We start from the raw sequence: 60,948 nt of genomic DNA, 5'->3' as shown, positions 1-60,948 counted from the left end.
TGAAAGGCAGCATTTTATTAGCCATTCCTCACATCTTCTCTGTGGAAGTTAGACTCTCTATTGGGTTTAAATAGAGCTGCACATGACATCACACTCAAGCAGTTCATGGACCGTAAGAAAAATCTTACTGCTTAATTGTTTGACATTTTAACCGAGAGAAAAAGCAGACACTTTTATTGATTTAACATACATGCTTGCATTTGCTTCTCTTTCCTTCTACGTCAGGAATGGCCAGCGCACCTTGCTAAAGGATACAGGTCATGCCCCACGGTGTTTCTCCCCGACGATGCCCTCAGACAGCCGGATTTGAAAACCACCATCCAATCGTGAGTCCCGCTGGGTTGCCACAAGCTGAGTGGCAGACCCCCTTCTGCCGACAGCACCCTACTTCTCCATAGTTTCAGCCACTTTGTGGTCCTTCTCGGTGACCAGGTTAAGAAACTGGTGTCAATTATCTATTGATGTCAAGGACCTAAGTATGAAATTTCCATTTCCATGTTACCATTAGAGTGAGAGGAAGAAGGGAAAGCCAGTTAGCAAATAAGGAACCCTCCCACCCCCCAAAGTCTTGTTCTTTTCTGTTTTTAAGACATTGCTGACCATAATGAAACGGAGAGGTGTTTTGTTTTTTTTTTAAATATTTTATTGATTTTGTACAGAGAGGAAGGGAGAGAGATAGAGAGTTAGAAACATTGATGCGAGAGAGTCATCGATCGGCTGCCTGTTGCACACCCCCTACTGGGGATATGCCCGCAACCAAGGTACATGCCCTTGACCGGAATCGAACCCGGGACCTTTCAGTCCCCGAGCTGACGCTCTATCCATTGAGCCAAACCAGCCTCAGCAAGAGGTGCTTTTTATGGGGTGTTTCTATTAAAACTTATTTCTTTATGGGACATGGGCCTAAAGCAGTGCACTGCCCTTTGAAAGCTACTCTTGCAAGAAGGAGCTTGTCCCCTACTGGCACCAAAGTGTATCTGGATTAAAAGTTAATGGGATTCTGTCAGGTTTTTCCCATTGTACATTTTTTTCAGCTCTATTTCTGTATAGAAATTTACTTTCCCTTCCTACCCCCCAAAAGGGGATGTATCACATCGGTCTTAAAGAACAATGTTTCAAGCTAATTCCTTTGTGAGTGAAATGTGTTCAACTGAAGTTTTAATTTCATAGCTATATTAAATCTAATGATTCCTGTATAGCTTTAGGCAGGTTTATACTTAAGCAGCCATGAGCAGTGTTATGCTGATGAAAAGTATTTATTAATTTCCCCATAGCCTATCATTGGAGATGAACTTTAAAGACACCCTAAGCTGAAACTGGTTCAGTGGATAGAGCGTCGGCCTGCAGACTGAAGGGTCCCAGGTTCGATTCTGGTCAAGGGCATGTACCTTGGCTGCGGGCACATTTCAAGTGGGGTGTGTGCAGGAGGCAGCTGATCAGTGTTCCTCTCTCATCGATGTTTCTAACTCTCTATTCCACTCTCTTCCTCTCTGTAAAAAAATCAATAAAATATATTTTAAAAAATAAAAATAAATAAAGACATCCAAAGATGAAACTTCTAAGCTTGTTTAAGAGACAAAATACATATACTGACCAGCTTCCTGGCTCCCATGGGGGTTGTCCAAGGTACATGACCAGTGTCCCTGGAATTCGAGTGCTGCTTTTCCAGAACACGGTTTGGGAAATGCTCCCTGACAGTATTAATACATTCACCTTTAATTGTATTTTTCATCCTTAAACCCATAGTTAGTTTTAAAATGTCATTTTTATAATGTACCAACTTTTTCCAATGAAATTGTTAGCAGCTTCTAGTTTAGTTAAAAATAGCAAGTTCACAATTATAGTAATATGTCTTTTTTCCTCTCACTTATAACAGTAGTTGGGATCAAATTGTGTTTCAGAAAAACTGAGCCCCATCTCTCTCTTAAATTTCTAAGTTTTGGGACCTACTGAGTAATCACTGAATGTTTTTATTCAGCCAAGACACGAAATCTTGGAGTAAAGAATGACACCATTCAACTTTGCATACATTCTGTAGCTTCTTTCAAATTCAAAAGACTCTGATGTTACAGAATAATTAAAGGTTAGCCTTGCCCAGACAAGTAGGTTTCATGCTTCTTTCTCCAAATTAGTCTAATTCAGGAAATGCAATAAATTTTCATTTGCCATCCTTCAGTTTTGAAAATGGTCATTCCCCAGATTCGCTATTGGTGAAATAAGGGTTTGTTGAGAAAATTAACAGAGCTAGTTGACTTTTGAGAGTGATTTTGAAAAATGTTCATCATGGTACATTGTTCCCAATGGGGTGCAGTCTTACACAGCTTTTCTAAAAATGTATGTCTCTACATGCATGCATTTCACCCCCTGCCCAACACAGTCTCAATGTCACAACCTTTGATGGGCCCAGGAAAACTGTGAGGCATGATCACCTGGGCAAAAGCATCCAGTAGGTTCTGCTCTTACCCTAAGTCGTGTGTTTTCAACTCTGGAGCACATTGCAGCTCCTGGGAGCTTTATAAACCCTCATGTCTTCCCAACACCAGTGAGGGCTGTGCATCTCTTGGTGGAGGTGGGCAGTGTCTCCAGCTCCTCAGAGGATCCCAGGGAACAGCCCAGCTCAGGGGCCTCTGCCTGGTTAGAGCGGAGGAGAGAGAGGGGCTCCTAGCTGTGTGCAGGACCTGGAGCAAGTCAGTTTCAGCCTCGGTTTTCTTACCAGTAAAATAGGCTGTTGGATTAAATGTCACCTAAGGTTCAGTGGTCCTTCTCTGCTTCTGTGCTTCCAATTCTGTGACTTGAAAGTCAGTTTGAAGATGAAGCTGTTTGAAGCCCAAAAGAGGTATTCCCCTCGGATGCTCGCGGTGTTACAGGCCTTTTTACAGCAACTCATATTCCACAGACCCAGTTATGACGTCAGTGAACTTGAGCTTTTAGACACGGAAGGCAAAGGGAAGAAGCTTATCCCTTAACTACGAGGCCCCCTTTGTTGCTATGACACCACTCCTGTGAATGACTTACACATCCAGACACTTACACAGGATCTGAGAACTTGCACCTGATCTTGAAAATTTCATGTAATCTAATTAGGACATAAGTATTATTAACATTACACTGTGAAGCATTGTGCTGTGTTGTTAGCATTGCTTGTGTCAGGATAGCTAGATCTACTAATGTTGTGGGCTCTTACACTTGTCACTCAACTTCCTAATAATTATGTAAAAGTGATGTTAAACTTTTTTTTTTTGTACAGAGCATTTTATTTATTTCTAGGAAAATAATGGAAAATGGGTGGGTGGTGGATAGTGTAATAAAGCAACTGAAATGCAAGGCCTAACAACTTTTTTTAAAAGTACAATGACTACTGTATGGCTTAAATTTAAGCATGTGCCCAAATACATATAACATGTACAGGATGAAAGGTCCTATGGGTACAAGGGAAAATGATGAGGGAGTGTGTACTAACATGTACAGCATGGGGCCAAAGTAGGTGTACAATCTTGAGTACTGTATGTGAAACAGCAAAATAGCTAAAACAAGGGTCAAAGTCCCATTATATGATACTGATGAGAATGAGGATTTTAAGGCCACTGGACTGCTAGGATGGTCTTCCCGCTTCCCCCAAACCATTAACAATTGTCCTCAAACCTAACATAATAAACTCAATTGTTACAATTCTTTTTCCTTTCACAGTATGAGTTTGACCATATATTACATCATAAAGCACAGGTGAGTTTTAAAACCTGTATTGTTATTCTAGCTAATCAAAATAATAACATATCAAATTGAGTGTTAGGTAGTAGACAGTTTTGCAGCAAGCTATAGAGTGCTTTTTGTTATATTACTACAGGCCCAGTGCACAAATTTGTGCACAGATGGGGTCCAGCAGGCTGGCCCTGATCAGGGCCAATCAGGATGGGCCGGCTAGGGGCAGGGACCCTAGGCGGTTGGTGGGCCAGCCCTGCCCCCTGATCGAACTGTGGTCGAACTCCCGGTCCAGGGAACAATTTGCATATTACCTTTTATTGTATAGGATTGAAGTGAATTAATTGTTTTTGTCTTAAGACCCATAACACTTGAGTTATTGAGGATCCCAACGAGTATTTGTTTATGTAGGTTATCTTGATATTTACTGTATTAGAAATTAAAATGGAGCTTTAAAATATAAATCCACTGTATTTTTAAACAGTTTTGAATAGCATTACTGAAATTCTGAGCTAGATAATCCTTTATTATGGTGGATTGTCTTGCCCACTACAGGATATAATATGCAAGACAATATGAAAAATAACTATTTTCCATACCAAAATTTGAGTGGACATGTGTCACTAATTTACTTTTTTGCAAATATTTTTAACCTCTGTCTTTATTGAAGACACCTGATGCTCATGCATATTCTGTCTTCAGTCATTTGCCATTACTTCAATCACTTTAATCCTTTGCTTTGAAGAAGGAGTATGAAGACCCAGCCCCATGTAGTTATCTGGCTAGAAAAAGCTGCCTTTACAAAGCCTCAGATCATGTTGCTTATCCTTGTGATTATCCTTTGATATTGGCCCAAAAGTCCACAATTGCTGGCATTTTTAAATTAGTTACAATGGAAATTTAAATCATACCCATGCACTTGCAGGAGGTACTTTGTTAAGTTCAAACTAAATGGATCTTTCACTTTTTCCTTATGTTATGATAGTGTTATGAATTAGTCATTTCCACTTTCTTACCACAGTGTCCAAACCTCCCTTTCGTGAGTATCACCACCAATCTTGCCAGGAAAATCTTTTAAGTATTGAAAAGCTGCCAAGCAGACAGAGCAAGGCACACATTTTGGCCCTGGTCGAACAGCTCTGTTGGTTTGAGCTTTGTCCCAATATGTCAAAATCATGGTTTTGATCCACGGTCAGGGCACATTCAAAAAATAACCAATGAATGTGCAAAAGTAAGTGGATCAATAAATCGATGTGACTCTTCTTCTCTCTCACCCCACCCCCACCCCACCTCTAACTCTGTTTCTCTGAAACAGAAACAAAGAACAAAAAGGACAGCCCATGTTTTCCCAAATGCTGATTTTTAGCTTGAGAGCTTGATAAATAGACAATTTATTTTTCTTGAAGTGACAGGCTCACTTTTTACTTTTGAGAGAATGACAGTTGTGTTCTCAAATAAAGAGATAATTCTAAGGAAAAGCTGGCTTTTTCTGCTCATAGCTAAGGCACAAGGGCTTTTCCTTAACACAACCACATTTCAGTATGCAGAAGTGCTTCAAGCACACTCTCCCCCTAGTGAGAATGTGAAAACAGGATCAACGTTTCATACTATTCCTTTTTGTCAAGGATGTCCTTAGGTAAGGCAGAATTACTTTTCCAACTGCAAGCGGCAGTGAACAATACACTGACTGCCAGCACAGTGTGGTACCACTGCTTTCCTTCATGCTCACAAGCTAGTCTTGCTCATCTTTGCTTTTCTACAACATTGCAAAGTTAGTGTAGACTCCGGCAATGCCGAATGTTCCTATAACATTCATGTTGGCCGCAGGGGCCTCCTGAAAAATAGCCTACTTGGTCAGAGGTCGGCAAACTCATTAGTCAGCAGAGCCAAATATCAACAGTACAGTGATTGACATTTCTTCTGACAGCCAAATTTTTTAAACTTAAACTTCTTCTAATGCCACTTCTTCAAATTAGACTCGCCCAGGCCGTGGTATTTTGTGGAAGAGCCACATTCAAGGGGCCAAAGAGCCACATGTGGCTCGGGAGCCACAGTTTGCCGACCACGGGTCAAAGGGAACCTCCCCGGTGGCCTGCAGAGCTCACTGGTTCCAATGAGCGGAGTGTTTTAGTGCGGAGAACATTTCAGTGAAAAGACTGCTCACTTTTAAATAGAAAGACACCTTTTTAATTCAAACTTCTAACAGATATAAGAAAAAAATAACAATAATAATATAATACAGGAGAATGATAAGTGGAAAAACATGAATGTCACTTCCACATGAATTAAAATTCTAAAGACATCCTTGCCCAACACTAATGCTTTATCGAGTGTCCCTGGGCATTCCAATGTGAGCTGGAGGGATGGAAATGTATTTGGGTTGCCGGCATTGCCTGTCAGGGAAAGTCAGTGTTTTGTAGGCAACTCCAGCTGCTCAGTGCAGAAAACATGGCACAGAGTTTGATGCGCTGAGTAAAAAGAGGCCAGGAAACCCTCTGACAGAGCAGTTTTACAAGACACCAGTTTGTAAAACTGCTCTGTTGAAAGTTAAGCTTCCCCCTGAACCCCTCTCCCTCCTAGATGATGTGTTACTAAGATCCTCACAATCCCCGAATTAATTGTTAAATGCATATTCATGTTTTACAGAGTTCAAGATAGAACCTTGCATATTTTCGATGAGAGAAGGCACCCCTTCAGAGTAAGTGTCATTTTCATTGAGGTTCTATTTGCCTCTCATACTGTGGTGTTTATTTCATACCGATCTGCTGTGAAATGAATTATTAGGAGAAAATTACTTCCTCCGGCTTGAAGCCAAAGTGGTCTTCTTCCCCACTGCATGTGGTAGCTAATGATTTTACAAAAGGAGTCTTGTGTGAGGGACACGTCAGTAAGAACTGAGCCACAGCTTTGTATAGTCAGAGAGCTAAAGTGAGTAAATGTGCCCCCAACGTTATCTTTCTTAATGATATTTTGAGGAGCATCAAACAATACAAATGTCTGTAAATAAACCTAAAAGGTTAAGACTCTATGAAAAAACTGAGACAAGTATTTAAATTTTAAACCAATTAAAATGACAGCAATTTCCAACTTCCCTCCTCTGAGGCTCTGCAGCGACATGTAGCTGGCGCCCCCTGAGGAGCGCGGCACAGCCAGAGTCTCGGGGTCACAGGAGCGTGACCATGTGTTTTCAGAGCTGGTTGCAGAGAAGGGTGACATGGGCCTAAACGTAGTTTACATTTAGGTCGACTTCTGTGGGGAGGGAGACATACATAACTGTGTTCAGGCTGTTCCTGTATTTGTGTCCAATAGCTGATGAGTGGAGAATCAGTGTTGTTTAAGATCCACTGTTTATACTTCAAAGACTAAAAGACATGTCAGCCAATCAAAGTGATGTAGGGCCCGGTGGGCACAGTGGAAGCTGCTAGCATGCGAGTTCTTACGTATGTCCTTCAGTGGGCACTTAGACGGCCTTTTCTCTTGCAGCACGAACGGAACACACAGGCCTGCTCATTGCAGAACCCTGAACTGCACGTTGTCTACAGATTTGTCTGCGGCCTTTTCAGTGCTGAGCACCTCACCGCTGAGTGTGTGGTTGTGACCTTGGTAAGACAGCTCTTCCACAGGCTGCTTGTCTGTCCTGACACAGCCTGTGGTCCTGCTTTGCAAACCAAAGTAGGCTCCTGACATGACCCTCAGAATTTGGTTAAGAGAAGCTATTAAAGGTAGTAAACCCCACACAGTGGGGCGAAATAATCGTCGGGATTGAAAATGTTACCATTGCCGTTTCCACCACAAACAGTTTCTACTGGAGACGTGAAGGGAGATCTCCGTTTCTCCCCCAACTTCCCCCAACCTCACCCCCCGACCCACAGGAGACACAGGTGCATGCAGTGCGTGCACGCGCGCGTGCACACACACACACACACACACACACTCACACACATACACACGGTGTGCTGGTCGGGTAGGATAGACGCAGTAACAAACCATTGGCCTTGGGACAAGCTGGCTGTGTGAGGACTGAGCTGAGTCCCAGGCTGTATTCCCCGAGCAGTTCTCCTGTGCGTCCTGACTGGGAACTGGAGCCCTGGTTCTCTGTTCCTTCAGTGATGGGTGCTAACCCACTCCCCTGTCCTCCGGGGCCTGCCTGCCAGTCGCCCAGGAGGAGAGAGCCAGTAGCACCTGGGAGGCTTTGCTAGCTGCCGGCTAAGCTACAGCTGCGTAAGGACTTTTGCATCATCTGCACAGAATTCCTCTGTTAATGTTTTGTCATTGGAAATAGGTGCCATGCTAGTGAGACGTGGTGAGATGTGTTGCTCCTCCCCACAGCCAACCTGAGGGGAAAGTCCGCTGCAGGGTCAGAGGGAAAGAACACTGAGGGCAGTGCCTCCCCTTGAGCATCAGGTACTGCTCTGGAGAGGCCGCTTGTGTTTCTGAATGGAGACCTCAGCGGGCACCCAGTGAGACACAGGCCTTGTCATGGAGCTGCCCTCCCTCTGGAGAACCGAGCACCCGCAGGGGGAAGGCAGGAGCGGTGCTTTTGTGGGGAGAGCTGAGTGACACAGGAGGGAGGGCATCTAGGTTGGAAGACGGGGAGTTTTTTGTGGACACATTAAGCTTTGCTCCTGGGAGCCAGCAGAGAAGCAGTGTCTCTCAATTGTTTAAATAGAGGGAATGAGAGCGAGAATCTGAGCTAGAGGCGGGGAAGTAAGAGTGGCTGTTCACATGCAGGACAAGCACGGGAACAAAGAGTGGCGGGAGAGAGAACCATGGCAAAGAGCAGGCATCCTGTGGATCCTGCTGGGCTGAGCACGCTCTGGGCAGCACTCAGCAGCTGGACCACGCACACCTGGCCCTCCCTTGTCTGGGCTTCTCGTTGGTAGTCCTTGCGTGGTTTTCCCACCACCTAGCCACTTCCCGGGACACGTCCCTTCCGTTTGGCAAATCATCTGATAACCTTCAGACGGTAAACATATGTTTAAATGGAACTTTTGTCTTTTTGTCAAATGGCACATGCACTCTTCTGAAGCCGTGCTCTGAGGTAACAAGAAATCACAGCTGAGCCTATGGCCTCCTGGCTGCTGCCTCGCCCAGTGCTTGGGAGAGGAGACCCTGAGCGCGTGGCAAAGGCATCAGGAGCCTCCCTGGCTGCCTGGCAGGGTGAGCGGAGCCCCAGGGACAGAGCCTGGCAGCTCTGTCTCCCCCTTGAGACCAACAGCACCGAGGGCGCCTCAGCTCATGTGAGACAGAGCCGCTGGGCCCACAGGGACCCTGGGGATGTGAGCATGAGGGGCAGGAGGAGGGCTGGCCTTTGTTTGCCGTGCTCCTCCCAGAGGCATTAAGACAGGAACGCGGGCAGATGCACAGACCAGCCTGCAGCTCACCTGTGTGTACTGCCTGTCCTGCTGCCCCACAGCAGCCTCTGGGAGGCGACCTGGGCACCAGATTTTATCTCCAGCTCGTCCCACAAAAGGGCTAGTTACTGTGAAAAGATAGCAATGTGTCCGGCTTTCCCAGGGATTTAGATATTCCAGAGTTATGAAAGTAAGATCACCGCAGAAATACGAGCCAGGTAGGACGCACGGCACCTGTAGGCACTCAAGTGTTTGTCGAACAACTTGGATCAATCCTGGCTCTCTATCTGCCCCTTCACAAGAGGGAAGGTAATAACAGCCCTATGCATTGCTTAGGACGTCCTGTGCTAACATGTCATTCATTCCTGAACGTTCCCATGGACAAAGTGGGCAACAGAAGTGTCGGGTTTACAACTATGACTTGGCCTCTGGCTTTGGCTGGCCAAGCAGAGTCAGTAGAACTAAGGATAGAAGGAATTTCACCCTTGCCAGGCCGCTCAGTGGATAGAACAGTGGCCCATGCACCAAAGGATCATGGGTTTCATTCCTGGTCTAGGGCCCCCACCTGGGTTGCAGATTCGATTCCCTCCCCAATCAGGCAAGTGTGGGAGGCAACTTAACGATGTGTCTCTGTCATATAGATGTTTTTCTCTCTGCCTGTCTCTCTTTCCCCACCTCCCGTGAAGATAAACAAAGAGGGGGGGGAAAGGAATTTCAAAAATGGATCAAATATGTCATTTCTAACACTTCTTTTTTCTATGTTTTTTAAATATTATAATTTTATTTTATTTTTAAATCCTCACACGAGGATATTTTTTTCCATTGATTTTTTTTTTTTTTTTTTTTTTTTTTTTTTTTTTTTTTAGGGAGAGTGGAAGGGAGAGAGAGAGACAGAGAGAAACACTGTTGTGAGAGAGACACATCCATTAGTTGCCTCCCACATGCCCCTGACCAAGGCCAGTAGTAAGCAACCATGCCCTTGACCAGAATCGAACCCAGGACCCTTGAATCCACAGGCCGATGCTCTATCCACTGAGCCAAACCAGGGCTTCTAACACTTCTTATCAAGCATTTACACTGACAGAAAGTGAAAGACCGGTGCCCTACTTTTGCAGATTTTTGTGGAAAGGCTCTTGGACTATAGAAATATGGACTTGTGTCCCACCAATTGGAGGAGAATACTTGTGGGATCCGCTCTTCTTGCATATGAGTACTGGAACAAACAGGCTGTGTGGAGCATGGACTACTGCCAGGTCATCAATAACATCATTACAGCCGAGGACATGTGCGTTTGTAATGTTTGGGTAAACCTCCTAACCCTTTTCCCATACCCCATGTGCCCCCATAAAGTTTACATGTCAAGAAATATTTTTAAAGGTTACATAGTGCAGAGAACTGAAATGGGCATAAAACTACATTTTTCTTTCTATCCAGCTTTTGCACACCAATTCACATTCCTGGTCATTAATTAGTTGGTCTTGATGTATTGTTGCAAAACGTGCATAGTAATTTGAAATGTGTTTCTCTGGTGTTTTTTTTTTACAAACATTTTACAAGCTAGCTACCAGAACAACAGTTCAATAACTATCTTTGTGGCTTTCTTTCTTTCTTTTTTTCTTGATTTCAGAGAAAGGAAGGAAGAGAGATAGAGAGCTAGAAACATCGATGAGAGAGAAACATCGATCAGCTGCCTCCTGCACTTCCCCCAGTGGGGATGTGCCCACAAGCAATGTACATCATGCCTTTGACTGGAATCGAACCTGGGACCTTTTGGTCTGCAGGCCAACCCTCTCTCCACTGATCAAACCAGTTTCGGCTCTTCATGGTTTTCTTAAAGCCATCTTCCAGTTCCAGTCTATTATTTTAAGGGACAGACACTGGCTTTGAAATAAATGTTTGACGCGAAATCTTAGGGCCTCTAGCCTATTGAGGGTCACAGCTTAAAGCTGACCCACACATTGTATCCTGTGTCTGACCCACACACTTCACTGGTCTTTCCCTCCTTTTCACCTGAAGTTCCCTTGTTCAGAAAACCATGGAAGAAAACGGGGCCCCTATGAAGGTTTCAGACCTCTGTGCGCTCTCCTGCCCTTTTAAGAGAATTGCACGTGTTTACAAATAGGTCCGATGACTTTGGCAGCTCCTCCCTCCTCTCAGACAGCAGAGAATCCTCACTGGGCATCGCCCAGGCCCCACCCCATGGGAGAGTTTCCCGGGCTCTGAGCAGCCACAGCAGTGCCTTGTGGGGGTCGTAGGCTAACCATGCGGGGCCCCTTCGAGATGGCATGAAAGGGAAACACCAGCATCACGGAGGGCTTTCGGTCTGGCCACACGGGCTGCTGTGGGGGCTCTGGGGGTGGACGGCGGGATGAGCCACAGAGGGAGCTCAGCAGACTCTCAGAGCGCCCACCTGCTGACAGGGAGGGTGTCTTTGTGGGCGGCCCTTAGGGTCAGGTGAAGGCACACCTCTTCACTCTGTGGAAGAGCTCAGGAAGGTCAAGATCCTCAGGGGCAGAGGCAGGAGTCTGGTTTTGGAGCCTTTGCTCAGGACTCTGGGTGATGCTCCTGCAGAACCACCCACGTGCACATGGACAGCTGTGGGGAGGCCACAGGCCCCTCAGGGAAGGGATGGAGACGGCCAGCAGCTGGCAGAGTGGCTTTTGGTGAAAATGACCCCTTTGATAACGGTGCCAACTGAGGAGTCATGGTGACCTTGCTGGCAGCAACTTGGCAGCCATTTTGACAGCAAATGATGACTGACATAAATGGGAGCACTGTAGGAAGATGCAGAAGCTCAAGTGACTTTGGTCAGCACTGTCGTCAGCCTTCAAAGCCGGCCCTTGGAGGCAGGAAATTTTATATTCGTGCCCCCGATGACGGCAGCTGAACTTTTCTCCACACCCGCAGCTCCGCTGCCTGGGCTGTGGTTAGAGGGACAGAGTCAGGGAACCGCAGGGCGAAGTGTGGGTTCTCACTCCTGGGAGCTCCCGGGCAGCGGGGTCGGGGCCAGGATGGCTAGTTGTAAACAGTGCTTTCTGTGCATGAACAGAGGCACGCAGGAGCTCTGGGAACAACAGGCTGCTTTTGTTTATGGCCTTTGCAGGGTGGAAGGCATTACACCCGTGTTTAGTGTACATTGGTTTCATCTCCCTGTTGTTGGCTACCATTTGGAATGGTCACATTTTGCATCTAAATTGAAAATTCATGTCTATCAGCTTTTCTTAAAACTTCCCAACACCTATGTGTGATGCATAAATAAAACAGAGCAGCTGATATTCAGAAAATTTCACTGTAAATAGTAGGCTGTTCAACTTACCATTAAGAAAATAATAAAAAATAGCCCTAGCCGATTTGGCTCAGTGGATAGAGCCTGTGAACTGAAAGATCCCAGGTTTGATTCCAGTCAAGGGCACATACCTGGGTTATGGGTTCGATCCCCAGTGGGAGACTTGCAGGAGACAGCCGATCTATGATTCTCTCTCATCATGGATGTTTCTATCTCTCTCTGCCTCTTCCTTCCTCTCTGAAATCAATAAAAACATATTTTAAAAATAAAATAAATAAACAAACAGAAGATGCATATTCTGTAGTCATACTTTTCTTCCATGATTAAGCAACTATTAATAGACCTCTCTTAATCCTATGAAGGGGCTGTATTCGTACACAATTAAAAGATAGTAATGGAGAAAATATAGAAGGGGTGGTAAATTTTATTTATTCCTGTAGGAAATAAATCCTGATTAGGTGATTATCAAAACATGATCTGATTTATGTGTCTATAGACTTGAGGCCATAAGAATAGGAAAATAATTTTGGAAATAGGTTCTTTGGGGTTTAAATTTCAACAAATAAGAAAATTTCTGCTGAAATCAGTTTGGCTCATTAGATAGAGCGTCGGCCTGTGGACTGAAAGGTCCCAGGTTCGATTTCGGTCAAGGGCATGTACCTTGGTTGCGGGCACATCCACAGTAGGGGGTGTGCAAGAGACAGCTGGTCAATGATTCTCTCTCATCGATGTTTCTAACTATCCCTCTCTCTTCCTCTCTGTAAAAAATCAATGAAATACATTTTTTTTTTAAATTCTATCAGTTCCTATTCTGACTGCTCTCCATACAGGAGAAATCCACTTTCATCAGCCTGTCCAGTGGGTAAACCAAGAAAACTGGTTTGTTAGAATTTAAGCCTCTCTCAGGATTGTTCTGCTGTTTGTCATTTTTATGGAATTAACTCTATCACAGGAGTGCTGTGCAAGGAGAACAATTTACTCTGATGTTATATTTATTTACTCGGCAAGTGACAGGAGTCCATCACATCGCAAAGCACTGCTCCCAGATTTCCTTTCGCACTTTATTGAGCTCACCCTGTGGGCAGGCTCCCCCTCTGCTCGGGCAGGGGTGGGGGTGCTGAGCAGGGCAGGAGGCAGCCCCACGTGGGAGAACACGGTCGGAGTCTGACTCCATGCTCGACAGAGGTCAGGTCCTTAAGGGGCTAGTCCAGCCAGGTCATCTGTCCTCCGTGTTTCTGTCTCCAGAGTTTAAAAAGTGCAGCCGGTCCTGGCATGGGGACGATTTCTCACCCAGTGGGAGTGAGGTGAACAGAAACTTCCTTTTTGTCTTTTGCTGTTCGTCCCATGTACTGGGTAGGGGAGGGGTCCCCTTTCCCATAATACGTGGCTGATTTATTTATTTGGTTTCTTTGTTTATTTATTTATGTATTTATTTATACTTGAAGAATCCTTGTTGGCTCCAGAGTGCTGCCCCCTCAGATAGCAGTGGTGGCTTCCCATGGATCCATTGTTGCCTGGTGATGTGCCCGCTTCATTGGCTGGTACTTCTATGCTTCCACAAGCCCTTCCTGTGATGGGCCTGGGGAAATGCCTGCAGGTTTGTTAGGGCCAAGAAACAGCACACACCAGTCCTTTCCTCTGAACACAACAGCGGGCCCTGGTCCGTGAGCCAGGAGCATGAATCCACAGCTGCACTCCAGGGACTCTGAGCCCCCCAGTCAGCAGTGCGAGAGCAAAAGGGGGAGGGGCAGTCACCTCTTCACACTTCTCCCAACTGCAAGTGCTGGGATGGAGGGAGGACCTCAAAGAGCTGCACCTTGCTTGATGATTAGAGTCTTAGGACAGCTGAGTAACCTGGACTTGTTTCAAACAAAATTCAGAGTCGTCCTCGTAGCTCAGAATGATATCTTTGAAGATAGTGCGGTTGACTAAAGTTGTTCTGTGTTGGTTTTGTCTCCTCCTCTCCCCCTAGGAATGAGATAGAAATGCATTTTTTACATTCCATTCGGTTTGATATTAAAATTACTAGCTATACGTATGCCAGATATTACTTTGACCTTCTAGACATGGCCGAAGCAAACAACGTGGTCGATCTATTTGAACCTTTTTTGCAAAGCAGAACACTGAACCCAGAGGTAAGGCTGTGGGATCACTAAGTGGGGTTTCCTGTCTGTCACCTAAGCCAATATCTGTTGATAAATTCTATGAAACGATGATTAGGGAAATGGAAAGCTTTAAAAAATTAACACATTAAATAAGAGCTTATTAACTCTTTCACATCATTTTTTTTTTTTTATCATTGTTATTGCAACTCCTCCTTTACTATGATGCCATTCTCAGAATGTCCACAAGAGAGCATTAGTGCAACTTCTTCCTTACTAGGGTGCTGTACTCAGAATTATGGTGCCATTCTCTGAATGTCCACAAGAGGGCACGATTGCCTCTAATCCCTTACTAGGGTGCTGTTGTCAGAATGTCCAAAAGAGTCACCATTGCAACCCCTCCCTGCAGAGCAAGAGCCCTCTAGGTCTCTCAGTAGGTTTTTTTGTTTGTTTGTTTTTTGTTTTTAAGGAAAAAAAAAATTCGCAACTGAAATGGATACATTTAAAATGGACGCTTTCTGTGGTACCTTCACGGCACATTAGAATAAAATGTTTTCTACAATAATTAACATACAAGTGAAATAGTTCCTTATGATGCTTCAGTCGTTAGACCTTCCCTACCTTCCAATAAAGTACAGCACATGCCTGTCTCATTAAAATTTGCTTAGAGTATGTAATAACTAATGAAGATTGGATACAATTTGAATAGCTCACAAAACACTGATGTTGCCCAAGTGTATGTTTAGTATGTTTAGGGAACAGATGTACAGGCAACAAATAATATTGCTCCTTGACATCATTGAGAACCCAGAATTTAAGTAATTCTAAATTCCCTTGCTCTGGCAATCTAATTGTATCCCTTACGGGGCTTCCTAAGTGAATTTGCAGAAAGAGGCATCCACAGAGCCCGGCAGTGTAGACCTCAGCTACCCAAAGGGCAGGAACTATACTGTATGTAAAGGAGTGTGAGTGGGTGGCTATCAATGATGCTTTTATTAAAGGTTGGAACCCTTTTTTAAATTGTATTTGGTTTCCTTTCCTAGGCTATTTCCAGATGCTATCAAGAAAAAGACCTGGGCAGAGCTGCTATAAAAAGATCTCTTAGCGCCGACAATCTCTTAGCGCAGGCAACGCACCAAATCCATGCTCTCTGAAGAAAATGAGGGCTTATAACATCATGAGACCCTCATCTACAAAAACTACAGAAATACCACCTCTCCTTCTAAAAAGCAGTGGTAACAAGCAGTTAAAGAAACAAAGGGGCACCCTGTTTCTTTAACTGCTTGTTACCAGTGGTTAGGGCATCAGCCCACTCACCTGGGTTGGATTCCCAGCTAAGGATGTGTAACTGGGTTGCAGATTTGATCCCTGGACCCAGTTGGGGCCCGTAGAGGGGACAACTCGTTGATGTCTCTCTTACATTGATGTTTCTCTCTGTCCTTCCTCCCCTCCTCCCCCCCATCTTCTCCTGTCCCTTCCTCTCCTCATCCCTCCCTTCCACTCTTTCTAGAAATTAATGAAAAAAACACCCTAGTATGAGGATTAAAGGAAAAAAAAAAAAGACAGGTATAAACAAGAGGTTTCTCTCAAATCTTAGGGCAATTTAAACTTTGATATTGTGTGCTTTGGCATCCAAGGCAACCCTGCAGAAGTATAAATGCTAAAAATTTATAAAACAAAATTTAAAATTTAATTAGAAAACTTTGCCAGAGAGATCCAAGATGGCTGTTAGGGAAATGTGGGTAATCGCCGCCTCCCACAACTACATCAAAATTACAGCCATCATTCAGAACTGCCTAAAACTTAGCTGAATGGCAGTCGTACATCTAGAGAAGTAAAGAATATTGAGACTGGTGGGAGGAGCGAAGGCATGGAACTGGATTGAGCTGACACCCATCAAAAGAGCAAAAAGAAAACAGATTCCAAACATATGAAGACAGTGTAAGGAGCCCCTGGGACAACATTCATATCATGCAGTGGCCGGAGGAGGAGAGAGAGAACAAGTTACTGAAAATCTGTTTGAAGAAATAATGACGGAAAACTTCCCCTGCCTGGTGAAAGAAATAGACTTACAAGTCCAGGAAGCACGGAGAGTCCCAAATAAGAGGAACTCAAAGAGGCCCACAGCAAGACACATCATAATTAAAATGCCAAGGATTAAAGACAAAGAGAATCTTAAGAGCAGCAAGAGAAAAGCAGTTATCTACAAGGGAGCACCCGTATGACTGGCAGCTGATTTCTCAACAGAAACTTTGCCAGAAGGAGTTGCAAGAAATATTCAAAGTGATGAATAACAAGGACTTACAATTGAGATTACTACGCTACCCAGAAAAGCTCTCATTTGGATTTAAAGGTCAGATAAAGAGCTTCACAGACAAGAAAAAGCTAATGGAGTTCATCACCACCAAAGCAGTATTACATAAAATGTTTAAGGGCATTCTTTAAGAAGAGGAGGAGGGGGCGGGAGTAGAAGGAGGAAGAGGGAGAAGGGGAAGAAGATATCAAAAATATGTACAATAAAGTGGCAATAGATACATATCTACCAACAGCTGGATCTAAAAATCAGGGACGCCTGCCTTATGGGGCCCTCCTCACCGAGCGTCTTCTCCAGGCCAGTGGCCACTCCTGCTCCTGAGGTCTCTGGCATTGGTGCCGTGTTCTCCACATCAGTAGGAGAAATAGGAAGTGTGGAGGGTTGGGTACCAGTAGGCATAACCTGGGGACAATACATTGGTAGGTTCTGATTTTTATCTACATCACTGAGATGAGGTTTCCTCAATTATATGACACCTAAACCGAATAATGGTAGGAATTATTTTTCAAAAACCAATGTTGTTTCAAACTGTGTAGGACATAACCAAGACTTTGTAAGCTCTTTTTGTCATTTGTCACAGCATTGGCTTTATGAGAGTTTCTAAGGAAAGAGTGAGGAGTGATTGCTCATTTTACAGTAGAAGCTGCCCAGTACTACAGGCCCTCGGGTGTCCGCTGGGCACGCCTGGAGTATCCAGGGTGGCACTGATCTGAGACCTTTCTTTATGCACGTTTTCCCTTTTCATCAAGAATCTTTATTCAGTGATTCTTTCTCAAGTTTCCTTCTCTTTCCCAACATTTGGGTCTAACCCTCTTTTCCCATTTCCTTCATGTCTTACCTCCACCACTATTGAATTTCCCACATGTATTGCCATCCTTTTGTTTCTATAAGTGCTGACTCCGATTAATATAGCTTGTAGAGTAACAGCATGCTTGTGTAAGATTCCTAGGACCTGGTTGATGTTGGTGAGTGATTAGAACATCCACTCTTGAACCAAAGGGTCACGGGTTCGTTTCCAGTCAAGGACATGTAACAAGGTTGCAGATTTGAACCCTGTCCCAGTTGGGATGAGTGCCAGAGGCAATAAATGTGTCCCTCTAATCTTGATTTTTTTCTCTCGAGTTCCTTTGTGCTCTCTATAAAAATTAATGAAAAATATATTCGTGGGTGAGGATGAAAAAAAAATCCTATGAATTAACTTCGGAAGTTACAGACTCCAAACTTCAATCATCCCAGTTCCGGGAGTTTTGCTGACCCTCAACTGCAGAACCAGGAGGACCGAGACCAGGAGGACCAGGACCAGGAGGACCGAGACCAAGAGAACCAAGACCAGGAGCACTGAGACCAGGAGGACCCAGACCAGGAGGACCCAGACCAGGAGGACAGAGACCAGGAGGACCCAGACCAGGAGGACCCAGACCAGGAGGACAGAGACCAGGAGGACCCAGACCAGGAGGACCCAGACCAGGAGGATGAAGACCAGGAGCACAGAGACCAGGAGGACCCAGACCAGGAGGACCCAGACCAGGAGGATAGAGACCAGGAGGACTAAGATCAGGAGGACCCAGACCAGGAGGACCCAGACCAGGAGGACCGAGACCAGGAGGGCCGAGACCAGGATGATTGAGACCAGGGGGACTGAGACCAGGAGGATCAAGACCAGGAGGACCCAGAACAGGAGGACCAAGACCAATAGGACAAGGACCAGGGGGACTGAGACCAGGAGGAGGGAGACCAGGAGGACCGAGACCAGGAGGACTGAGACCAGGAGGACTGAGACCAGGAGGATCAAGACCAGGAGGACCCAGAACAGGAGGACCAAGACCAATAGGACAAGGACCAGGAGGATTGAGACCAGGAGGACCCAGACCATAAGGACCCAGACCAGGAAGACGCACACAAGGCCATCACTTGACCAGTTTCAAGATGTATCAGAATGGACTGGGCAGGGCTGGATGCAGAGAACTGTTCAGTCCCCTCCCCTTGATATCTTTGTTTGATTTCCCTCTCCTTCCTCACAAAAAGCCCAGCTGCACTGAGATGTTGGGACGGACTTTGTGACAAGAGCCTCCCCATCTTCCTATTTGGCAAGCACTGGAATAAACCACCTTCGTTTTTTATCATGTCTCATGAGTTTGGCTTTCCTGGCCCCAGGCTCCTGAACTTGGGCTATGGTTAAAACTGGTAAATAGATAATATGGTGAGCCAGCCAGGATACGTGGACTTTGGTAAGTCCCAGTGGGCCCAGCCTGGGTTCCCAGAGGGTGTGGCAGGCTGACTCCATGGCAGGGATGGCAGGAACTTCCTAGTGGCTGCCAAGAGCTCTTCAACTCAAGGGCGTCCTGCTCTCCCTCTCAAGGCATCAGCCACCTGAAATGCTTCGCTGGTGAAAGGGAACGGGTGTCTGGGAGTCAATGGACTCCAAAGCTAGTCTGTTTTAATGACAATTAAAACATAATTTTCAGAAACAGGTTTTTTTCATTGACAGATACGCTCACCTATTTAAAGAGGCATAACAGAGATAACGTGACCTTGACAACTTCTAGGAAGCTGGGAAACAGCAGGGAGGTATCAGGCCTGCAGCTGCATTTAAAAGTCCCATTTTATTCCCTTCCCAAGCAGGGGGTAGGGCAGGCAGTCGCTCCAGCTGCACACACAGCCTGTGCATGCAGACATTACCAGGAGCCACTGCCCCGCCCTCTGGGGTTCTCTGAATCCTTTTGGATCCCTGGGAACCAATAGGCACTGCATGGTGGCAGGCACGGCTCAGGGACTAAGAAAAACCCCAGTTCCCAGGTGTGGGATTTGGTCGGAGCCCTCTTTTGGTTTTGGCATTTGAATTTTGGTGTATTGTTTGCTTTTGCTGTTGCCTACCTCTTGTGGGGTGTCTTACTGATTGTGTTCTTCATTTGAAATAGTATCACCTGAAGAAACTTGCAGAGGAGCCATACTGCTACAGAGCTGCTTGTTCCTTCCTGTTTGTCTAGTTGTCATTTTGAGTGTAAACCGTGGCTGTTAAGCATGGGGAGTCCGAGGAGAGACCCAGACTGAATGGCAGCCTCTTGGGTCACATTCTGGCCATGAGTGGTCCACCTGTGGTTATGAGCCTATGGCCAAGAAAAATATGATTTTTTCATTGTAACACAGCTTCACCCATTTATATTTTGGGGTTTGAAGAGTGATGACCCCTAAATAGTTCTTCAAACTACTCTACTTTGTTGCAATTGAAGTTGCTTTGCCAAAGGCCAGGTCAATGTGATATGGTCTGTTGCATGCAAGCTTCCATGTTGTCACATCATAAGAATTCTGCTCAAAAAGATGGAGATTAGTGGTTCAAAAAGGAGGGAAAGTACTTACTTCCATCCCAGACAGTAAAACACACAAGGAAGATCCTTTTGTAGTTCATAAGCATGATGATTGGGTGTTCACACCACTGTGTGAGATGTGCCGGCCACGAACCTTGTTACGCCATTGGCACATGACCCGTCTGACGTGAACTTGAAGGATCCTCTTAATCTGGTGTTGTCTTCACCAGATTTTAGTGTCGTTTGTCTGTGTCCGGATGTCACCCAAAGAAATCCTTAGTAAGAGCAGTGATTTCCTGGTTGCAGTTGTTGACTGGTCTGGTCCTGTAGGGGACGCCCTCGCCGCAGGTGGGCGCCAGGTGCTCCCAGGCTGCGGGGCCAGGTGTGGGCGACAGGTGGCGCAGGTTGTGAATTTGCTAGCAGCTGTGCCTGCTGCTAGTCCTAAACCGGTTTTGAATGGGAAAGGGAGCCACAACCCTGAGCAACCCTTTCAGTCCCAGCGGGTCTCACACTGCGTCCGCGGGGCTTCTTAAACAAACAAACAAACAAACAAACAAAAACAAAACAAAACAAAACAAACAAAAAAAACTCACAAGGAAAGAAGTCTTTTAAACACTGTAAATCTTCCTCCTTGGAGTCGGGGAGCTGCCTTAGCCCAGGGAACAATGGGGAAATTAATGCCACCCCCAAACCCCCGCACAGGCTGTGCGTGCAGCTGGAGCCACCGCCCCACCCCCTGCGTGAAGGGAACAAAATGGTACTTTTAAATGCAGCTGCAGGCCTGATACCCCCCTGCCTTTTCCCAGCTTCCTAGAAGTTGTCAAGGTCACAGTTATCTCTGTTATGCCTCTTTAAATAGGTGAGTGTGTATCTGTCAATGAAAAAAACCTGTTTCTGAAAATTATGTTTTAATTGTCACTAAAAATAAAAATGCGTAAGAATTTAGAATTATACTTAAGTTGTAAAAAAATGTGTATGCTTTTGACAATACAAAGCTTAAGTTACAGCAAGAATTTTTAAGTTGGAAGAAAATTAATTGTTTTTTAAGTTGGCTATTTCTGAACGAGTTCAGGAAAAAACAGACGGAAAGTGACTGAGAGAGACACAGAGGTTCATGGATGTCGCAGAAGATTGGCCCAAGTTGCATAGGGTCTTTGCAAGTTGAGAAAGGATTGTGTAGAGGTAAGAAGCAAAAAGAGAACAAATAAAGGCAATTAAAAATTTTAAAAGAATTTAAAATGAATATTACAGGAAGAGAGGACAATGAAGGAGGAATTCTCATAAAGGGAAATGGAAATGGGGGGAAGTAAGAAACAAAAAAAGATGCTTAGAGAGTAAAATGGAGCGGTAATTTTAATGGCAAATGAAAAGGCCAGGAAGCTCCATTTAATTTTCCAAAACCAATGGTAATTTCCCCATTGGAGTCCCAGGCACAAGTGACCCTGGGGAACTAATTAATTACTTTCTTAGTCTAATATACTTTCATTTCTAATTCTACATGTTATCTTAAAATGTTGTTACAAAAAAAAGCAAATTCATTTTGTCAATTGCATTATAATCAAATCTATAAAAATGGCATTTTAATTTTTTTGTCATTTAAACAGTCATTATTTAACAAGTCAAAAGATGTAACATTGTATTTGTAAAAATGTTATGTCTTTTGACTTATTCTAAATATAAATTTCTAAGAACAAATTTTGAGATCATACCTTTAAAATAAATACTTATAAAACTCTAAGAAGTAACTGTAGTCATAGAAATACTGTCAAATAATCAAGATAAATAAGAACTGATTATGGGACTAAATAAACTAAAAATTACTTTGTTCAAAATAGTAGTCATTTTAAAATTTTTTCTCTGTTTTCTTAGAGCAATTTGATGAATTGACCTTCACAGGCAATATTAAAACATTTATATTTTTCTCCCTACTAGATCCTTCCAGAATTTAAAAATTCTTACTAAGTGACTATTCTTATTTTCATGGCAATATGCTTATTTGTATGAATCCAATAAGAATCCGATTTCTTCATAACCTATCAATTGTAGTTTTATTAACCAAGACTTTGACTGGAATGTTATGTTTGCGAAAGTCATGCCTAGACTCTAACTGTCAGCAAAAAACTTTAAAGAATAAAGATTGACTTTAAAGCCAAGAAAAGGCACTTGGGAAAACGTCCTGGTAACTTCCCTGGGAAATGACAAGGAAAGAACCTGAAGACATTTTGGTGAACCTGAAACATGAGTTTACCCAAACCTGTAGGTATTATAGGAAAAGTCTGATAGCAACTGTGTGGCTTGGCTTTTTGCCTTGAGAGGTTATTTAAAATTCAATCTGAAAATTTCTTGTGAAATTCTAGCAAAACAGATTTTTAAAAACCTATGTAATGAATTTTTCTTCCTATTGTGTTTATGCAAATAAGGCTAAATTGAAACTGGACTTAGTACACTAAATGAATTGGTTTTAATTTGACTGTTTAATGAAAATAAGAATAATTTTTTTAAAAAAATAAGTTTCAATAAAATCTATAACACAGAATTATAAGTATTAGACTAATTCAGTTGTCAGTAAAATGTTTTTGCTTATCACCTAGACTGGATACCACATTTTTCTAATTTTCTGAAATATTTTGGATACAACACTCTAACTTCCATGAAAATGAAAGAAAATTTATAAGTTTTGATCTTGTTTCTATAAAAGCTGACTCTGACTAATGTGTAGTTTTCAGATAAGCAGCATGTTGGTATGAGAATCCTAGGAGCTAACTTCAGAAGATGCAGACTCTGACCTTCAGTCATCCCAGTTCCAGGAGATTTGCTGTCCTTCAACCATAGAACAGGATGATGCAGAACCAAGATGACCAAGACCAGGATGACATGTACCAGACCATCACTCAACCAGTTTCAAGATTTTTATTGGAATGGACTGTGCTGGCCTGCACATAGAGAACTTTCAACCCCCTCACCTTGACATCTTTGTCCTGTTAGCCTTCTCCCTCCTTATAAAATCCATCCTTGCACTGAGATGTTAAGATGGGCTTTGCAACAAGAGTTCCCCACCTTCTCAAGTGTCTGGCACTTGAATAAACCACTTTCTTTTTTTCGTCAATATCTGTCTCATGAGTTTGGCTTTTATGGTGACAGGCAGCTGAAGGTGGCTTTCAGTTACATTATTACCATAAATATTCTTCCTATTATTCATAAAACGAGTCTACCTGGCTTTCACATGAGCCAACTGCACATTTATTACTTTGACTTGTATTGACTATTGGCTACCATAAGCATGTAAAACTCTCAGCTTGTGGGCTATTGCCAATATAATGATATGTAAGAAATGTTGTTTTTTGGTTTTTTGGTTTTTTTTACATTTTAAAAAATATATATTTTATTGATTTTTTACAGAGAGGAAGGGAAAGAGATAGAGAGCTAGAAACATCCAGGAGAGAGAAACATCGACCAGCTGCCTCTTGCACACCCTCCACCGGGGATGTGCCCGCAACCAATGTACATGGCCTTGACCGGAATGGAACCTGGGACCTTTCAGTCCGCAGACCGATGCTCTACCGCTGAGCCAAACCGGTTTCGGCTGTAAGAAATGTTTTAATAAAAATTTTGCCACTTAATTTTTACAATATTCTGTTATACATAATAATTAATAATGAACTACAACTCTCACTAATGACTGATTACTATAATCATGTTGCATTCATTTCCCTTATGTGCCTTACACGCAGGCGCACCATTTCTCTCCACCAATATTAGCAGCAAATATTTTAGCAGCCTATTGCCACATCATTAGTCTTGGATTGACTTGTGTGGTGTGCGCAACAGGAAATGTTTCGGAGAACAAGAAAAATAGGTTTATTTGCATTACTCTTATTAATTTGTGCAGTTATTCAGTGTCTGATAAGTTAATGTTCAAGAAAAATATTAATTTTTATTAATAATTTAATTAATATTAAATCCTATTTATGTTAACAATTACTCATTTCAGCCCTTTGTATTTAGCATGTCTCTATTGAAATAAAACTACATTTCTATGAAAATTGAAGCTTCTGTGTGTTTTTTTGCAGCCTCCATAAACTTAAACCTTGTTTATTTGGCCCTTTGAGTTTGACATGCTTGTGTAGAGAGATGAGAAGCATTAACAAAAACAGAAGTTCAAAATGATGATGAGATCAAGAGATAAGACACTGAAGCACCCTTTCAAATGGTATTTCGCCCCGTATTTGAACCTTTTAAAATCTCACTATACTGAGGCGATCCTCAAAAAAAAAAAAAAAGTGTTATCCTTTTAATGATGGACAGATGGATTCCTCAAATGGACCATGTGATGGTTAATTTTATACGTTAGCTTGTCTGTGCCAAGGGATCACCAGGGAGCTGGTAAAACATTATTTCTAGATGTGTCTGTGAAGTGTCTCAGAAAAAAAAACATTAGCTTTAATTTAGCAACTAAGAAAAGAAGGTCCACCCCCAGAAATGTGGGTGGGCATCCTCCAATCCATTGAGAGTCTGAACAGAATGAAAAGGAAGAGGGAGGGCAAGTAGTTGGCTCTCTCTTCTGGAGCTGGAATGTTCATTTCTCTTGCTTTCAGACGTCAGAGCTCTTGGTTCTTGGGCCTTAGGACTTAACACCAGCCCCATCCAAGCCCAATTCGAAGGCCTCTGGGTGCAGGCTTAACTATGCTGCCCACTTTCCTGGTTCTCTGCATGTGAAGGACTGATGGTAAGACTTCTCAGCCTCCACTCCACATGAGCCAGGCTTTCTCCTCCTCAACATCTGTGGCCCCCTCGGTGGCTACCCCAGCGGCCGCATTCCTGGCGGTCTTGAAGGGAAGCGTCCCTAGCAAAGTGTGAACGTCTGAGGGGCCTCTGGCAGCCCAGGTGATGGAAGACCATCTCTCTAGGCCCTTGGCCAACACTGCCATCTCCTTCTTCACGCCCCAGCCCAGCCAGTGATGGTGCTCCAGGGCGCTCAGTAGCCTGTGCATGCGCCACGCAAGTCGCCAGTACAAGTCACCTGCAGCGCCCACCATGCCGGCCTCCGTGCCCAGGCCGCTGGGCTCCATTGCCACCTCGTGTCTCTCCTCCAGGGGCTCCGCCCGGCCACTTCCAGGGGGGACCCCAGAGTTTCTTGAAGGTGGGGATGGTGACATGCGCTGTGCCACTTACAAGTCTAGGTATTAAGAGGCCTTGCAGCTTCTGTCTTTGCCCTCATGGATCCCTGCCCTGAGAATGCCACATGAGGCAAACAGTTCAGCCTCGGGGAGGGTCGAGGGCCGCATGGAGGGTAAATGAGGTGCCCCCAGGCAATGGCACCAACTGCAAGACATTTGTGTGATGCCATTTTGGGCCTTCCAGCCCTGCTGACCCTCCAGATGAGTACAGGCCAGTGGGCAAGCCCAGGCAACACCAGTGGGAACCCATCCAGAGGGCCCATTAACAAGGCCCCTTTGCTAAGGTGAGGTTATGGGCCCATTTCTTACCTCTGCCCTCATTCCCTCACATGATGCTCTGGGTCTTGATCTGGACACCATCTCTCTCTGGGCAGCGGTTCCAAATCTTAGCTGTGCAATAAAATCTTGGCGGTAACTTTAAAACATATGAGTTTTGTTCCCGTTATTTATTTTTATGCAAGAGATCACCCCCAAACTTAGCAGCTTAAAACAACAATAGTGTACTTTGCTCATAATTATGCAACTTGGGGAGGGCTTGGTTGAGGCAGCTGGTTTCTGCTACACAAGGTTCAGCTGGAGTGGCTCAAAGACTGGGGTCATTTGAAGTCTGGCATTGTTGCCCAGAACATCTACATGTGTGTGTCTTTTCCATGTGGCTGTCTGTGCTCCCTCTCCAGCTGGTGGCTGGATTTTCTAGGATGAGTGACCCCAAAAGAACAAGGCAAAATTAGAGCCGGTCTTCAAATGATGTCATTTTGTTCCATGCCATTTCCTTATAACGTCAATGCTATGCCATAGGAACTTAATTGCTGTTTGTGTCAGTTCGCCCATGATAAAATTGTTTTTGTTGTATTTCCTTCCACTTAAAGTCACAAAACTTACTAATGATGTCAAATGAGGACGTAACTGTACATGGTAGTTGTCTTACCTGGCCTTTGAAGCCACGTAGTGTCCTTTTCACCAGACTCTGTTGGCTGAGGTGGTTACTAAGTCAGTCTGAGTTCAAGGAGAGAAGACTACACCCACCACCAGATAGAAGGCCTGTTGACATGGCAGTGTAAGAACACGAGGGAGGACATATATTGAGGTGGCTGTCTTTGAAAAACCATCCGTTACCAGGTCCTAAGGCCCAGCCCTGGATAATCAATTCCTCAGGACTGGAGGGAAGCCTCAGAAGTAAAGTTCTGAAATGTTCCTGGATGATTCTGATGCATTCCCAGTACCTGGCATTGGCCCTTTTCCCAGATCTATGGCCTCTCCATCCGAGCTTAGGGCTGTCCCATCAGGAGATGCTGGAGAGACCGGCTGCTGCCCTCGGTGATCATGTGAGTGAGGACCCTTAGGAGGGAAACCAGCCGCAGGCCAGCAGGTGGGACCTGACTAGCAGGATGCCTGTGGCCTGCCCCAGGTATTACTGGCCTTCCCTTGTTAGCGGGCCTTTGGGAAGCTGCTGTATCCTAGTGCCTTTTTTTCCTAGGACCCTCTGTGCATCTCTTTACATATGTAGATGGTAATCTCCAGGCTGCTGGTGGTACCTTACAGCATGGCATTCGGTGGTGAGAGTTTAAGGTCTGGGTTTTTCTTAGATTGATTGAACCTGAGCAATATGGAGGGCCCCAGTCAGTGGGCAGTATTCTGGAAGGAGCTGATCTAGGAAGGTGAGCATGGGAAGGCAGGGGACCTGGGCTCCAGCTGGAGCTATGCCACAGTTTTACTCTTTGACCATGGATCAAGTCGGACATATCTCAGGGCAAAGCCACAGTTTTCCCAAGAGTTAAGTACGTGTGGACTGTCAGCTCTCATTCTCTCTCTCTCTCTCTCTCTCTCTCTCTCTCTCTCTCTCTCTCAATATATTTTGATTGACTTCAGAAAGGAAGGAAGAGGGAGAGAAATAGAAGCATCAATGATGAGAGAGAATCATTGTCCTCCTGGGGATGGAGTCGGCAGCCCAGGCAGGTGCCCTGACTGGGAACCGAACTGTGACCTCTAGGTTCATAGGTCGACGCTCAACCACTGAGCCACACCTTAGTAAGGCCTTAGCCATTCAACTCTGAACAGGACAAGGCTCTCATTCTCTTCAACAAACTACTGTTGAATGGTGCTACTCTCTCTGACCAGAAAACCTAATGTGACTCTCTGTTGTCCACAGTCTTATGCCCTGCCTGCCCTCCACAGCTATGTACCAGGGGCCCTGCCCACCACTCCAGCCTCATCATCCCTTGCCTGAATTTGCCATGTGTATTCATCCCTCTGGGCCTTCCACATAGAGAACATCTGCCAGGCTCTCAGCAGCAGGGGAGAGGGGTGGCCAAAGTGGCAGTGGGGTTGGGAGAGGGCATTTTACAGCTGAGCCCGGGCTTTGGAGTCATATGGTCTGAATTTCAACCCCCTGCGGCCACACACGCCTTGTGTGACCTCCGGCCAATCGCTGCACCTCTCTAACCCTCAGTTTCCTCGCCTCTGGGTTGGACTCACAAGCACTAACAGAATTTTCACGCACCTTTAAAGACATCAGCGACAGAATGCCAAGTCTGTGTGCGAGGTTTGAGATGGGATGGGGGACCCGAGTTTGCAGAGCCCATTGGTTCCTTTGCCTTCATCCCATCCTGTAAGGGTCAGGTGCATTATAGGCGCTCACGTTCTGCGTAGGAATTTTTTAAGGATTGCATGAATGAGCGGATGCATGATTCAACCAACTGGCTTCCGAATTTGCATACACCTACCAGTCTTTGCCAAACCCTGTCTGCTGTACAAGGAGTCTGAGTCCAGTGGCTGAGGCAGGAAGCCCCGCCCCCAGCGGAGCAGTCCCCGCCCCCCTTTGTTCACCCCGTCTCCTAGCAACTGTCAAACACAGTGGACCAGCCTGTCTCCCAGGCCTCCTCACTCAGGAGGCTGCGCAATGGCTGCGCGTGCTGACTGACACCAGGGCCTGAGCTTGAGTTGCTGTCTCTGCATCTGATCGAAGGTACTCTGGGTGCCTTGAGGGGACCATGTTTTCCACCCATCCCCAACCCCTGCTCCAGGCTGCATCCTTTCCTTAACTTTAGCGGGTTTGGCTTCCTTGTGTCTTGAGCCCCCACCTCAAAGCCCATTTGTGTCTTGCCTCGAGGTTCTCCCAGGTCTTTCCCTGCCAGGCACTTGCACATGCTGCCCTGGGGCCTGGTTTGCAGCTCACCCCAGGCCCCCCTGGATGGAAGCAGGGCGGGGATTCTGCTCCCACCCCTTGTGGCTCCTGGTGAATGCATTTTCCTGGTGTGGGCATTCCAGAAGTGCCAAATCAATGCAGCCAGGGCTGGGGGAGGTCAGGGACTCAAGTTGGAGAACCCAGTGCTGCTTATGATAAAAAAAAAAAAAAAAAAAAAAAAAAAAAAAAAAAAAAAAAAAAAAAAAAGACTGCCAGGACCCTCCTCTGTGGTTCAGCCATTCACTGTCTAACTTTATTGAGTGCCTACTCTACTCCCATCTGTGATTGAGGCCTTAGCCATCCAACGCTGAAAAGGACAAGGGAAGGGAGGAGGGAGGGTGGCTAACCTCCTGGGAACAGAGGGCGGCTACTCAGGTGCCTTTCTTTTTCCTTCCAGCCAGGTGGGCCAGGGCGGGCAGCACTCAGCAGCAAGCATGGCGCTGCAAGCCTGGGACTGGGACGATGAGGACCTGGAGAGCATGAGGCCCATATCCTCCCTGGGCAGCTTTTGCCAGTCCATCAGCGAGGTGGGTGTGGAGGAGTACATGGCCAGGACCCGGGCCACGGGCTCGGAGTCTGAACATCTGTACAGCAGCACCGCGTCCAGCAGCACTTTAAACGCCGATGTGCCCCACGTGGTCCCCTGCAAATTCATCATCTCCATGGCCTTCCCAGGGGCTGTTGGTAAGCGCTGGAGCAGAATTCCAACACTCTTTGTCAAAAGCATCCGTCAGACCCTCAAACCTCAGAGGGAAGTCAGGGGAGGGTGGGGGTGAGGGGAAAAGGACTTGTCTGCATGCACAGGAGCCTAACCAATGGACACAGACACCAGGGGGGTGAGGGCATGAGTGGGGCCGGGTGGGGTGGTAATGGGAGGATAAGGACACATATGTAATGCCTTAATCAATAAAGAAAAAAATGGAAAAAATAAATTAAAAAAGAGTTGGACTAATGGCCTTCTGCCAGGAGGTTAGGATACCCATACTCCCTCCCTGCTCTCCCAAGTAGGGGTGGTGGGTTCCAGGAGCAAAGGTCAGGAAAGAAGGTGCAATTTTAGGAGGTCCACAGTGGCTGTGGGGGCTTCACATACTTAACCCATGCAATAACCCTAAGATGTAGATGGTGTTGTATCTGCTTTTTGCAGATGAAGAAATGACAGTGAGGTTAAGGCCTTGGGCGTCACCTAGTTTCCTTATTTAAAGTGCAGGTTCTCGGGTGTGTGAATCTCCGAGTGGAAGGGTATATTGATGAACTCCTATGGCCACAGTGCTGTGTAACTAACCCAAACAAGCTCCCCAATCCATTGGCTTCACCCTGAAACCACTTGTTCTTCTGGGTCACAGGGTAGCAGCCTATGACCAGGCTGAGCTCCCTGCAGTGGCTCAGCTGTGCTTCCCATGTCTGTCACTCTCCTGGGCTCGTGGGCTGATCCAGACACATTCATATTATGGAAGAGCAGAGGGCCAGCCCAGTCACTGAGCACTCAGTCTTCTGGCTCCTTCCACCTGCTAACATTTTATTGGTCGGAGCAAGTCACCTGGTTAAATTCCAAGATGAGGGGCAGGAAAGAAGTACTCCACTTTTTTTTTTTTTAATGTATTTTATTGATTTTTCACAGAGAGGAAGGGAGAGGGATAGAGAGCTAGAAACATCGATGAGAGAGAACCATTGACCAGCTGCCTCCTGCACACTCCCACTGGGGATGTGCCCGCAACCAATTTACATGCCCTTGACGGGAATCGAACCTGGGACCCTTCAGTCTGCAGGCTGACGCTCTATCCACTGAGCCAAACCAGTTTCGGCTGTACTCCGCTTTTAAATACCCTTTTTGTTTTTGTCTACATCAAGTAGACTGCGCGTGCCCCCCTCCCCCCCGCCATGATGATTAATTTCTGCTTCTCTTTATAGCTGTCAACTGTGGGCTTCAGCTATTTTGGCGGCTACTTGCTTAGATGTCTACCATGTTTAGAACTGATAGATCTTCTTGGTGAACTGAACTTTCTGTTCTAATGTGATGACCTCCTCTATCCATAATGATGCTTTTTATCTTGGGCCTATTGATATCAAGCAAAGCAAAAAGAGCCCGGAAAAGACTGGTGGCAAATACCAACTGAAAGAAAATCGGTGTTTATTGATCACCTTCAACCTCACATCTCCTGCAGCATCTTCTAGCCTTGGTTTTTCTTATTTGGGTGCTTCTTCGAAAGACATTTGCAAAGCAGATCTCTATGCGGCAAAAATTTCTGAGGTCTTGCATGTCTGAGAGTCTTTTATATTAATTTGTTTTTCCAGTTACTCCTGACATGCAATAGTACATTAGATTCAAGGGTAGAACGGAGTGATCAGACATTTATATACCTTAGAGTAGACAGTGACCACCATGATAAATCTAGCACCTATCTGACACCATGCATCATTATTCCAGTGTTACTGACTCTATTTCCTATACTGTATAGCCAATGGGCAGTACAGTCAGTGATGACTAGCTTTACAACTGGCCATTTGTACTTAGTTCCTTTTATCTTTTTTCACTCATCTTCCTCCCATCTGGTGCCCATCAATTTGTTCTCTGTATCTAGGAATTTATTTGTGGTTTGTTTGTTCATTTATTTTGTATTGTAGAGTCTTATATCCACCCCTTGAAGGATGTGCCTTTGTCCTTGGCTGGATATAAAATTCTAGGTTTGATATTTTTCCTTTCAATATCTGAGTATTTATGAATTTGTTTATAATTTTCATTTATACAAATTATTTTTAAGAGAACTGAGATGCTACAATACTTTTCTAAAATTTGCTTTAAAAAAAATTGACAATGTCTTAAAGCCATGGTCGGCAAACTGCAGCTTGTGAGCCACCTACGGCTCTTTGGCCCCTTGAGTGTGGCTCTCCCACAAAATACCACAGTCTGGGCGAGTCTATTTTGAAGAAGTGGCATTAGGAGAAGTTTTAATTTAAAAAAATTGGCTCTCAAGAGAAATTTCAATCATTGTACTGTGGATATTTGGCTCTGTTGACTAATGAGTTTGCTGACCATGGAGGAAATGAGTGTACTTGTTTTTACTTTTCTGATATTTTGTTTGAAACACCTAATAGTATGTTTCTAAGTTATCCTACCCTTTATTGGTGAACATTTGTTTGCAAATGTTTTCTGTTACAATCCTGCAGTAGCCCTCCTTGTGTGCACCTCTGTTCAGGTGTGTGGGCACTTCTGTAGCCTGAATTTCAAGAAGTGGAATTGCTGGGCTTAAGGTACAAGGAGTCCTTGAATAATGTTGTTTTGTTCAACGTCATTTCATTACAACATTGATGAGATGCCGTAAAACCTTAACTCTTGCTTTGATCTCTTAGCCTGTGGTAAAATTGGTCTCATTGTATGTGGTTTTATTTAAAGTCCAGAACCTATCAATGATATTGAGGACTTACTGTAGGCATTTACATTTTTTATAGGTACTGTCCCATTTCCCACCAACGGGGTTGTAGCACTGTTTTCTTCCGTTGATGGGAGGGTCCATATATCCTTGGATTGAATCAGGACATGAACCTGTGAAATGCAGCAAGCTTTCTGATTAGTTGCACCTGCCCAAGCAAGTCTACTGCCTACCAAGCTTTGTTCCAAGCGCTGCATAAAAGCTAACTCTGCTGGTGGCACAAAATTAATACAGAAGCAGTCTTCTGGCTTCTCCTGAGTGTAAAAAACAAACAAAAAACAAATTCAAAACAACAACAAAAAACTTCAGCTTTAAATATAGTCATCATGTTTTTATAGGATGAAATTTGGATTATATATTTTAGGGGCTTCTAAAGCCACTTCTTCTGGTGTGCCAAGCGCCAGCCTGGAGGATCCCGTTTCATGGCAAGAGCAGGCAGTGGAGGCCCTGATCTCTGGCTGAAGCCCATCCTTACTTTCTGCATCCTTTCCTCACCCACCCCCACGCTGTGCAGCTGCACGCATGAGGTTTTGCTGGGCTCTGCCCTCCACCTGCAATGCCTGCCAGCTTTCCTTCTACCAGATTCTGCCGAGGTCCCCTCAGGGGCTTCCCCCACCACCAGGCCGAGTTCACCCCGACCTCCTCTGCTGCTCTTCAGAACCTGACTTAGACTGCCAGGGTTGCACAAATCAGATGGTGCTGTGATTTGTGGTTTGGTTTACTGCCAAGGCTAGGGTGAGGCAGGTGAAGTGCCTATGGTGAAAAAATATAAGGCAGTGTTTGGCAAACCTTGGCTCGGGAGCCACAAGCGGTTCTTTGGCCCCTGGAGTGTGGCTCTTCCACAAAATACCACATTTTCAGCAAAGGCCGGCTTAGGAGTACCCTAATTAAGTTAATAACAATGTTCCTACCTATATAGTTTAAGTTTAAAAAATTTGGCTCTCAAAAGAAATTTCAATTGTTGTAGTGTTGATATGTGGCTGTGCTGCCTAATGAGTTTGCCGACTACTGATATAAGGAGACAATTCCTCACAGGGTCATGCACTGAAATCGTGCACCCTTGTGCCTCGTCCTGGTCCAGAGTAGCCTGCCACTCTGCTGGCTGGGAGGGTGGAACCTGCATCTTAGCGCGCCACCCCCCACCCCCACCCCCGGCCAGGCGGGTGGTGTGGGAACTGCAGGGCTAAAACAAGACTCATTAAATCTGTATCTTCTAGGTCCAAACAGAAAATACACAACTTTGGCCGGAAAACGCACGAAACGCTCTAAAGTGGAGAAACCTGTTGCAATGGGTCATCGTATCTACCACATTGAGTATTTCCTTCTGCCAGAGGATAGAGAGCCTAAAATCATTGACATGGTGGTGTTTCCATCGGTGGTCAAATTGTTCACGGATTCTGGAGTAAAGGTGTGCGTGCGTGCGTGCGTGCGTGCGTGCGTGCGTGCGTGCGTAGCCTCCCATATAGCATACAGCCTAATACTACACAAAGTGTACTTGCTTCCCCTGGAAGCTGCTAAAAATGTAGGATCTTGGGCCCTGCTTCAGACCTACTGAATGAGAATCTACATTGACCTCATAATACTCATTACGTGGTTTTTTCTTTAGATATTTTTACCTCATACTTTCTTTGATGTTTCAAATGTTTTCATAGCTCTTGCAATTTCTTACTTTGTGAAATCCTGCCTGCACACACACGCGCGTGCGCGCGCGCGCGCACACACACACACACACACACACACACACACACACACACACACTCCTGCCTGTGGTCCAGCTGGGATTGGAGTTACTGGAAAGGACACTCTTTTGTAGGTAATTTTTTAAACTTAATTTTTTTCCCAAGGAGCCCAGAAGTGTGACAGGGCCAAGCCCATGACACCCATTTCCTGGTGTGACTTGGAAGCTGGGAAAGAGCCAGACACAGAGGCCAGACAGGGGGAGAGCAGGACCTGGCCTCCCTATCCGTGGGTCAAAGCTGGCAGAGGTGGATCCTCCGGGCTGCTGATCCTCACACGAAAAGCCTCTTGGTATTTTTCTATACAGACCATGAAGCCATGTCAGGAAGGAAACAAAGTCTGGGTGTCATGGACCCAAATATTTAATATCAACATGACTAAGGAATTACTCAAGAAAATCAATTTTCACAAAATAACCTTGAAGCTCTGGGACACTACGGACAGGATTTCCAAAAAACTTAGGTTTTATCAAATGAAGACTTCTACCTTCTCAGAAGATGGAGGATCTTTTGGTGAGTCAGGGAATCCGTGTTTTGTTTTAAATGTTTCTAGGGGTTGTGGCTTCTCAACAGTAACAGGAGAAAAGCCTGCGTCCCCTGGACCTCATTTTCCTGGGCCCACACTGGTTTCTGTGTCAGTGATATGTCATCCCTCCAATGTCCTCGGCTGTGGAAGTGCCTCCTGCTGTCTGTGTGCAGGCACATCAGCCACCACCTCCACCTCTACCACCTTGAGTACACACACACACACACACACACACACACACACACACACTAGAGGTCTGGTGCACGAAATTCATGCAAGAGTAGGCCTTCCTTCCCCCGCTGCTGGCACCAACTTCCCTCTGGCAGCTGAGACCTGGGCTTCCCTCCCAGCCCAGGCTTCATCCAGAAGGTCTTCTGGAAGAATGTCCGATCTAATTAGCATATTATGTTTGTATTATTATGGATTGATTTCAGAGAGGAAAGGAGAGGGAAAGAGAGATAGAAACATCAATGATGAGGGAGAATCACTGGTCAGCTGCCTCCTGCATGCCTCCACTGGGGATCAAACCTACAACTCAGGCATGTACCCTTGACCAGAATCAAACCTGGCACCCTGACTCTCTACCCACTAAGCTGCAAAATGTGGGGTCTAGCTGAAACCGGTTTGGCTCAGTGGATAGAGGGTCGGCCTGCAGACTGAGGGGTCTCAGGTTCAATTCCAGTCAAGGGCATGTACATTGGTTGCGGGCACAACCCCAGTGTGGAGTGTGCAGGAGGCAGTTGATTGATGTTTCTCTCTCATCAATGTTTTTAGCTCTCTATCCCTCTCCCTGCCTCTTTGAAAAAAAAAAAAAATAATAAAATATATATTTTTTATTTTTTTAAATGTGGTGCACTGAGAGTGCAGCCTGAAGGGTAGGTTCCAGCCCAGTCCCAGAGCTGCGGAGCAGAATTTCTGACAAAAATCTGCCCCGTAGGGGGCTCACGTTGGAGCACAGTTCCCGGGGCCAATGTATGAAGAAGGCTTCCTGCAGAAGGGGCCATGGAAACCACGGTTTGGAGGGTAAATGGAGTCAGCTGGCCAGAAAATGTAGGAGGAAGGGTGTTGTGGGCCCTGCCAGGGGGGGCCACAGGCTCTGTGCTTAGTGTCCTTGAAGTAAGAACACCTGCCTTTCTTCCAACCTTGTCCCAAGCTTAGCATCATCTGCATCTTACGTTTAGCTATTTTTTTTCTATTACAAAAGTCAGTGTATGTTTGCTTTGTAAAACAATTGAGAAATGGACTAGCTCAGAGAAGAAGAAATTTAAGGTCATCTGATGCCTGACCACAGATAGCCACTGCTAGCATTTCCTCGTCACCTTCTATGTGAGTACAACATGCTAACAAAAATGACTCTACTACACATGTTGCCTTAAGTCCTGCCTTCCATCACTTAAAAACTTTCTTCTGGAAACTCTTGTGTTGTGGGAGTGCAGAACTACCATATGAGGTTTGTTATCCAGGAGATATGCAATTTATCTCAGTACAGTGTAGGTCACATGCCAGAATTTGTTAGCTTTCCGTCTGCTGCTGTTGAATGGAGCATGCCAGCCAAGAGTTAGCATTTTTCTTCTATAAAATCTGCTCCATCTCTGGGTGTCTCCTTATTGGATAAAAAATTACCTCATTCTTGAAGCGCCTTCCCTCCCCACCCCAAGTCATAGTTAACTCTTGCTATGTCCTCAACTCTTGGCTACCAGCCCACCAACACCTCGTTGGTGTCCCTGCCTGTGTGATATTCTTTGAACTCTCTTCCTCGGCTAGCTCTTCTCTGCACACCCAGCTCTATTCCTGCCTCCTCTCTTTGTTCTGTCATTGTTCCATGATCCTTCAACATCACCCTTTACCCTGGCACTTCATTGCTCTGCAATTTTTATGGTTTCCCAGTGACTCAAGGGAGAACAAGTCTGATTTCTGAGACCAGCCTTGAAGGCACCTTATAATTAGTTCTCCAAGGCTCCTTTCTCATTGCCTCTTCCATATCATACCTGGTCCATCCCCTGGGCCTTGAAGGCTTTTCCTCATGGCAGGGCCAGCCTTCAGGCATTTGGTATAGGCAGGAGGCCCTGAGCCTCGTGTCTTTCTCCAAAAGCTTTATCTATCCTCCTGCACAACCCAATGTCACTTCCTTGTCCCCACTTCCTGCTTGTAGCTTCCATCATCTCCACTCATTCATTCACTTCCTCTGTGCACTCATCATTCCACACATGCTGGCCGCTGCCATGGGTAAGCCAAGCCCCACTTTAAAAGAAGTGACCGACATGCATGAAAGGTCATCTCCACTCTGGGGACAAATGCTCAGGGTGTAGCCCTGACTTTGCTAAGGCCAGTTCTCAGCACTGGGACAGTTACCTGAATGTCATCTGTGAAATGGGGGAGGGGCAATGCTTTCCTTCAAGTGAACTGTGATGATTACATGGGATAATATATGTCAAGTACTTAGAGGTCTTTTTAAAATTTATTTTTATTATTTTGTTTATTTTTTTACTTTTTTATTTTATTGTTTAAAGTATTATGTATAGTAGTACATATATCTCCTTCCCCCCCCCCCCCATAGATCTTCTCCCAGCCTCTCCTACCCTCTGTCACATGCCCTCATCCTACGTTCCCATTCCCAATATCTTGGTATTTAGAGGTCTTACTTGGAAGAAGCCATTGCCAATTGAGGTTTGAGTCTCTGGTATTTTGAAGCAGCCCCCTAGGCACCAACTCCAGGAAGCCTGGAGCCTGACCTCTCTTCCCCATTCCTCCATCTCCAACACCCGCAGAGTCATAGTAGGCATTCAGTAAGACTTCTCCGGGTTGATTGAATCAATGATTCTTTTTTTTATCCTACGTTCTAGACGAAGTGAAACATTTAATTTCAAATAAGAAAAAAGCCTCCGAACAAAGCCTTCTGGGCAAAGAAGAGTGGAGCCAGGCGTATGACCCAGTAAAGCCAGTCAAAGTAGGAAGACCCGTAAAGTCTTTACATGGTGAGTAGAGATGACCGCTGTGGGCCAAGTGAGTGAAGACTGTGGCAGGGAGAGTGATGGGCGGGTGATGCTGCTATAGTGTGTGTGCCCGTGTCTTTGCCTTCTACCTGCCCGCTGCTCTGCTGGGGCCAAAGCAAGCTGCTCCCTGCACACCTCACTTTTGGTTGTGGATTTTTTTTTCTTCTTTATTTAATTTTTGTCTATGTTGTGGCTGACAAACAAACAAAAGCTTTCTAACTGTAGAAGTTATATGTGTGTGTTTTAGAAAATTCAGTGAAGTTAAAAAATACCAAACAAACAGGGAAAATGAGCTCTAATTCCATCACTAGGAACAAGCATGGTAATATTTTGGTTTATCATAGCCTTTCTCTAAGATTTTTTTTTTTGACATAGATTAAGTTATCCTGGACTTAATGTGTCATTACATGCACTTTCCAATGTCCTTCAGAACCTTCCATAAACTCTATTTGTGGGGACTAAATCATATCTCATCTGCTGGCATTGCTGCAATTTGCTTACTCATTCCCTATAGGTGGGAACTTAGGAAGCCACATGTGTATTAAGTATTTTCTAATGTAAACAGTGGGAGGTAGACAGCTGAATAGATAACAGGCATTTCTTCTTGTTTCCTTTTCTTTGTGGGGTACTGTATAAACAAATGGAGGCCCCCTCTTGCCTTCATTTGTCCGAATAATTATAATTAGTTTGCATAATTCAATCATTTACTCCTTTATTATTGACAAATCTTTTTACTTGTGCTCATCACCTACAGACCTTCTGTCTGAGGCTGGCATTATAAAACGTGAAAAGGACCCTCATTTCCTGGTGAACAGTTTGGGAGAAGATTTTGGGAGGCATTTGCTAATAAATATTCCCAGGTCTCACCCAGTGGTGCCTGGAGCTCTTCCCAAGAATACCCAGGGGACGAAAAGCTACTCAGATGGGACCTTGCCACAGTTGAATAAAAAAGGACCCATGGTGTTTGGGAAGTGGCAGTGGAGCCCTGTCTTGTACTAGTCCTTCAGACTCCCACCGTTAGCCATACAAATTTTTCTTAACATATTTTTACTGATTACAGAGAGGAAGGGAGAAAGAGATAGAGATAGAAACATCAATGATGAGAAAGAATCGTTGATCAGCTGACCTATGCATGCCCCACCCTGGGGGTTGAGCCTGCAACCTGGGCATGTGCCCTTGACCAGAATCAAACCCAAGACCCTTCAGTCCACTGGCCAATGCTCTATCCATTGAACCAAAACAGCTGAGGCTGAGCCATGTAGATTTTTAAATTCAGTTACTAGGGGGCTCACGCAATCCAGGTGAAATTAAGGGAGAGCTTGTGTTTCTGAGCATGTTTTACATCCGACACTGCACTCTGGCACACGTTACTTTATCTCATGTAATATCCATAACGATCACTGTGAGAAGGTATTGCTATCTCTATTTTCTACACAAAGTGACCGACTGGTTAAAGTAATTTGCACCAAGTTCTAAAAGCAGAATTCTTGGGAATCTTGGGAGTGTGATCCCAACCCATACCTCAGATCACTGAGCCCACAGCCCTGCTGGCTGAGCGTGTGGTAGCTCTTGGAGCCTCCTGGAGCCTGGGAGGGGCCTGAGAAGGAGTTTCCGTGGATGCTGTGGGGACCATGGGTAGAATGGAGGCCCAGCTGCTGGCTTGGGGGGATGTGATGGGTACAACCAAGACAAACTGTCATTTAAAAATCTCAATATTAAAAATGTGTTTTGCATTAAATTAGAGATTAATTTGGGAGGAATTGACATTTTTACATAGAGAAGTCCTCCCATCCCTGATCATGCTGTATCATTTCACCTAATTCAGGTCCTCCTTTATGTCTTTATTAATAGAGTTAGTTTTTGTTTTTCTTCCTATAGGCATTGTGGATAATTCCTGTAAATGAATTCCTGGATATTTTAGGATTCCAGTTACTTTTATTAAAAAAAAATATATATATATTATTTCCTATCATACAGGGTGGGCAAAAGGAGGCAAGAGAAGGTTGGCAGTTGTGAGTATGAAAGCACAGTTTATTCTTGTGGTATTATTTATTAATTATGTATTATTTTCCATATGAACAACTGTAAACCTACTTTTGCCCACCCTGTATTTTCTAGTTGGTTAGAAATGGATAGTACAAGTGTGGTCCGCAGCCCAGTAGCACCAGCATTACTTGTTGGAAATGTGGAGGCTCAGGCTCACCCCAGGCTTACTAAACCATAATCTGTATTTTATTTAACAAAATCCCCAGGTAATTCATGTGCATATTGATATTTGAGAAACATGGGTTAGAGAAATGCAATGCTTTAGTTTTAATTTCTTTACATTTAGGTCCATTCAATAGATTCTTAGGTCTCTCTGGTCCCTGATTTTTTTTTTTTAACCTTTATTCATTTTTCTCTTTGTGAATGTTTCAAATGGAGCATTTCAGGAATACCAACTATTTCTTTGGGAGGAGCATCTATTAAGTCCCTTATGTCTGTGGATCTAGCTCTGGGCTTTCTCGTCCATTCCATTGGCTTCTACACAATGGAACCAATAGCTCATGGTAACTCCAGCCCCTCCTGCCCATGTCCTCAGGCTGTAGCAGGAGGAGATGCAGGACCCCCCTCAATTCTCCCTGCATGTGACTGGCAAGTGGTCAGCTTACCCACATGTAGACACCTCACCTGGCTGCTTGGAAGGAGCGGCAGCACCAAGAACAACCCCTGCCTTCAAGAAGCTCCCAGAACCTTCCCAAACCTCTGAGAGAATTGATGGTGTCCCAGTGTGGCAGCTGAAATGCGAGTTCCTCTGACCGCTTATGCCCTCCTGTGATTTCAGTGAAATGGAAAGAGTCAGATATGGTAAAGAGAAGACGGCGAAAGAGGAAGAAATACCAACCAGAAGATGATTCTGCCGTCAAGCTGTCAGAGCACTGGAAACAGGGTGCCTTCTCTGTCCAGCTGGCAATAATGCCGCTCCTTGCAGGTACCCTCCCCTACCCTCCTACCTTGCCCCCTCCTCTGCCTGCTCATTTCTGGCCTCTGCCCAATGTGGCTAAAAGTCCGTGCTCACAGCAGGACACAGAAACGCTGCTGGCGTGGAGGTGGCAGGTGCTTCTGTCAGGACACTGGGCAGGGCTCCAGCAAAGAAAACAGAGAGATAGCCTCCTCCCTCCCGCTGACATCATGGTTGATGACGATAAACAGACCGGTCCTGGCTCGGCAGGCCGAGTGTGTGTGTGTGTGTGTGTGTGTGTGTGTGTGTGTGTTTGCTGTAGTGGCATCAGATCTACTCCAAAACCAGCATGATTGTGTGTAGTCATTGTCTTCAGTTTCCAAATAGCCCAAGAGTTTGCAGACGTTGGTGGTAAATGTTGGCCAGCTAGTAACCCAGAAAGATGCTAGAAAGACTCTGAGTTTGAAATAAACTCTTATTTTCATTGCATTTTGGAGGGGCCCATCTTAGCCAAGCAGGGCTGTTGTGTACACAGGTTCCAACACATATTAGCCGAGAGACCTTGGACAATGACATAACATCTGTGGGCCTCAGGTTCCTCATCTGTCCAGGTGAGCTGACAGCAATCGCACAGTATTGTTTGAGGATTACGTGGCATTGACACATGTTCCAGTCTAGCAGTTGTAGGTGCACAAACCACACACAGTCCCTTCCCATGCCCTTCCCCCTTATCCGGGAACAGTGGGCACTGGTGCCCCCCAGGGGAGGTTTGGCATTGTGTGGAGGCATTTTTAAAAATATATATTTTATTGATTTTTTTACAGAGAGGAAGGGAGCGGGATAGAGAGTTAGAAACATCGATCAGCTCTCTCCTGCATGCCCCCTACTAGGGATGTGCGTGCAATCAAGGTACATGTCCTTGACTGGAATTGAACCTGGGACCCTTCAGTCCTCAGGCCGACGCTCTATCCACTGAGCAAAACCAGCCAGAGCATGTGTGGAAGCATTTTTGATTGTCACAAACAGGAGCCAGATGCTTTTGGCCTGTTAACTGTCCTCCCTAGAAAGAATGATCTGTCCTCCATGTCTGTAGCACTGAGGTTGGGATGCCCTACCCTGCAATTATGGCTGACACCTCCCTAAACGTCTCAGTGATGATTCCACTCCGTGTTTGTTTTGGAGATTTTTTTTTCTTCCTAAACTGGGTAATCTTTTCTAGGAAAGGGTTTCCAAACTGCTAAAACACAAATCATAATTTGTCATGTCCTACATGAGCTGGCTTTATTGAAGAGAATCACTTGGGAACAGGGAGGGTCGCCCCCAGGAGACGCCCACCGCCTCGGCAGACAGCTGCCATGCGGGCCCGTGGCCTGTTTTGGAAGTGCCTACTCTTCTGAGCACCAGTGGCCGGGGTTTATTTGCCCTAGCAATATAATTACAAGCATTTGAAAGGAATAGAACTGAGTTTTTTTAAACATGTACTACGTGCTGGGCAGTGTTCCTGGCACCTTCACATGCAGCACACTAAGGTGACATCTGTGGTATCATTTTGCATGAGAGTAAACTGAGCCACTAACTTGTTGTGGGTCATGTGACTACCAAGAGTCAGACATAGGGTTTAAACCCAGCCTCGCTGCTTGACGAAGTGCAACTTTTTGCCATTTTCCCTCCACCAGGACCTCCCCACCTGGTGAAGTGAATGGGCACCTTCTATGAGAAAAGCACTCTCCCAGCTCTCAGTGAGCCTTGCCTGGCTCGATGCACCTGCCCTTTGTGCTAGTTTTACCATTGTGAAACCTGCACAGTGGGAGGCGTGCCCGCGTGGCCTGATTCAAATGCATCCGTTATGTTGTGCGCCAATATCGATGCTTTCTCATTGGACCAAAGCAGTTAAAGTGACTCCGATGGACCCCCAAAATAGACATTAGCGTGAAAGCTTTCCAGCAAAGCTTTCTACAGTGATGGGTGTCTGATATCTGCGTTGTCCAATCCCATGGCTCGTAGCCACACGTGGCTCCTAAGCATTTGAAACGTGACTCGTGAAGAAGAAACTCCCTTTTAAATTAGTGTAAAAGAACAAAAATAATAATAATAATTTTATTTCATTTAAATTTAAGGAGCCATACACAGCCAGTAACTATTGTATGAGACAGCACAAGTTTAGGATGGTGGTTCTGAATGCCCTGGGGAGCTTTTTAAAATCGCAGTGTGAAGGCCAACTACATCAGACTGTCATGGGTTGCACCTACCATGTTTCCCCGAAAATAAGACATCCTCTGAAAATAAGACCTACTTACAGGTTTCCTTCTGAGTGAAATATAAGGCATCCCCCTGAAACTAAGGCCCCCCCCCCCAGGCTAATCATGAGAGATTTGGTCCACTGATTCTGAAAGAAATGGATTGGATTGTTATGATGATGTTCCAGAAGATGATGACATGATTGTCATTGAATAAATGAGTAAATTCTTGATACTGTAGGATTCACAGCTTGTCTGGTTTGTGTTGACAACTACTGTACTACCCTACCGTATACAAGTAATAAATTTCCTTTATTTTCATTTAACAATAAATGTGTACTGTATTATTCTTCATGGAAAAATAAGACATCCCCTGAAAATAAAACCTAGGGCATCTTTAGGAGCAAAATTTAATATAAGACATTGTCTTATTTTCGGGGAAACAGGGAAGTATCTAGCTGTATTCCTTATTGAAGCTGAGAAGGGATTCAGGACCTACTTATATTACTAGATGACCATCAAGATTAAATTTAGAAAATTAAATTCTCTGAGAGAACTTATGGGAACTCCGTTTGAGGAACTGGTGTGTAACATGCTGTCTGCATATGTTTTCCAATTCTTTTGTATGTGTTTTTTTTAAGATTTCTTTTTTTCATTATTGACTCTTCTTAGCTTGCCTCATCCCTCTGTGCTTGTCTTTGGAATGTCATGAGTAACAGTTTAATGCTGTGTGTGTCTTCCCCCCCCCCTCACCCCCCCCCCCACTAGGATGGCAAACTGTCGTGAGCCATGGCAGTAAAATGTCTGCCAACATTTTAGACTGTTTTTTGACTTTAAAAACGGAAGTTCCCATCATGACAGAGGAGCAAAAGCAGGACTTAAACCCCCTGATCATAAAGATCAAAGGTGTTTCCTGCCTCCCATCGCAACCTGTGCCCTTCGAGGAACTAGAGGTAAGAATGAGCCAGATGAACTGACAGGAGAGCTCCTTTCCCCAGCCACTGCCCCATGAGGTGGGTAATCACCCCCTTTTCGCCATTTAGGATCTCACAGCCAGGCATGAAAGAGATTGGGCTTCTGGGGTTAGGAGCTTCCAAGTCTTGAGGTCTCCCATGGTTGTTCTTCCAATGGGGGCAGTGATCCTGCCTTCGGAAGGAGCCCGAGACTTCCTTGTTACAGCAGCATTGATCAGCTGTAACTTGATCAGCTATATCTTGAACCAGCCAGGTTTAGCGCTGCTGTTTGTCTTGCAAATTCACTTTCCCCTCTCTTGGTGGGCGCCCTGTCCCTGGATTCTCTTGCTTTGTTTGCTCCCAGATTATGCTGGAGCTCATCCTCCTGTAGCTTTTTGAGAAAAGGTTAAAGGATGCGAGATATGCTTATGCTTCTTCAGCCTAAGGATTCGTGTCTTTGATGTGTTCTTAAATTCTCTATCCTTATCTTTTCCGTTTTCACCTTTCTGCTGTTGTATTTGTCATGGTGTTGTGAAACAACAGTTAGTCATACGTTAGATCTAATCCCATTCTCCTCCATTTCCTCTTATTTATTCCTTTGTACTTGTTACTAGAGGCCTGGTGTGTGAAGTTTGTGCACTGAGTGGGGAGGGGGGCCCTCAGCCCAGCCTGCACTCTCTCGTAGTCTAGGAGCTCTTGGGGGATGTCTGACTGCCATGGAGGCAGGAGAGGTTCCCACCACCACTGCTGTGCTCCCCAGACATGAGCCCAGCTTCTGGCTGAGAGGTGCTCCCCCTATGGGAGCACACTGATCACCGGGGGCAGCTCCTGCATTGAGCAACCGGTTGTTCCACCATTTGGTTGATTTGCATATTATCCTTTTATTATATAGGATATCTTTGTCTTTTTTGTGTAAACATGGGTAATCCATTCAGCTATATATTTTAATTTGATAATTCTCCAGGGTTTTACTTTTTAAATGTATTTTTCAATTACAGTATTGACATACAATATTATATTAGTTTTAGATGTACAAAAGGGTGATTAGACATTTATATAATTTACAAAGTGATCAAAAGACTCTGGAAAAGAAAATCACCAGGGGATGTGCCCACAACCAAGGTACATGCCCTTGACTGGAATCGAACCTGGGACCCTTCAGTCCGCAGGCCGATGCTCTATCCACTAAGGCAAACCGGTTTTGGCAATTAGTATCTTTGATGATGTCCATTTTATCAACTTTTCCTGTTATGACTAGTGCTTTTTGTGTCCTGTCAAATAAATCTTTTCCCACTTTAGTTCATGGAGATACTCTCTAATGTTTACTTCTAGAAGACATATAATTTCAGCTTTTATGTTTGGGTCTGTGATTCATCTAGAATTAACTCCATTTTCCTGACCATGAAAATGGTATATTTCACTATGTAGACTTTATTTCTGTCTGCAATGTTTTATAGTTTTCAGTGTATATGTTTTATACACCTTCCATTTTATTTTCTCTTAAGCATTTTTTAAAGACTTTTCTATTGAAGGTGATGTTTAAATTGTTTTTGTTTTTAAATGATTCATGGCTGGTAAATAGAACTCTGATAGCTTTGACCATGATGATGTTTTTAATTTTTTAAATGTGATGTGTGTTTTATGTGTCTGATTATTAGTATACCTTAGGCCTTTGTGCACTTGTTTTGGCTCATAGGACCATGTTCCCCTGAGGTGTTTTGTGATTTTTTGCTACGACCTCAGGTTCGGTGGACCTTTCTCTGTGGGAGTTCTTTGAGGCATAGGTTGAAAGTGGGTTTCTGCAGAAAGGTTTCTCAAGTCCTTCTTCTAGATACCTGGGAGCTCTGCCAACCCCAGCACTGTTTTAAAATAAATTCCAACATCTGTGTAAAATAAATAGGACACTTTGAATATGAATTCAGGTCACAACTTTTATAAAAATTCATTTTTTATTACCACAGTGAACATATGCAAAGACTCCCTATTTCCTGGCTCAACACAGCTCTGCCCTCTTTTCCATTTCATTTTCCAACCCCTCACAAGCCCCAAAGCTCTCCGAACCGTTCTTCCCCTTGTCCCAGCTTCCCACATGAATGCTTCATATGGTAAAGATGAGCCTGTGCCAACTCCAGATATATGTCTGGTTCACTTGTGTCCACCTTTTTTTTTTTTTTTTGCCTGACCTTGACCTGAGACATAGAAATATAGATGTGAAAAGGGTCTATGGCCTGTCTCCATGGCATTCACAATTTGGGAGGAAGAAGTAGTGAGTAAACTTTTGAGCCCTTTCCTGTGCCTGCCACCAGTTTGGCGCGCTCATGTATGACACTCAGGCCTGGGAATGGCCTTGCAGAGCAGGCTCTCTTATTGGTATTTGTGGATGAGGAGGCCCAGACTGCAGGGGCTGTGGGAGGTGAGGGTGGCACTGGGACTTGAGCCCCTACAATCGGTAGCCTTCCTTTAGAGGAGAGACAGGGTGGCTGCCACTGCAGCGCAATGACGTGCTGTCCCCCGGCTCTCCCACAGAGGCTCTGCACCCCCGTGTACTGCAAGTATCAGTTCCATAAGTCTCCGGTTCACCAGACCGAGGGGCAGCCCCATGGACACAACGTCTCCTTCCAGGACCTCAATGTCATTTTCCTTGGGGCAATGAATGCCAATGACCTGAGGGAATACCTGGAGGGCCCCCCAATGGTGGTAGAAGTGCATGATCGAGACCGAAAGTCAGAGGCGTATTCCCGGAAGCCCACCCTGTTTGGGGAGGACCCTCTGGATTCATACCTCAACTTTCAGGACTTCGTCTCTCCCCAAGAGACAAAGAACAACCCCTTTGAATCCCAAAACAAGATGTGGGACCCATATGGAGTCGCCCGGGTAAGTTTTGCTGACCTCCTCCTCGGCCACAAGTACTTGAAGTTGGCTATCCCCATCCACAGCTGTGAGTCCAAGCCCACGCACCACGACGAGGACGGCAGGAGCAGGAAGGTTGTGGGGTTTAGGGTCCCCAGAGATCCCCATAACGGCCCAATGCCCATGGGCAACTACATAGATGCCGACTCCATGCTCAAGCTGCGAGTGGACATCACGGTGCCTCTGCGGGCCATGGCAGAAACCCCAGACCTCATGAGCACCCAGTTTGGCCGCATCGTTTTCGTATTCGACACCAAGAAGATCTCCCTCCTGTACAGCCTGCTGCAGGACATCATCATGATCAACGCCAAAGCCCTCGACCTGGACTCCTACCCTCTCACGAACATCCAGCAAATCCTGTCCGCCTTTAAGATCCGGGTGAAGATCCAGGAAAGGCTGGACCTGGATGTGCTCACCGGCTTCCACCTGCTGGATGGGAAGATCCACCTCCTTATCTTGGAAGGCTTGGCTGAGCAAGGCCTGAAGCGGCTGTGGGAGAGCCACCAAAGCCGGTAGGTGGCATCTGGATGCTGAATGAGGGGAGAGCTCTCACAAAGCCAAGCTGAGGTTCCCTGTTCTTATGTTCGCTCCTTTCCTCTTGGGGTTTATTATAGGGTGCTCCTCGGGGCGCAGGGGTTGGATTTTATAACAAGACGAACTGATCGGTTGCCTTTAGTTGAAGGGAAGACTTTCAGGATACATAGAAGAAGAGGTGGTTCAGGAACCATCCTGGACCCTGCTATATGTACCGCTTCCTTTGGCTCATTTGAACATGTATCTTTTCCCTGCAATGAGCTGTGTGAGCACAACAGCTCTCTGTAAATGCTTCCAGCAAGTGAGTGAACTTGAGAGTGCTTTGGGTCTGGAACTTTCCGTTGTTATCACAAGTCGGGGTAGTTTGGGGGACTGTGCCTTCAAAGGGGGTCTGGCCTTCAGACTCTTGGGGGCCTACTTGGTTAACGCGGAGCAGAATGTTGTGTATGGCCCTGGTCCATGTGAATTGAAAGTGGGGGGGAGAATGTGTTTTATTACCTTAAGGTAGGCATCACAAAGAAATGGATTTTAACTCCCCGAGGTAGGATGTATGTGATATTTTGAATCTAGAGGAGCTGTCAAAGCTACAGGAAATTCTTCCCTGAAGGCCTTCCAAAAGCATGTAATGGGGACATTGTACAGCCAACTGAAGTGTCTGATTCTGAGCTGGAGTAGGTAGCCCTCATGGTCCAACCACTGAGCCATGCCAGCTGGACAGCATTTTATAGTTTTAAACATACATGTTCAGTATATGTTTTGGTAGATTTATATGTAAGTACTTTATTTTTTAGTCATTTAAAGTGGTATGATATTTTTAATTTCAGTTTTTAGTCTTCTTTCTAAACTATATGCCTTTACTTCTTTAGTGTGCTGGCTAGGACTTGCAGCATTATTTCATATCAGAGTAGTGACATCTTTGGTGAAGGTATGGGGTCTTCTCCGTTATATATTGTGTTAGGCGTAGGGCTTCATAGACATCCTTTACCAATTTGGGGAACTTCCACTCTCTTCCTAATTCACTGATAGTTTCCTAATTCACTGATAGTTCACATAATTTACAAAGATCCTAGGTGGATTAAAAGTCTATTTGAAATAATTATAGACTTATAGTAAGTCATAAAAATATTAGAGAAGTTCCATGTACCAAATACTCAGTTTTTCGCAATGGTGACATCTGACATAAAGGGTCTTATTGGTGGACACAGAACTAGTACAATTAATTAGATCACAGGTACCTGGCCTTACTCACAGTCCACCAGAAAAATCTATTTTTGAATCCTGGTAGTGTAAGGGTCTTAGATGATAATAAAAGAATATATTCATGACCTCAGAATAAAGAGAGGTTTCTTGAATAAGATAGAAGTACAGAGAATAAAGGACAATAATGATACATTTGGCTACATTAAAATTAGTGACTCCTGTTCATGCAAAGACACCATAAGAATTGTGAAAACGCAAGCCACCAACAGAGAGAAAAAATATATTTGCAATGTGTGGAGCTAGTATGCCGAACATATAAAATGCCTGTGGATCAATAAGAAAACAAAAACAATATCCCAATGGAAAAAATGGGCAAAACACCTGAATACATACTTCACAAAAGAGGCAGCCCAATGACAAAACACGCAGACACACCAGCTGTATGTGTGGGACGCGTGTAGCCTTCAAGGTTTAACAAGGTGAGAACAACGTGTGCCAAGCACAGCGGGGGGCATAGCGTCTGTGTTTAGAGATTGCCAGGCTGGCATAGCCAGCGTATCAAGGTGAGCGCCAGGGTAGAGGTTGAGCGAGGACCAGTGGGCCACAGCAACAGGAGGTTGGTATCAGCATTTCAGCATTTTCACTGCCAGCCTCCCCTTCAAGGTTTTAAACAAGCAAAAAAAATAAAAAATAAAAAATAAAAGCTCCATCAGCCAGAGCAAAACAGCAAGAGCCCGGGGAGCAGCGTTGGGAGCCCGTCCTGTGGCCGTCTCTTGCAGGATCACCAGTGCGGAGTACGGGAAGTACAAGGTGCTCTACAACTCGCAGCTGCTGTTTCAGCAGCGCCTCTACGCGGACCTGGACACCATCCTGTACCACATGCACCTCTGCAAGCCCCTGTCACAGCTCATGAAGCACGTGGCGCTCCACCTCCGCAACACCGTGATGCACAAGGCCTTCCAGGCCCTGACCAGGTACCGCCCACCTGCTGCAGGGCTGGCAGCCGCCCGCCTGCCTGTGGCGGTGACCGTGGGCAGGGCCGTCTCAGGGGACCCCGAGCTTGTGTCACTTCCACTACTCCACATGCTCTCCCAAGAGAGCTTGAGAGGCAGCTGGGTGAAATGAAGACAGTTCATTCAAACACAGGTCACATGAATCTACCAGCTGTGCTTGGAGAGCATCCCAGAATAGCCTAAGGTGTAAGAAACTGGCTCAAACCCACTTTCCCAGGGAGCGATGGGAGACCGCTCGACCCACCAGGCCAGCAACAGCTTTCTCAGCCAGATGTTGGCTTTTCTGTCTGCTTCTCCCTCCTTTCTTTCTTCCTCCTCCTTCTCCTCCTCCTCCTCCTCCTCCTCCTCCTCCTCCTCCTCCTCCTCCTTCTTCTTCTTCTTCTTCTTCTTTTTTAAATATATTTTGTTGATTTTTTTTTACAGAGAGGAAGGGAGAAGGATAGAGAGCTAGAAACATCCATGAGGAGAGACATCAACCAGCTGCCCCCTGCACACCCCCCACTGGGGATGTGCCCGCAATCAAGGCACATGCCCTCAACCGGAATCGAACCTGGGACCTTTCAGTCTGCAGGACAACGCTCTATCCACTGAGCCAAACCAGTTTCGGCCTTCCTTCCTTCTTTTTCTTCCTCCCTTCCTTCCTTCCTAGTCCTCACCTGAGGATATTTTTTCCATTGATTTTTTGAGTGGAATAGAGAGGGGAAGACAGAGAGAAACACCGATATGAGAGAGACACATCGATTGGTTGCCTCCCGCATGCCCCCCACCAGGACTGGAGCCTGCAACTGAGGTATGTGCTCTTGACCCGGACCCTTCAGGCTGCAGGCTGATGCCCTATCCACTGAGTGAAGCTGGCTCAGGCCTGGGCAGTTCCCTTTGCTCCAGCACTGGTGACTCCCAGGCCTAGAAAGGTGGGCACTCCTCACCCTGGAGGGTTTCGAGGCACAGCTCCTCCATCTTCATAGAGGATGGTGACAGCCAAGGAGGAGGGCTAAGGGAACAGGCCCCGTTTAGAAGAGAAAATTGACACTGAAGTTGGGTGCTGAGTGATTTGGGGGCACACTGTAGCACTGTGCCCAGATGGGCACTATGCTAGGGAGGCAGCACAGTGTGAACACAAGACTCGGGCTTCGTCCAGTGGGGCCTGGGCACTCAGGGGCTCTGCCACTCAGCTGGGGAGGCTGGCAGGCAGGGCTACAAGTGGCAGAGGCTGTGGGCGGCCAGCAGGGGCTAGCGGCTGAGGCTCACAATGCCCAGGCCTAAGGGCTGGAGGAGGCGCCAGTGGAGGAGGATCACTGCAATTGTGAGGACTGGGCTGCCTGCCCCACCCCCATGGGCTTGTGGGTAGGACACGACTCTGAGGATCAAGGCTTCAGAAGGGGTACCCGCAGGCAGGGAGGGAGCTGGTCATGGGCTTGTTGTACAGCCTGCAGTGCGGGCTGGCCCAGCGCTCCCAGTATCTGCCCTCCCTGGTTGGGTCCATGGCCCTAGTCCTTCTGTCCACTCTGTCTCTGAAGCTGCCCCCTGGATAGGACCCCGTTGATGACTGACAGCGGGGAGGTGCCGGGCACAGGCTCGGGGGGCACAGCCACACCCGTCACAGGCCTCCCTGTCCAGGAAGTTCCAGCATGTGCATGGGGGCAGGACCATTTCCGCTTCTCAGCAGCAATCCACAGGATCTATCTATAGTCCAGGTTAGGCTTGTGTGGGGCAGGGAGGGGGTCACAGACACAGCACTGAGCTGCCACAGGGTTTGGGGAGGGATAGTGGGCACAGGACCACTCACCACCCATGGCCGGGAACCTGGGCGTGTGTGTGTGTGTGTGTGTGTGTGTGTGTGTGTGTGTGGCTGCCCACCACCCTGCGCGACCACTGCAGGCCCAGGTCTGCCCGGCAGAGACTCTAGGAGTCAGCTCAGTGCCCCAACACACAAGCCTTCTTCCCCTCGCAGCCTGGCTCCAAGGTGCCTGGGTGGAGGGTCACACGTGCATGGGGAGTGATGGCAGGTAGTCCGCCCCCCCCCCCCCCCCCCCCCCGCTTCTCGGTCCCCCAGGGCTGTTGGCACCAGGCAGCCTCAGCTCACCACGTAAAGGACACAGATGCAGTCCCACTACCACTCGGTTCCAGGTGCAAGGCCATGAGCGAGCAGGAGCTGCACAGAGAAAGCAGTGGCCCAGGCTGCAGTGACGGGAAACACTGGGGCCAGGCCCTCACCAGACACTGAGTGGCCCAGGGAAGGAGGGCTCAGTCCTTGTAAGAAATAGGAAGCGGCCGAAACCGGTCTGGCTCAGTGGATAGAGCCTCGGCCTGTGGACTGAAGGGTTTCAGGTTCGATTCCTGTCAAGAGCATGTACCTTGGTTGCGGGCACATCCCCAGTAGGGGGCGTGCAAGAGGCAGCTGATCAATGACTCTCATCGATGTTTCTCTCTTCTCTCTCTCCCTTCCTCTCTGTAAAAAATCAATAATATATATATATATATATATATATATATATATATATATATATATATATATATATTTTTTTTTTTTTTTTTTTTTTTTTTAAAAGAAAGAAATAGGAAGTGGCCGTGAGCTGTGAGGCGCAATGCACTCGGCCTGTGTGGGGCGGAAGGAAGCAGCCTGGCGGCCCCTCGCCTGTGCACTTAGAATTTACTCGGCGATCAAAGGAGAAAGTCGGAAAGAGTGGCTGCCGAGAGCTCAGGGTCCTGCTGTCTGGGCCCCACCCACCCGCCCTCCTCCCAGCAGCCCGGCCCTGGGTCCAAGTTGCTCCCGAAGGAAAGGGAGGAGAGAGAAGGGGACAGAACCTCATGCCCAGGGAGCCATTTCTGTGATCTTCCCCAGCACCCCACGGCCGGGCCTGAGCTGTCCCGGCAAAGAGGGGGTGCCAGTGTTCCCCAGGCTGGGGGGAGCCTCCCCAGGTTCACCTCTGGCAGCCCCTCCCCCCCCCCCAAAAAAAAGAGCCCCTTCCTACCACTAAGGTGACAAGGAAGGACGCATGAGGATGGGCAGCTCTCCGATGCTTTCCTTCTCTAAGTGCATGAGCGCCAGCTAGTCAGCCTCTCTGAGCTGTCCTTTCCTCTAGTGAAATGGGGATGGTCCGACCTGTCTCACAAGGCAAGTGAGACTGAGGAGGGTGGCCCTTCTGTGCTCCAGGATCTACTGCATCTGCCATTACAGCACCACGCTCAGGGAGGTGATGACCCGAGACCTGCTGCCTTCCTCCTCCATGATCAAGCACTTGAGCCAGGAGTTCGGCTTGCCCATTTCCCTGGAAGAGCTCACCGACGAAAAGCTTTTGGACAACCCACCTCAGCACACCCCCACCCTTGACCTGAGATGTCGGAAATCCACCCTCAACTCTGAGATCCTCGCCCACCAGGCCAAGTACCTGCACTGGCGGAACCGGATGATCCTGGATAGAAAAGAGGAGTGCCGCAATCTGATCCAGGTGGGCACCCTCTCCGCTCTGCGGTCAGGGGTGCCAGCCTTTGCACACCCTCCCCCCACCCCCGGGCCGTCCAATCACATGCTGGGAGATATAGGACCGGTGGCCACCTCCTGGATGGGCCATTTGCCTCTGGCCTGTACCTCCTCTCCTGTCCCGAGATCCCAGGCGGGTTGGGCAAGACATGCTAGGTGCAGGGCTGGCCCACACCAAAAGCCTTCACTCATAGCCTGGCACACCCTGTCCTCCTGAAAGGCGAAGAGGAAAGCTCTTGACCTCGGCCTCAGAGTTCATCTTTGAGAAAGAACTGTCGTGTGTGTGTGTGTGTGTGTGTGTGTGTGGCATCTTAAGTTGCTAAGGGCGTGTTATCGCATGTCCAAGCAACACAGGAGATAAACTAAATCGTCATGGGAAAAGGTAAAAGGAAGAGAGATGAGAATGAGAAGCAGGTGAGGTGATGGGAGGCTGGCTGTTATGTGGCCTAATTGGCCAACAAGAACCTCCTTCCCCCCTCACCAACCAAAATAGAAAAACAGCATCCAAGGTAGGACTCTAAAAGTCGTCACTTGTGGTCTGTGTATGAACCCAGCTACCACATCCCCACACCAATATCTATTAAAACAACAACAGCAACAACAAAACGTCCCTTAGGAGTGTGCACACTAACAAGTGAGTCGAGGTCACTTTTTTTTTTTTTTTAACCTTCTTGAGTTAAAAAAATGTTTTTAAGCAAAAGGTAGTTCTTTTGCTGAAGGTTGTTAGGCAAGTGAAGGACAAGCTATGCTGCCCAGCCCTTAACAATTAAGAGTAAAACTCTCCCTCTTTGTCTTTTGGGTCCCAGCCACCTTCCTCTCTGAAACCTTCTGTCTCACCTTTTATCTCCTTCCTCATTGCTATTTTCTTTCCATGTTTTTATTTTTCAACTATAGTTGATATACAATATCATGCTACTTTCTGGTGTATAACAAAGGAATTAGACATTTGTATACCTTAAGAAGCGATCGCCCTGTTAAGTGTAACGTAATACCCATCTGGCATCATACGCAGTTATTGCAATATTATTGGCTATACTTTACATCAACATAACTATTTTTATAACTGGAAATGAATTGGATTTTTATTCTATTTCATTTCATTTTATACTATATATATATATATATATATATTTCCTTTTTACTCAATCACACACACACACACACACACACACACACAACCCTACTCACTCTCTCCAGACAGCTGTCACCATGCTCTCGTGTCTATGAGTCTGTCTCCATGTTGCTTTTTAGGTCGGTTTGTTTATTAGATTCCACACAGGAGTGAAATCCTATGGTTCTTGCTGTTTTTATTCCCAAAGGAAGCCAATAGACCACCCTGAAGCTGTGGAGAGAAGAGGGTGATACTCCCCATATATACAGCCACAGTCAAGGACAGCGGTCCTTGTTGCTTTAGTTCATGGCTCCCCGAATATTTTGTGAAAGCCTCCAGCCTCTCCCACGCCTCACCATCTGAGCCGTAAACTCTGCCAAGTGCTATGTGTCCCAGTTCCAGTGACCTTGAGCAAGTACCACGTGCCTGGTCCAGTGAATTCCACTGTAGCAGTAAGGGGCCGTGCTGGATGGCCTTGGGGCAGGGCTCTGTGAGGAAATGCCAGCTCCCATGTTCAGGAATGGAGGCCTGCACCTCAGCCATGTTCCAGGACTTACTCTGGGCAGGCAGCTGGTGCTGAGGGGCCTTGAGCGGATAACGCCTGGTGTGTCTGTCTTCAGAGAAACATCTCCGAAGCCTGCCAGGTGAACAGGAAGCCACCAAAGCTCGAGATGAAGTTGATTAGAAGCTCAATCCCTCCTACAGAGGCTGTGTATAACTACAGTATTCAGACCCTGAACTCCACAGAGCTGGCCAAGAAGAAGCTGTATCATGAGATGAACAAGGTGAGTGAGAGGCTCAGAGAGTGGGAAGCAGACATCCTATCTAATAAAGAGGGGATATGCTAATTGGCTCTCACACTGTTGCAAAGCTGGTGGCACCCACAGTCAATAAGGAGGGAATATGCTAAGTGACTGTCACATCCTCAAAGATGGTAGCGCCCACAGCCATAAGATGGCGGTGCCCAGTCCCCTCAGCCCTGCTGAAGTCCCCCAGATCCCTCAGCCCCCCAGTTGCTCAGGGCCAGCCTGAGATGCAAGCAAGCCTTGGATGGCGGCTGCCTAGCCATCCGCAGCTGCCCAAGGCTCAGGTAACCAGGCCTGGCCAAGGCTTGCGCTGCCAGCAGTGGCAGCAGCAGAGGTGTGATGGGGGCGTCACCTTCCCTGATCACCAGGTCGCCTCCTGCCCCTTAAGGCTCCCGGACTGTGAGAGGGGGCAGGCTGGGCTGAGGGATCCCCCTCTCCAGTGCATGAATTGTCATGCACTGGGCCTCTAGTGTGCTTATACTCTGGGCAGGATAAAGGCCGTTGCCTGATCCCATAAACTCTTTCTGCTCTGACCATCCTGCCTAGAGCTCAGCAGCAGATCTCGTGTGTGGGTGAGAGCCAACCAGCAAGGGGGAGTAAGCCAGGGCCCAGGTGCTGAGAAAGGTGTTCTGTTCCCATGTTACATGTCAGTCCTCCACGTGCAGGGGTGAGCCAAGGGGCCCTCATGGCAGATGCTCACAGCTGCAAACCACTGCGGGTCCCTCGCATCCGGGAGCAGATGGAGGCTGCCCCTGAAAAGCAGCCATCACTCCAAGGCTAAGTCTAGAACTAGGCTTCCGCCAAAACCGGTTTGGCTCAGTGGATAGAGCGTCAGCCTGCAGACTGAAGGGTCCCAGGTTCAATTCCTGTCAAGGGCATGTACCTTGGTTGTGGGCACATCCCCAGTGGTGGGTGTGCAAGAGGCAGCTGGTTGATGTTTCTCTCTCATTGATGTTTCTATCTCTATATCCCTCTCCCTTCCTCTCTGTAGAACTAGGCTTTCTGCATGTGGCACATTTAGACAAGGGCTACTCCTGTCACCGGGCACACTGCTGGGACACTCCCAGGGCCACTGCCCAGTTCAGGGCATGTGTCAAGACTGTCCCTGTGCCCTCAGCGGTCTCTGACCCCAGCTTGGAAACCTGAGGCTGAGTCAGCCCCATCCAAGTCTGCCCCCACCCCTGCTTCCCACCCCTCCCCACCCCCGCACCCCCTCCACCTCCCCTCCACACACACACACACACACACATACACACACTTCCATCCAAATGCTTGTCCCTCATTTCCAGGAGCCAGGGAGAAGATTCACGTATTCACAGAACTTCCTCTCAGCCATGGTGGAGCCTTGGGATTCAAAGGACGAGGAGAGAAAAGCCAAGGAGAAGGCCCGCCAGGCCTGGCTCACAACCAACGGGTTCCAGGTGACAGGTCTTCATAAGAGCTCCGCGAGCGACCACCACCTCGACCTGCTGCCCATTGGCGCCACCACACAGCTGACCGAGGTCCCCTGGGAGGAGCGGGGTGTGGGGTAGGAGTGGGGGTTGTCCATGGTGGCCTTCTCCCTAAATCGCTGTCCCCGATTTAGGAGTGGAGGGAAAACGCACTATTTGCTAACGTGATGAGGCCTGTGCTGGACCGAGACAGGTGGAGTTGGGATCATCGCCACCAGGACTTCGATCTGTACAAGAAGCCACCGCCTTTCCTCAATCTGCCCACTCTTCCAACACGAACCCTGGCCACAGGTAAGAGGGGAGACCCAGGCAAGGCCCAGCCTCCTGTCTGCAGGCAGGAGCCCCGTGGAGCTCCCTATCTCCAGCAGTATCCAGGCTTGTTGTCAGTCCTCACCCAGGGATATTTTTTTCTTGATTTATAGAGGAAGGAAAGAAGGAAGGAAAGGAAGGAGGGAGGGAGGGAGGGAGGGAGGGGGGGAGGGAGGGAGGGGGGAGATCGATATGTGAGACACATATCAATTGGTTGCCTCCTGCGCACACCCCAACTGAGACTGGGATTGTGCCCTTGACCGAGAATCAAACCCATGACTCATTGGTGCGTGGGGCCACTGCTCTAAACCATTGGGAAACACCAGCCAGAGCAGAATCCATTTTGCTTTAGATGCTCCCGAGAGGCAATCAGACTTCAGAATGAATCTGGCATCACAGGCTGAGTGCCGGCTGGAATTCAGACCTGGATTCTAGTTCCAGCCGAAACATTAACTTGCCTTGTGGCTTTGGGGAGGTCCCGTCATTACTCTGGGCCTGGTTTCCTGACTGTATAAAGGGATGTTGGAAGCTACACCTAAGGGCCTTCTTGAGGCTCAGAAGGTCTCCACGGGGACCTTTCTACTCCCTTCCAGCTCCAGATGCTGCCGACTCCCTCTGGGAGGGTCTGGGGCCTCACTACATTCATCCCTCGGAGTCCTCTTGGCCTTCTTCCCATCCCTCTGTTTATAAAGACCTCACAAGTCATTTATAGGTTGATAGAGAACTCAAATGTACAGGTTAACAGAGCCAGGGTGTTTATTCAGAGAAAAAGAGGTGACTTTTCTGGCAACAAGGTTTGCCGGAGAACCTTCCCCAGAAACCAAGAGGGAATAAGCAGGATGGGTTTTCTTCCTCCCTGGACTCCCTCCGGTCCCAGCTGTCACGCTGTGGTCCTGCCCAGGCTCGCCTCGCTAGCAGTGCCCTGCGGGCTCCACTTCCCGCCCTTCCAGCACAGGTGCCCTGAGCGTCTCAGGCTGCCTGTGCGTGCTGCTGGGAGCATGAAACAAACACAGGCCCAAGCCCTCCCTCCCTGCAATATGTCAAAAAAAAAAACAAAACAAAAAACTCAGCCCTGGTTGGGTGGCTCAATTGGTTGGAGCTTCATCTCATGCGCCAAAAGATTGTGGGTTCGATTTCTGGTCAGGCCACAAACCCAGGTTGTGGGTTTGATCACACATGAGGCAACCCATCAATGTTTCTCTCTCCCTCTCTCCCTAAATAAATTAATAAAACGTGTCCTCAGGTGAGGGTTATAAAAGGAAAGTTGAAAATGGCAGGTGAAAAGGGGAGACTTGAACTGGTGACCCAGCCTTTTAACCTCAACTGGATGCAGAGAGACCCTGTTGCTGACAAGGAACTTCCATGCCTCAAGGCCTACATGAAGCTCCCCCCGAGGGCCACCCAAAGGGGGTGGGGCCTGCATACCCCCAAGCGTCCCCTGCAAAGCAGCTCTGCGTGCCTCCTTCCTGACGCTGGGTGAGGGGACACGTCCTCTTCATTTTGTGCAAAGTCCTCTTGAGGTCCAGGCGGCGGTCTGGGACACCTGCAGGAAGGGCAGCTTCGCTCTGGCCGCAGGGCAGGGGCGCGGAGGCAGGGGGTGCCTCCTTCCTTCGTGAACCTTCCCTGGGCAGGTGCCAGCCAGGCCCACGCAGGGGCTCTGGCAGCCTCTGGCTGCAGCCTGTGCTCTGGCCTCGCTGCAGGCCTCCCGCAGCCCTCCCCCCAGGCAGAGGTTTGGGAGCAGCCAGCAGCCCCCCGGCAGCCCAACCACGCCCAGAAACAGCTCCTGTCAACAGCCACCAGGAGCCGGTCCCTCTCAGCCCTCCCCCACGCAGCCCCACTCACACTTGCTCCGCTGAGGTAAGGTGAAGAGGTTCTGGAAGAAGCCAACAGGACCTGCGGGAACCCAGGTCGGAGAGAACGCTGGGATCACTGGGCCGTCGGGCACGCCCTCCCTGGGGACTGACGTCTAAGCTTCAAAGAGCTACTGGGCAGCTTGGCTGGGGACAAGAGGCCTGGCTCCGAGGTCACCGGTCTTCGGTTCTAACTCCAGCTCTGAGCCACACGAGCTCCGTCCCAAGGGCAAAACACTCCACAAGCCTGAGCCTCCGTTTCCCCCTCTGTGAAACGGGCATCATCATCCTCGTGGCCTCGAGCTCCTGTGGGTCGGTGCACAGAAAGCCTGGTGACCGCCTGGCGCCTCCAGCGGGGTGAGGAGGACAGACACGGTGATGGCACTGGGTTTGGGCCCTGTCACTCACCCACCCTTCCCTGCCAGGTAGGAAGATGAAAGAGAGCGGTCCTGTGTCCTAAATGACAGGAGCCTCCGGAGCTGGCCGTGCTCGCCACACGCCGCAGCCGCAGCCCCGTGAACCGGACCCGCCAGCCTGCAGGCCAGCTGCTGCATGGACCCCGGGCTTCACCCTCTCTGGGACCACAGCGGGGTGCCAAGGCCCTTGATTTGCCCGGCCCCTCCCACCAGAGACTCCTCCACGCCACCCAATGACCCCCCCTCTCCCCACCCCCACCCCTCTAGACCTCATTAAAGTGCAGTAGGATGAAGCCAACCAATGGGAGGCTGCCGTTGTGGGGCCAGGTGGGCAGGGGGGTGCTAGGATGGGGGCAGGGTGGGGACAGGGTGGGGAGGTAACTGGGGTCCACCCTGGGCCTCTTAAAGTTAAAGTTACCTTCATATGATTCCTTTTATGTAGAAAAATATACCCACTAAGGGGAATTTAGTCAAGGACTAAATTATGTCAGCTATTTTAGAGAAAAAGTGGGTAGGTTTGTGTAAAATTCAGATGTACCTTTATTCACCCTGCCCCCATCCTGGCACCCCCCTGCCCACCTGGCCCCACAACGGCAGCCTCCCATTGGTTGGCTTCATCCTACTGCACTTTAATGAGGTCTAGAGGGGTGGGGGTGGGGAGAGGGGGTCGTTTTGAATATATCTAAAGCAATTAGATATAGTCTATTACATTTCATTGAGTATTACCTTTACTTCTTACCAGTCGGGATCTTCTGCAACTTAAAATTTAAAGGTACATCTGAATTTTACACAAACCTACCCACTTTTTCTCTAAAATAGCTGACATAATTTAGTCTTTGACTAAATTCCCCTTAGTAGGTATATTTTTCTACATAAAAGGAATCATATGAAGGTAACTTTAACTTTAAGAGGCCCAGGGTGGACCCCAGTTACCTGGTCCTCCCCCCCCCCCCCCCCCCCCCCCCCCCCCCACACACACACACACACACACACACACACACACACAGTCCCACCCGGGCACACGGTCAGCCATATCCGAGCCTCACTTTATGCCTCAGGGAAGAGGGGCTCAGTTTGCCTTTCTCTCTGGGTTATGGGAGGTTGGCTCACGGCTGCCATCTGCTTTCCCCTCACTGTCTAGATTTAGGCAAGGGGCAAGGCAAGACCAGGTCCCAGGAGCCTGGCTGCTGAGACCAGAGGCCGGTGCTTAAAGCACCTTCAGCCGCAGAGCCTCCCAGCTCATGTCCGGAGACTGGGCCCTGGTGGGGCTGCCCCTACCAAATGCAGGGAGCCAGCCCCTCTCCACCTGGGGGTGTCCACCCAGCAGCAGTCCCACCCAGCCAGCAGAGAGGTCCCTGGGACAGGCAGCCACGGCCGGCCTGCCTCCCCACCCCACCCTTCCATGAGAGTAAGATTTCCTTGGAGGCCTGGTCCCAAAGGTGGCCACGTGGTAAGGCATCGCCTCATAGATGCCGGCCCCACCTCCCTGACTCCCAGGTTGGAGGGCCTGCCACCCTCTGGTCTGGCAGGGGCCCAGACACCTTGCCAAAGCAGAGCAGCAATATCGCCAAGACCAGCCTAAGTAATAGAGGTTCCCGAGCTTGCCGACATGTTCTGGCAGCCAGAGGAAAGGACTCAGCACAGCACCTTCCCATGGCCCGGCCCGCCCCCCGGGCATAGGGCATGGCAGGGGCTCCAGGGCCCAGGCCACGTCCTCTCCACCTCCCCCAGGTCACCTCCCTTCCAGGAAGGAGCTATCCTACAGGCTACACCTGCTGGGCCCATTCCCCTTAACACGGGGGTACACAACGCAGATTCCCCGTCAGCCCCAGGTCAAGTCAAGGAGTCCCGAAGCCTCTGGCAAAGGTCTCCAGGGCAGTGGTCATGGTGTCGCAGGTCAGCTCACAACAGAAAGCCCATGACCCATGCATGACCTGAGCCCTGCTGCTGCTCCCCTGTCCAGTAGCACGACCCCCACCCCCACAGCACTACAAGGATGGCTAGACGGAGCAGAGTAATGCAGGCATTTTGCAGCCTGCCACAGTGTCCCTATCAGAGGAATTGGGAAGAACAATAAGAGTGACTAAGTCATCATAAAAATAATAGGAAACTGCTACTTACACAGTGTGGGGGCTCAAAGCATGGTTAGTGAACAATTCTTGTATTTACAGATGAGCTTCAGAGAAGCTGAATAACTTCTCTAGGCCACACAGCCAACTAGTGGACAGAGCTGACATTTGCACCCAGGGCTGTTTGATTGCAAAGCTCGCATTCACAGCTGTCACACACACACACACACACACACACACACACACCCCGCCCCGCGGCTGGCCAGCACAGGTTATTCAGTTCCATCCTTAAGAGGCACTAATTGAAGCTTGAACCTAGGTTGGAAGCCCTGTTTCTCCCTTCTGACCTTTCCCTTTATTGTTGACAGACTATGAGAATGACCTCATTTTAAGACGCCAGCTGTTTGCCGAAACCGGTTTGGCTCAGTGGATAGAGCGTCGGTCTGCGGACTGAAAGGTCCCAGGTTCGATTCCGGTCAAGGGCCTGTACATTGGTTGTGGGCACATCCCCGGTGGGGGGTGTGCAAGAGGCAGCTGGTCGATGTTTCTCTGTCATCGACGTT

General features: G+C 47.1%; 2 protein-coding genes, 1 long non-coding RNA gene and 1 other non-coding gene across 4 annotated transcripts; all 4 read left to right on the top strand.

The window, feature by feature from the left end:
- The first annotated feature begins 225 nt into the window (after positions 1 to 225).
- Positions 226 to 6,397, top strand: LOC123653301. Its single transcript, XR_006743033.1, has 3 exons — positions 226 to 326; positions 3,688 to 3,723; positions 6,346 to 6,397. It is a non-coding gene; the product is annotated as an uncharacterized LOC123653301 (long non-coding RNA).
- Positions 6,398 to 7,125: 728 nt separating this feature from the next.
- LOC118731445 (cyclin-Y-like protein 1) lies at positions 7,126 to 15,696 on the top strand. Its single transcript, XM_036460094.2, has 4 exons — positions 7,126 to 7,302; positions 10,169 to 10,338; positions 14,312 to 14,474; positions 15,485 to 15,696. Exons 1-4 carry the CDS (start codon positions 7,126 to 7,128, stop codon positions 15,593 to 15,595), a joined length of 621 nt encoding a protein of 206 aa, XP_036315987.2. The 3' UTR covers positions 15,596 to 15,696.
- Positions 15,697 to 20,144: 4,448 nt separating this feature from the next.
- Positions 20,145 to 20,248, top strand: LOC118731481. The gene has a single exon (XR_004991890.1). It is a non-coding gene; the product is annotated as a small nucleolar RNA U13 (small nucleolar RNA).
- An 8,578-nt stretch (positions 20,249 to 28,826) lies between these two features.
- On the top strand, positions 28,827 to 58,261 carry CFAP92 (cilia and flagella associated protein 92 (putative)). Its single transcript, XM_045589314.1, has 13 exons — positions 28,827 to 29,105; positions 33,067 to 33,257; positions 33,894 to 34,116; positions 36,955 to 37,086; positions 39,929 to 40,075; positions 43,051 to 43,235; positions 45,762 to 46,657; positions 48,659 to 48,853; positions 52,047 to 52,341; positions 54,105 to 54,269; positions 55,580 to 55,792; positions 55,876 to 56,032; positions 58,101 to 58,261. Exons 1-13 carry the CDS (start codon positions 28,856 to 28,858, stop codon positions 58,259 to 58,261), a joined length of 3,210 nt encoding a protein of 1,069 aa, XP_045445270.1. The 5' UTR covers positions 28,827 to 28,855.
- Positions 58,262 to 60,948: the final 2,687 nt, after the last annotated feature.

Source organism: Pipistrellus kuhlii, unplaced genomic scaffold (assembly GCF_014108245.1).
Source record: "Pipistrellus kuhlii isolate mPipKuh1 unplaced genomic scaffold, mPipKuh1.p scaffold_m20_p_30, whole genome shotgun sequence".
Classification (NCBI taxonomy): domain Eukaryota; kingdom Metazoa; phylum Chordata; class Mammalia; order Chiroptera; family Vespertilionidae; genus Pipistrellus; species Pipistrellus kuhlii.
Note: the sequence above shows the minus strand (reverse complement) of the source record. Positions and strands in the feature narration are given on the sequence as shown.

Bases quoted from the DNA above. Each gene is read 5' to 3' on its own strand.
- LOC118731445 (XM_036460094.2), top strand. From the start codon at position 7,126: ATGCGAGTTCTTACGTATGTCCTTCAGTGGGCACTTAGACGGCCTTTT. The intron at 7,303-10,168 runs GTAAGACAGCTC...CTACTTTTGCAG, and splicing joins AGTGTGTGGTTGTGACCTTG to ATTTTTGTGGAAAGGCTCTT. The intron at 14,475-15,484 runs GTAAGGCTGTGG...TTCCTTTCCTAG, and splicing joins GCAGAACACTGAACCCAGAG to GCTATTTCCAGATGCTATCA.
- CFAP92 (XM_045589314.1), top strand. From the start codon at position 28,856: ATGGCGCTGCAAGCCTGGGACTGGGACGATGAGGACCTGGAGAGCATG. The intron at 37,087-39,928 runs GTGAGTAGAGAT...CTGTGATTTCAG, and splicing joins ACCCGTAAAGTCTTTACATG to TGAAATGGAAAGAGTCAGAT. The intron at 54,270-55,579 runs GTGAGTGAGAGG...CCTCATTTCCAG, and splicing joins TGTATCATGAGATGAACAAG to GAGCCAGGGAGAAGATTCAC.